At 33.8% G+C, this 72089-nt stretch overlaps 4 long non-coding RNA genes across 8 annotated transcripts; 2 read left to right on the top strand and 2 right to left on the bottom strand.

Moving 5' to 3' along the window:
* Nucleotides 1-7746: 7746 nt before the first annotated feature.
* Nucleotides 7747-10955, bottom strand: LOC127855238 (uncharacterized). The gene is made up of 5 exons (XR_008037421.1): nucleotides 10881-10955; nucleotides 10160-10394; nucleotides 9694-9819; nucleotides 8745-8867; nucleotides 7747-7977 (listed from the first exon to the last, which is right to left on the bottom strand). It is a non-coding gene; the product is annotated as an uncharacterized LOC127855238 (long non-coding RNA).
* Nucleotides 10956-11387: 432 nt separating this feature from the next.
* Nucleotides 11388-15400, top strand: LOC127855240 (uncharacterized). Its single transcript, XR_008037427.1, has 3 exons — nucleotides 11388-11562; nucleotides 12260-12319; nucleotides 15298-15400. It is a non-coding gene; the product is annotated as an uncharacterized LOC127855240 (long non-coding RNA).
* An 18325-nt stretch (nucleotides 15401-33725) lies between these two features.
* LOC127855241 (uncharacterized) lies at nucleotides 33726-35742 on the top strand. The gene is made up of 3 exons (XR_008037428.1): nucleotides 33726-33838; nucleotides 34610-34722; nucleotides 35629-35742. It is a non-coding gene; the product is annotated as an uncharacterized LOC127855241 (long non-coding RNA).
* Nucleotides 35743-55104: 19362 nt separating this feature from the next.
* On the bottom strand, nucleotides 55105-66767 carry LOC127855239 (uncharacterized). 5 transcript variants are annotated; one of them, XR_008037426.1, is made up of 4 exons: nucleotides 59674-59776; nucleotides 58674-58755; nucleotides 56152-56276; nucleotides 55105-55247 (listed from the first exon to the last, which is right to left on the bottom strand). It is a non-coding gene; the product is annotated as an uncharacterized LOC127855239 (long non-coding RNA). The 5 variants fall into 5 exon arrangements; XR_008037423.1 differs by having other exon boundaries at nucleotides 59643-59753; XR_008037424.1 differs by having other exon boundaries at nucleotides 59648-59753.
* Between the last annotated feature and the right edge of the window lie 5322 nt (nucleotides 66768-72089).

Raw genomic sequence — 72089 nt, 5'->3', positions numbered from 1 at the left:
GTGATATCAACGTATGTTGATGCTTTTGTGTATAAACAAATCATTCTCTTAGCTTTTCTTTACTATTTATTTCTGAATAGCTTTTTCCGAAGCTACTCGCTTATTTTCGAACAAAAGCCTATTATGTGCAATGTGATATGTAAGAAGGAAGTCGGTAATAAAAGAAATTGCGTGTTAAATGCTTTGTTTTTAATTTGTGGTTTGTTTTTCGATTGCATACTAAAACAAATATTCAAGAATTATAATGGTGTACACGCACCGATAATAGGCTATTTAACATTTGTGGTAATGTGGTCTTGGCAAAACTGGTTAATTTGGATTAATTTATTTCGATGAGTCAGAAATGACTTAAAATTTTAAGTAGCTCAGTTATACAATAGTTCGGATCAGATATTTTGTTTTAAATTTATTTCGTCTTATTTGTTATTGTATATCATACATTATTGTAGGAATGGGTACCACTTTATTAATGTGCGACTTTTTTTAAATTATTTAACCACATTGATTTATCATTTTCTATAAGTTGCAGGTTTAAATCGAAACTCAACCTTGAAAATTCGATAAACATATGTTGGTTTGTCGAATTGGTTTTAAAATGTAAAGGGGTATTCATTCGAATATGTAATTACAATCGTTGGAATGTCTACATATAAGTTAATAAACTGCCAAAAATCGTAGTGAACAAAGCAATTCTTTACAACTATCCAATTAAATCTTTGTAAAGACGGAAACAAATATAAACATAAACTGTTTCCAATATTTTCTCCTAAAAACTGTATTTTTGAGTTTAAAGACACTGGTTGTTTCATGTAAGGTTACATAAGAAAACATTCCACATTTTTAATGATACTATAAGAATACGGAGGATTAACACTGAACAAGTAGTAGTATTTAAATTTGGCTTCGATTTCTAACGTCAACGTACTCGACGCAAGGAATGTAAGCGTCATTGACCGTGTCATCTTAAACTCACGAATATAGCGTCAGTAACCCCAACACTATCACCCTTATTTTTACTAACATCTAAGATCTGCTTCTGCCAATCAACAGGTCGCCATGGTCGTAACAAAAACTGAAGGTGTTCTTTGAAAAAGGTCACACACATGAAACATATCCAGCGTAATAATTATATGCTACAAACGAAATCTTTTATTCCATGGTTGATCTTTTCAACAAATGGGTCTAATAATTGTTATAGAACATAAACGAAAACCATTGTACATAAATGAACAACGTATTGAATGTTTTATATGCTTTATTGAACAACAATTAATTTGTTTACAATGACTTAATACATTGCCAAGAGCTTTATAAAGTTGGAGCCCGAAATGTGATGGCAAATAATCGGGTAGGAATACTCGGGTGCAGGGCGGGTAAGATGAGGAATGAAGAGATGAGCCAGGTCGCGGAAATTGGAACTGGAGAGGAATTGATGTATAGCGGAACTGTAAATGTCTGGATCTAAAAGCTGAAAATAGACGAAGAGGTGGGCGTGAATTTAAATTGTTTAAAACAACAACGCGATCACAGACATTAGCAGTTTACGGGCAAGTTAACATTGACATATTTCCATGTGCCATTCGACATATTTCATTATCAAGCAATGTCCTAATACATTCATTACGTTATTACCGGTTTGAAAATATATTAACCGAAAACCAACTAGTAATAACATGTTAAATTATGTTCATATTTGAATAAATGTGTTCTTGCTATCAGAACAATGAAGCAATACTTGTGCTTAATAATCTATATATCTCATACATAAAATTCATAAAAATACAGAGACATTGTTATCATTTTCAAGATTGTGTTTACTACACATTAACCCGACGATTGGTCATGAGTAAACTGTTCTTAAAATGATTCCATCACAACCGTAAATAAACTAACAACACACAATTAAGTTGAAATTAGCACTTTGTTTGCGAAATAATTGTTCCGCCCCCCCCCAATAAATAAATAAATAAAAATAAATAAAATAAAAAAAACAACTAAATAAATTCAAAATATATTTAAATCATTTTACGTAAACTCGCTTTAATAAACACGTGCCTTTAGACATTAAACAATGTATTTAACCGGATGCAGATGCGTTGACGATGGTGATACCACCGGTAGTGGTCGTGGTTCTGTTGGTGCTGAAGAGCACGGTGAGCAGGAAGAGGAGACCGATCAACATCAGCACTGGGTGAGAGAGAAAATATAATGATTATAACGGGCGTACACGTTATCAACGTTTGCATAGTTAACATGTTAAGAAAGATGCCACACTTATGGATTAATGTAGGATTTAAATCCAGGGCTTTTAATGTAAAAGAACTGCAAACGCAGTTTACACTTAAGTTATGTTTTTTTTGCAAGACTGGTAGACCAAGCAAGTAAGCCAAGCAATTCCTAACTTTCTGCACAGACATCTTTAACCCATTTATGCCTAGCGTCTAGAAAAAAGGCCTTGGCAAACAGCGTAGACCCAGATGAGACGCCGCATGACGCGGCGTCTCATCAGGATCTGCGCTGTTTGCTTAAAGAAATTTCTGTACAAAAATATTCTAAATATAGAAATAAATATGTATGACATCCCTAATTTTGGAAATAAATTGGTCCAATTAAGAAGGATGGGAGACTCCACTAGACATAAATGGGTTAATTAAATGTGGTAGTCAGGTCATTTGAAAGTAAATTGCTCAAACTATAGAAATGATTTATTTTTCATTGCTTATACGATGTTTATCTTTAAAAAATGTACAAAATCCATTGCATGAAACTTAAATCGAACTAGAATTTCATTATAGATACTTTCTTCAAATACTAAAAACACAAATACACCATTCGTACACCCTTTCTTGTTAAGCGCATTGATCAAAGAACCCGAAAACACCCAGTGTACTTACGTCCTCCGTTTCCGAAGGATCCTGTGTCCTGGACGCCGTATGCCGGATATCCGTATCCGAACTGGGCGGCGGCCATAGCCAGCACAGCGGCGAAAGCGAGAGCGACGAGGATGATGGATTTCATGGTGATGACTGCAAAGGTGACAGAATATCTTGGTTAAAGCCCATTTTCATCTCATTTGTGTGTTTATTGAAATGACACAAAAATTGTGCACATCTTAAGCGTTATTTTTATGTTTGTACCAGTTAATACTTAGCATGAACTATTTCATAAAATAAGAGCACATAAGCAAAGATAAATAAAATAAAATACAAAAATAAACAAAATCTGAAAAAAACTTATATATATAAAACATTTTTTTTTCAACTCTCAAAGTAAACAACACGAAAGTTTGTCAATGCATCAAGAACCGTTACCTTGATGAAAGTGACTTGGGTAAAACAGTACGTACTATATAAAGGCCTGGCGTTTCCTGGTATTACGTCCCCGACGTCTCGCCCGGAACAGTTTACGTTAGTGTTACATACAACTTAACGTAAACGTCAACGCTATTGCAGACGACAGTCCTTACGGCTAAACTTTTTCAATTACGAGCACATATTGCCACGTTCAACACAATATAGTTATAATTTCCAATGATTTTCCCAGTAGCCTATCCAGGGATAACCTTTTTTTCGAAATGTTTAATAAGATTTGACGTTTAATGTCTTGCCACCTAAGTCGTATTTAGCCTCGAGGATATCTCGATACGATCGTGTTTTTTACATCCAGAGTAATTTAACTTCGAATATGTGCTTATTAGAGTAACACATCGTATTGTCAAGACAAACAGCGTTTCCTTTACAATAACGTTGACATTCCGAAATTTTTTTTTAATATCATAAATTGAAATCCGAAAACTCTTTTATCGTGCATCTTCGAAAGTTTTTTATTTCAATGAGAAAATTTCAATACATTAGCTTTGTTTACACTTGCACACGCGATAACGTAACAATCTTAACCAAAACTCAAATAATGCAATTGTTTTAATAATATCCTAATCGTGCATTGTATTTAAAAGTTAAGAAAAAACAACAACAAACAAAAAGGGACCTTAACCCGCTGTGGTGCATTTTCTTCATAAATTTACCATGTTTCTGTTCGATATTTCACCAGAAAATTGTGAATTACATACAGGATATTTGTTGGACTCGGTGTTATATCGATTGTAATTCACGAGTGATCATAGAAAATTATATTTTCACGAAAGTGAAATTATTTTTTTTCTATGATAACGATTTTCTTTTTATTTTAGGCTTCTTTTACCGTGTATTTACTTAAGAGCTTTTAGTTATAAACACCATGGCCGATTGTACAGTTAAATATAATGAACATACATAGTAATGCGACTTATTTAAACTGATTAATTCACGAATTTTGGATAGCTAATTACACCATTTTAAGTACAATGACAATAACATTATTAAAGGAGTTGGGGTGATATAGAACGTTCTAATAGAAAGATAGTTTACTTGTCATATATACACAGTACTGTCTGTACAACCCAATAGCAGTATTTAGATGTATACACCTTAATAAAAAGTATAGATGTTTTATAATAAGTATAGATGTATACAACTTTACACCGATAATCTCCTTGCTGGACAACTTATTCACAGTATAGACTCGTGATCTGTTGTGTCAAAAATTCACTGACAATGCCGCACAACTGAATAGCAATGCTGGACAACTAAATTGCAATGCTGCACAACTGAATTGCAAAGCTGAACAACTGAATTGAAATGCTGGACAACTGAGTTGCAATGCTGGACAACGGAAATGCAATGCTGGACAACTGTATTCAATGCTGGACAACTGAATTGCAATGCTGGGCAAGACAACCGAATCGCAATGCTGGACGACTAAATTGCAATGCTGGACAAATGAATTGCAATATCGGACAACCGAATTGCAATGCTGTACAACTAAATTGCAATGCTGGGCAACTGAATTGCAATGTTGGACAACTGAATTGCAATATCGGACAACTGAATTGCTGGGCAGCTGTATTGCGATTCTGCACAACTGAATTTCAAAGCAAAACAACTGAATTGTAATGTCGGACAAATGGCTGACCACTGAACCGGATTGCTTGACAACTGAAATCCTGATTGTCGGACAATTGCGTCGCAGTGCAAGGTCGGTTACTGTCACTCTCAATGCCGAGAACTGACTTGCACTATCGGACACAAACGCAAATGCTTAATACAAGACCTCGCAGTGTAATCTCTTACGAACCCACGAAATCATTTCGTACATTTCAAATAGAAGTACTTTTCCCATGTATTGTTATAAAAAAATTCAGTAGCCATCTTTGAAATAATAAAGAATCTCATACTTTCATATGGAATATGACATTAAATATGTTCGTTAATAATAATAATAATAATAATTAGTTATTGTCATTTTATATTTTTGCATGTGTACACTGAGTTTAAAAGACCTGATATCTATGTTATTAGAAATTGCAGTCCAAAGTCCCACGTTTGAACGCCAAAATCCTGTTCTTGAATGTTTATTAAACATAAAAACTAATAATTTTGTTAAAAATATGATACATAGGAAATATTGACAGATACTGGGACAACTGCTTTTACATTAACATAAGGACTTATTGAGCCTTGATTAAATCAAAGGGCTGATAAATACAAATGTTAAGTTTGCTTCGTGGGTAGAACAGGACCAGGTGTCAACAAGATTATGTCACCAATGTGACGTTTTAAGTGGTAACAAATTTTTTTACATATTCAACACTCTAATCATGTTTCGTCGACATTGAGCCATGAATATGGCTTGCATAGTTTTTCTAAAGTTTGACCTGGTGAGCTTGAACGCAAATGACCCAGATTCGAATTCAAACTAAATATTGTCAAGTTAAACATTTTGACCGGCTTTATCATGAGTAAAGTTGTATCAATTTATTTTTTAAGTTTTAAATTGGTGATCTTGACATACATGACCCAGATTCGAACTCGACCCATATATTGCCTAAATTAATGTTTTATCAAGATCGAGTTTTAAATGTGGTTTTTAGAGATTTTTGAAAGCATACTTTGGTTTAGTGACCTAGTTTTCAGACGCACGTGAATAAGAATCTAACTGAACACAGATGTTTTCAAGGTTAACAATCTGACCAAGTTTCATCGATTTTGATTCATAAATATTGCTTTTACAGTGTAACGAGATCTTTTCTAATATGTTACCTGACGACCTTTTTTTGGACGCGCATTACCCATACAAGAATATGACCTATATATTGGCAAGGCACACTACTGACAACACACGACCACAGACGCGGAACATATTGTGACAAATAACTAATTAAGGGCACTTTGTGCTCAGGTGATCTTAAATTAAGTGAGAGGAAGCTAGTTGTTGACTACGCACAAGAAAGCTTTTTATTGTATCCCTAGTCAAATGGCATTTTGGCATCGCGACATCTGTCTTGCAAACAGTTTAACGAAATAATCGAAACTCAATTTGCAAGTCGCATACAGTAAACTTATTAGATGTGTACTACACATACAACCTAGATCAAATACAAGTACAAAACATGGAGTAAAAAAGGTTATCTGTTGCAAACAGAGTTAAGAAATAACTTAGCGTTGTTTTTAAGATACTAGTAAATTCCAATCTTGGCCCTTCTTATGAAAGTTCACATGTTACAAATGGGAACACTCTTCGTAAGATGAACACTCAGACCAGAGTGAAGACAAGATTTACTTTATTCCTCTTGGAAAAGGATTTGGGAAAATAACGTTTGCTTATAATTGGTGCATTCGTTGGAATGACATACATCAAAATACAAGATATACAAAAAGCGTTTCATCTTGTACAGTAGTGTAAATAGTATTCTTTAAACTCTATGTAATGTTTGAACCAATATATTATTTACTCGGTTTGTATTGATATTAGTTTAAACTTAATTTCAAGCAAATGCTTCATGTAATCATGTACACATGTATTGATATTACTATAGAACGATTCATTCTTGTTTGCAAACCAGTTACTGGTTAATGGTACTAAAGACTTGATATAACCTTTTAATCGGATGTGTAACTACATGTAGTTAATCATCTGGCTTTTCCTGGTTAAGCTGGTCCATCTGTACTCAGTGTACATTATTGTGACAGTAGAGTGGACTGGCCGTAGAATGGATGTAATGACCAACCCTGCACAAGTTATATAAATTATGTTATATGGCCTGTCGGGGATCCAACCCGCGATTCGAAGATTTCGCTTAACTACAAATCCGAGGAAGGGCATTCGTAATCTGACCGCTGTGATATGACTAAATAAATGTTGAAAAAGGCGAAAATCCAAAAATCAATAAGATTTTTTTAAAGAAGCATAGTATGCACGAGCTTTTTTACAACATCTTTAGTATTATATTTGGCTTGATTGCGCTCGCAATATTTTGATAACATCGTTTCATATTCTTGCTTGCCTATAGCTGTTTAAACATCATTTGCATAAAATGAAGATAATTGTTACGTAGCTCTTAATTATTATACTGAGTTTACGAATTTGATTCATTCCAATCGTCGTACGTTGTTATATCATAAGGCCATGCTATTGAATTCTATATTACCGGTATTGATATCAATTTTTTTTATTAGTGCCGTTGTTCTTTTTATGGTGTTGGTTTGTTGATGATGATGATGATGCTGTCCATGATGGTGAGGGTAATGATGATGGTGATATTTTATTGTTGCTAATGATAATGCCATTTTTGTATCACTGTTTTTGCTGTTGTTGATGTAGTGTTGTTGGTATTTAAGGTGAACCAATAAAACCAACAAGATGTTGGTGTGGAAATTCCTTTATCTTTATTTTAACAATAACAATAACATCAACAAATAAATTAATGAATTAGCCGCAACCTAAGAAATTCACATTTCTTAGCTGAGACGCATTAGACGACTAAAGCTATGATTGATATCCGACAATAGCCGACTTCAAACGGAAATACACGAGCATGGCACATGATACCGGCTCCATGGTGAGATGGTGACGCAGGACTTTTCAAATTCAGGGTGTTGACTGAAAATAAATACGGTTTGTTTGTTACATACGAATTGCACGAAACGGAATCGACATAGATACATAGATACATATTGCGTTATGTACTGTTTAAACTTCTACATGATTATATCATTGTTTAGAAATAAAATAGGGACAACAACACATATAACGTCAAATTAATATTAAACAGAGCAATGACAATTTAATACAGCTTCTTTTGAATGCAGACATCGTATTATAGTTCATGGAATTTTAAGGTCATGTTTACATTTTACTTTGTGTTATTAATGATACCACTGCATCCGTTTTGTGTTATTATGGCTATTATTGATATACAATCAACGCATTATGATGTTTTACACGAAAGTTGGACTGCAACAATTGTGTCTTCTTAGAGTTAAATACCATATAAACCGCGTCGTGTAAAAATGGGTCTTATGCCATACGCAGCCAGCGAAGCTCTAGACCGGTTTGCGCATCCGCGCAGTCTGGTCAGGAGCTACCTTGTCCGATATGCAGAAACACAAAGTTTCGTGGTCGCATTAGCGGCCATTATAACCCCTGACCTTAGTATTCGGATGCAAAGTCATATTTGAAGCTACAAAATATTCGAATATGTCCTAAGGCCCAGTTTCGCATGATGCTAGCTCAATTATTGGGAAACGCACTTTTATGTAGAATTGTAAACCGAAATTCGGTTGACATCAAAGAAAGTTGGTGCATAGCCGTATCGTTTTGACTGCATAAAGGTATTAACACGCTGTTTCGGTTATCTAAACACGTACCTTTAATATGTGTTTATTTGCCGGAAGCAGAAGCGTTGACGATGGTGATTCCACCGGAAGTGGTTGTGGTTCTGTTGTTGAACAGGACTGTTAGCAAGAAGAGGAGACCGATCATCATCAGCACTAGGGGTGAGAGAGAAATCCCTTTTTTATCACCAAAAATATACATGTTCGGTAATTGTAAGCTTTAAGGAAACAACCAACTCATTTGGACTCAATTGTTTTACTGGTTTCTGGCCTTACCTCTTTTTGGTAGTTTATTCCGCTGGAAAAGGCAGTCTCTATGCCATTGAAAGCCATCGTATAAATTTTCAGTTACTCAAGTTTGAATTTATTTAACCCTTTCTCCATAAGAAGCAAAGTGAAAATGGCTTTAACAATCAGCATAAAACCAGAACAGCATGCGAGTGACTCGCAGTCTGTTAAGATTTTATGCTGTTTGCTGCTCATCAGTAACTAAGGGTTGAAAATGAAGCCTTTAAAATTTGAATTTAGCAAGAAAGGTCTTTCATTAAATGTAACTTTCTACGGGACTACAAATGCGTCAAAATACGTATCTAAGTGGTAACACGTTTAAATGCTGTGTTTCCAAAGGTATGGCTCTATCTTCGTCAACCATGCATGGTGATATATTGAGTCGCGTTCTGAGAAAACTGGGCATAATGCATGCGCGTAAAGTATCGTCCCAGATAAGACTGTGCAATCCGCACAGGTTAATCAGGGACGCCACTTTCCGCTTTTATGACATTGTTCGTTCAAATAAAGACTCTTCTTAGCAAAAATCCAATTTAGGCGGAAAGTGTCGCCCCTGATAAGCCATTATTTTTCAATAAAAATAATAACCAATTACATGTATTAAAGTCTATGATGGTTTCATTTAATTTCACCTTTTCACTGATTTGTTTCAAATATAAGACAAGTTTACTCACAAAACAACTAATGTACTTACATCCTCCATTTCCAAAGGAATCGCTTTCCCCGACGCCATATCCGCCGTATCCGAACTGGGCGGCGGCCATGGCCAGCACAGCGGCGAAAGCGAGGGCGACGAGGATGATGGATTTCATGGTGAAGACTGGAAAAATGACAAGATTACCTTGGTTATAGCCGGATTTTGACGTGACAAAAACTATTTTCAGTCCACATTTGATCTTCAGTAGATAAATAAATATTTCGATCTTTTTTGTACATATTAAAACAAGAAAATGTTTCCATACAGCCAATGGAATACAATATGTAAACGCATTTTAACACACTGAGAAATAATTATCTTTACATATGTTCTATCTAATTTAAAACATAACCATAATAAGAAATACATCTAAACTCCAAATTTGAGCTATCCGAAAATCAGAGATACATTTAAACCCCGAAAATAAGCTACCCGAAAACTATTGTAATTTAAGGAGTATTACCTTGACTGTGAAGTGACTTGAACACACTTGGTGTGTGGTATATAAACCCCTTTGGCTTCCTTGTATTACGCTCCAAACGTCTCGACCGTTACATCTCGCGTCAACGTTATACCACAACTTTACGTCATCGTCAACGCCTGTGCAGACGTCAGTCCTTATGGCTAAACTGTTGCAGTTGCGTGCAAATCATGCCAACTTCAAATGTCGGGATATATCAGTCAATTAGATAAAAAATCTGAAGATAAAAATAATTTTCGACATTCACTGGTTTGAATCCAATTAAAATTTGTTTGAAGAGCATGTTTTTACGACGCAAACATATTAATTAAATAAAAATTCGAAAGTTTGTAATCGATATAATGGGACCCTAAGCAATGCATGAAATTTAAATTAAGGATTGTCATACGAACAGGACGGTAAATAGACCTCAAAGCTGTCAGTAATGGCTCGAAGTTCCAACTTGCCTGATATTCGCGGTTCATGGTTGAATTAGAATCTCAGAGCTAACACGATGATTGCACCAGATCGATATACGAATGTCGATCTTCAATGTTCGATGTCATAGCCCCTTCACACACATTTGTCATCATCAGTTGTGACACATTTGAGATCGCTCACTCCATAACAATAATCAAAGTACTGACAGTACTGGAGCCGTATTCACCAATAATAAACTCAAACTTAAACTCAAACTCAGACTTTGACTCAGACTTAGACTTACAAAAGACAGACTCAGGATTCGTATTCACGAACGCGTTTGGAAATAGACTTCAATAAGATCGTTTTTTTTCATGACGTCACGACTAAGCGAACTTTCTAGTATAGAAAACGCGCCAAATAGTGTCATAAATTTCCGAAGACATTTCTGATACAACTTGGACGATGGAGTGTTGGTCAGTTGATAAAAGCGAAATGAAGCGTCAGAAGGCTCCAGATTGGGCCGAGCCAACAGAGATTGTTTTGAACGCGCTGGTTCGGGACCACTGGAGCCTTTTATTCGGAGAATATAAGGAAATCGGAGCCGAAAAAATTTCCGTTATTCAAAGAAAAAATGGGACGAGGTGGCGAGTAGAATATCATTGTAAGTAATATGTTATTTTAGTATCTGCCTTATATTTTTAATATTTGATTTAATAGCATACGATTGGATTTGCTACCGATGTCATTTTTTTTACTAAAGCCGCATAATGCACAATGTAAATAAGGGGCATAACCACTTAACAAATTATACTAGCTACTTTCGGATTTCAGATGCGATTTTGGAATCTGTTTTAGTTTCAAATGTTATGATTTATAGTACAGTTGCACGTTCTCTGTGCCCAAAATTTGCACACGTGAATTGTTATTTAAGTATTTACAATGGAATATTTGTGCTATAACGGACAACTGTACCATTTTAGAAGGTATTTTTTAGTTCTCATCTCGTACCCTATTAGATTCGTAACCATTATTTTATTTGTATCCGTAAACCATCTTCAAATTTCTAAATGAACTTAACATTTACTACACGTTTACATTGATAACTGTTACCCTATTTGTCGTTTATATTTAAATAATCAACAGCCATGGTGGTAATACCGTAAACATAAAATGCAATGTTTTAAAAAATACTTCTACTAAATTTATTAATTTATAGATCTACACACATACACATGACATGCCATTTTTATTTAATATTAAAATTTCAGATTCTGAATTTTGGGTTGCAAGAACCGGAGAGCCTTTGTGTCTGTTAATATAAAATTATTATTTTTACTTTATTTACAAAGCCTTCAAAACAAGTAGATTTTTTATATCGTATATACTTGTATTACAATAACTGTGTGTATGACTGTATTGAAATGATGTATATTTGGCTATCATAATTGATCATTTATTACATGTATGCAGCATATTATATCTTCTGAGTTTGTGATATGAAGTCAGTATTATGTAACATGTTCACTGAACTGAAAAAACAACGCTTTGAAATAATGTATCCACTTTTATTTTGCAACAGCATACATTGTCATTAAATGCCACACATAAAGTAACAACACAAATGAACATAACTATCAACATTTTTACGTAGTTTTATTGATCATATATATGTTTTTTTAGTTGTTGCATCACAGATGTCGATTTGGGCAAAATCAACAACGAGCAATCAGGAACAGAAAGGTACATTAAAAAATCAACATATACATAACAATAAATATACATAACATGTATTGCATATTTCGCTTCTATTTAAATGTGTGCATTAAAAATAATATACACACACTGAAATAAATTGCTTGTATTATAAATTGTTGGTACTTTAAATCAAGTTTAAAAAACAACAACATCGATTCAATACAAACATTCCTCTTGTTCTTATTTATAAACAGCAAATAACACACAATGCTACAATAAATGTTATCTTCATCGACAAATAATAACATCAGTAATTTTTCCATATTAAATAAACTTTGAATTAACTGTTGTTACAGATACATCAAAACTACACATAATTGTAATGTTTTAAAATATAATGAGCAAAGGTGTACATGTATGTGAAGAGGATGGATATAAAAGCATCAATTTAAGTTGATCTACATCATCACAATTGTGTATGTGGGTATGAAAAAAAAATTTGGTACGAACATTTTGGGAACGAAAAATTATGCAAAAAAATTGGGTACGAAAAAAAATTAGAGTACGAAAAAAAATGGGTACGAAAAAAAATTGGGTACGAAAAAAATTTGGGTACGAAACAAATTTGGGAACGAAAAAAAAAATTGGGTACGAAAAAAAAATTGGGTACGAACATTTTTTGGTACGGAAAAAAACTGGGGAACTTGACAATCGCACATTCTTTTCCCTTTCCGTCAAACATCGGATAAGTACCTCGAAGGCAATAGTATGATTACACATTTATGGCGTACCATTTGGGTCGAAAGTCAACAAGACCTAGTAGGTAATAAGAGAAATGTACTTTGACGTACAATATGTACGTCGAAGTACATTTTTGTACTTCGATGTACAAAATCGTAATTCGACGTTCAGTCTTTACTGACCCTTGAGTATTAGCCAATCATAAGACGCCTTACATCTGTTGCTTTTAGAGATATTTGAAATTGAACATTATTATTATTATTTATACCAAATTATGCGACTATCGACCGCCAAATCATAGATATTGTGCGTATTTATTGACCTGGCGTGGCGGAATTAACCTCTGACTTATGCAAATAATGGTGAACACAAAATAAAACCAAACCTGGGAGGTTATTATACATTTTTAATCCCGTAATCGTTTGGTAACTGTTTGGTTACCGTTGGGAATTTCCTACAAAGTAATGCGCTGGACCATGATATTCCGCCCCGCATGGTCAATAAATACTCACAACATGCGTGATAATTTTATTTTTAAAAAGGTAACATTTAATCTTCTTCAAATGGGTATTTATAATCTATTTCAATGCATAAAATACTAAAAACTTCTTTGTAAAATGTTTTTTTTTTTAATTTTTCAATTTTTATTTATTTTGTACTCAATTAAAAAAGAGATTTTAAACATTTATTATGAATAAATCTGAAGGAAAAGCGGCTCATGAGACAAGTGTTTTGATCGTCTGTTACGAAAATTTGTATGTCGAAGTACAAACATGTACGTCGAAGTACGACGTAACAATTTATACTTCGAAGTGTATTTCATTTTGTTTGTCAAAGTACAATTTTTGTACTTCGACATACATATTGTACGTCAAAGTACATTTCTCTTGTCACCAAGTAGGTCTTGTTGACTTTCGACCGAAATGGTACGCCATACACATATCGTAAGCGTAAATTCGGTCCTACCTATGCACCAATCTTCACGCAGAGTTGTCTTTCCTTGCTCTCACATACACCTCTGCGGAAGGCTCAGTATGCCATTTTGCCCAGAAACAAGGCAAAACCGAACAAACGCATTCAAAGTACATTTGATTTGGATAATGCAATAGGAATTTTAAATTTACGATACATCGTGCAAAAACTTGCGAGTTTTAATGCAACGCTTTGGAACTATTTTATTGCCCATTTACGCATATGGAATCATTCAACGCACTTCACAAATGTAAACAAGTGAACATAATTTTTATTGATTGACGGTAGGCATTGCTTCGACGTATGTATGCATGTGGGTTTGTTAACATAAAAAAAAACATATCAATTTTATAATACGGGCAAAAGCAATTTAGACATAAAATTACATAAGAATACCACATATGGATGCGTCTCAAAACAATTTGCCACGCGACATATATTTTCGCGATGCTATTTATGACCTTGAACAAATCAAAAATACTTGGACATATGCTAAATCACATGTAAATACATACCTTAGGAAAAATTATATCAATGACATTATAATTGTGTAGCGAATCGCACTAAATATTCTCGCATTATTTGTTTTTTTTCGCAACTTTTCCAGAATTAAGTCATTACTCAATTATCTCCCCTGAATACTCTCTTCAGTGGGTATAAGCCGAAGACTGGTTCACTACATATAGTTACAGTCTTTACCAAACACAATTTACGTCAACATAACCCGTCTTAAATATATTGCCGAATCTCAGATTTCTTTCGAATCTATTTGCTTTGATCTTTTCGATGTCTTATTGTTATTATTATCCTGACAAATCACAAACGCTTGTTGAAAAATTTTTGTTTTAAAAATTAGATTTGGCATCTCTAATCTTCCAGTATTCTCGCGGTATTTCAATAACGACACCCTACTGTTTATTTGTCAGAAGTCGTGACGCATTTTCCATTCGCTTTCAGAAAGAAGTTTAACGTGTGATCATGCAATATTCTGGAAAGTTGTCGTTGTTATCTATCAGAAACACATTTATTCACAAAATTTAAAGATATTCAGATCTAACATTTTAGTCTTTTAGCTTTATTTTTAACGTATTTACGCCTCGTCTGCTCGCACTTTACCGATATCTCGAAAGGTTACATATCACTATAATAAGTTTAGGCCTAAAACCACAAAATCCAATACCGTTGGATCTTCGTACCACAATCTTACGTAAAAAATCTTCCAGATTCGAAATGAACAAAAAACAAGACATTTATAAATTGTCTGCATTATTGACCAAATTTTAAGATATTTGTTGGTTTTCCGTTTATAGAAGCTGTTCTGCCAAGGCAAGAGCTGGGCATCACACAAGCCATTCTATCCAGCAAAACTGACAGTTTCGGTTTACAGAAATCAACAAGGGATTCCTGAACTATTCCAAGCTATACACACAGTTATTATCTGTGGTGATCTTTATTTGTTCTGTTGGTTTACTTGGATGGGACATGTGTGAACTTTTATAGACATTTGAAAAGTCTATATCTGTCTATCTATAAACAAAATTCAGCTATTCAGTCTATTGACAAGTGTCTGCCAATAAATGTCAAACTAGTAATACAAAACTTACCATAAGTATGTAAAAGCACTAAGTACCTGTTGTGATCATTTTTAGTAAGATAGTGTAATTCTAAACAGTAGTGTAATTCTAAACAGTAGCAAATAGCTTGTTTAGTAAATGCATAATGCATTTAATATGATTTATATTCTATTGTGTAATTAATAAATTGGTTGTTACTTGTTAATCCATGATAATTTTTTTATGGCTAGTACAAAACCAGCATTGTTAATTTTGTAAAAGGTAATAACATCACTTTGTTATTTCATATACTAAAAATATTCTTGTACTGTAGGTTGATGACAGTGTTTTAGTATTACTAATTTTGTTACTATTATTTTATGTGCAAATAAATGATGTGAAGTGTTTTGTATCTCCACACAATACCACATACCTTTTTATATATGTACTGTGTTATGTGTTATTTGAATGTTTAAATAAAAAAAATATGGATGATATAACATGATGCATTCTAATATTTGCATTCAAATTGTAACTATAGAGCTAAGTGTATGCAGTTTAGACTGTGATTTAAGAATTGCTACAAAATGGCTCGCTTTTTAGTGGCGACAAAATTTTAACTATTCAACAATAATTTGCGAAAGAAAATTAGAAACCTGCAAGATACCTGTATTTATTAAATATTTTAATTGCAAAACAAGTATGTTGTTATGCTGTTACACATAATTATACATTGATAATAAATAAGAAGACAATAAGCGGTGTTAACGTTTCCAAACAGTAGAAATCATTCTGCTGACGAAGTCAGTGGTATACAGACGAAAGCTCCAGGTATGGCTTTCAATACGTAGTGTGTGTTATTTGACAGTCTAAAACTTATTGGATTAAAAAAAAATCCTGTCATATTTGTCAATCAAAATTGATTTGACACATCACATGTTTTTGATTATGTAAAATCAGTGTACTGTATGCTAAATGCAACTGCTTTAGCAAGCTGTTACGTTGAATTGAGACATTTGATGAAACAAACTGTTTCCTGGGTAGGACCAGTACTTAGTGTCTATATGACATACCATGACGTCGAAAGTCTACAAGACCTACTAAGTAGAACGAGAAAAGTACTTCGACGTACAATTTTCACCGACCCTTGAAGGTTAGCCAATCAGAAGACACCTTACATCTGTTGCTTTTAGAGATATTTGACATTGAACATTATTATTATTATAATTTATACCAAATTATGCGACTATCGACCGCTTACTCATATATATTGTGCGTATTTATTAAACATTATTATTATTATAATTTATACCAAATTATGCGACTATCGACGGCTAACTCATAGATATTGTGCGTATTTATTGACCTGGCGTGGCGGAATTAACCTCTGACTTATGCAAATTATCGTTATCACAAAAAGCGACCAACCGGGGAGGTTATTATACATAATTATCCCATTATCGTTTGGTAACTGTTTGGTTACCTTTGGGAATTTCCTACACAGTTATGCGCTGGACGGTCATGATACTCTGCCCCGCATGATCAATAAATACTCACAATATGCTGAATAATTTTAAAAAAGGTAACAATTTAATCTTCTTCAAATTTGTATATGATCTATTTCAATGCATAAAATACTTGAAACTGCTATGTGTTTTTTTTGCCATTCTGATATTTTTATTCATTTTGTCCTAAATTAAAAAAGAGATTTTAAACATTTATTATGAATAAATCTGAAGGAAAAGCGGCCCAAGAGACAAGTGTTTTGATTGGCTGTTCAGAAAATTTGTACGTCGAAGTACAAACATGTATGTCGAAGTACAAAATGTACTTCGACGAACAAATATATACTTCGAAGTGTATTTTATATTTGTATGTCAACGTACAATTATTGTACTTCGACGTACATTTCTCTTTTTACCTTGTAGGTCTTCTTGACTTTCAACCCAAATGGTACGCCATAGTATGTCTTTAGGGTTATCTAAAGAATGCTCCACTTAAGGGATCAATACAGAGACCTCCCAGTGACTAAGCCAGTTAGGAGACACCCCATCCACTATACCACAGCCTCCGAACCAGCTTTAAATTCCTGCAGCTAGTAAACAAAAAAAATATAAGATGCTAGATCTTTAAGCTAGGAACATGTAACTCGTTTGAAGATTATTTTTTTTTGGGATGCATTACTTAATTATTGCAACAATTATAATATTTTGAACACAAGCATGTCCATATATTTATTTAAAATACATGGTTATCAAAAAAACTTAAAAAGCTTTTGCCCGTAAATTAGGTAGCACCTATAATCATATTAATTAATTAAGACTGATATAAGATATTTTGGTATGAGATGGTTTTCTTAAATGCAGTGAATGTAATGTAACCGTCGTGCAAGAGATTGTTGAGTATACTGTAACCTCCATGATGAACGCTTGGAGTGATCATGGCATGAATGAGACGCTTTCATAAAAATAGTCCGTTCTGTGCCCATCACAGAGGTGAATGTAATGTAACCTTCGTGCAAGAGATTGCCTATGCAGTGCACGTCAAAATGTAAGCGAAATATGTAAACAAAGTGGTAGCCTGTCAGGAATGTTTGAATTAATAAGGAAAATCATGTATTGATGTAAGTTTATTGAAGAAATTTACAGAAAATATGTTAATTAAGCAATAGCGATATTTTTCTCAGTCACATACTTGTTGATAGTTTGATATCACAAAATGAAAGTGAAAGTAGAACTGTCAAAAATGACAACCTGTCAATGTCTTGTTTTTGCTGGCACGAGAGGGCGATTACACTCAATGTGTTCACATTTTTTACCATAGGCTTTGCCAATGACCTTTATAGTATGGGTGGCTTTGTTATTATTTATTGCTATAATGTAACTGCATGATTGTGTATATGTTTACAATACACAAAGCATAAATAATGATATAAATATACCGATTGAGCTTATAATAATCTGATAACTATAGCCAGATCAATTAAGTACATAAAATACATTTTTTTGTCCTGATTTCATGAAAACTTGAGATTTTATGCGTATAGATATGGGTTGATCCACAAATGAAAAGTATTTGTCATCTTTGTTCGGTGCAGGCTCTTTTTCCATGACTGTGAAAGTTAAACTTTCCTGTGAAAAGGATGTCAATTTTTTTCTGAAGTATTTTATTCAACCATTGAATAAAATGAACTGTTCTGCATGTAATTTGCCATGTTGATAGGTGTTTGTTAGGTGATCAACAGATGATCAGGGTGCCAGAGAAAAGGGATAAACATTTGAGATCTGGTCAGGGCTTCATTATAAAAGTGGTTAAATGGTATTCATTTTATATCTGGTAAGTGCTCAAGAGAAAATGTGTACATTACAGAAAAATTTACCATTTAAAAATGTTTAAATACCGCTTGACTAAGGCTCTTAATTCATCTAGCATGAACACTTGTACTACGTATTTCTTTTTTAACACTACAAAAATAAAATTTAATGTACAAATTTAATCTACCAATGTGTACAGATACTACTTATCATATATTTGATTGTACTGAATGTAGGAACTAGCTAAAATATCCATTAGAAAAAAGATCAGGGGTGAAATATTCATTGCCTGAAGCACTGACGCTGGAGCTATGTTTATATATCTATATATCACACTGATTTAAAAAGTAAAACAATACAATGATACAGCGGAGGGAACATCATCCCCTCTAAACAATATGATACATAATTATGTATAATATTTTTGGATCTGGATCTGGATTGGTACACAGCAGGACCTTTAGGTATGCGCGCTGCGGGAGAGAGATGGGAGTGACTTACATTTTGGATTTAATTTAATCACTGAAAGCCATCACTGAAGTTACTGTATGATCCCATTTGATAAAGGTGTACATGATTGTATCAAGCATCATTATTAAATAATTATCAGTATAAAGTACTGTCATGATTTCAGTATCATTTAAATGATTTCAGTCAAGTTTATCATTCATTACATTAATTTTGTAAATAGTATCAATATGAGTATACTAGATGCAAACATATTTGAATAATACAGTTTGATATACTGTTTATAATGTAACTACACATCCAAGCAGTCCACCAAACCATTGTAAAAGAGCCACCTGGTATGCCAACACACCAGCAGACAAGTCAAATACCTTCTGACTTAGTGCATTTTACTATTTATAACATCTACATTAGTTACAGATACATGTTTACATTTGTATGTGTTTGAAAAAATGTATAATCTTTAATGACATCCTCTGACAATGCATGTCCTAGATTTCAAAATCAAGGCCCTGGTCTGACACATTGGTAACATTAACGTTAAACTGTTACCAGTGCTCTGAAATCAATTTTTATTGAACTGTAATGAAATCTAAATCGGGCACTGATTTTTCTTGTTTTAAAACAGTAATAGATCAGTTGTGGCCTCTCAGTAATTACCCATTTTTGCTTACTTGTCACAACCTTAAAACTTTCCACACTTCTATAATAGCAAATCTGGATTCAGGTGATCTTCCATGGTACATTTACACTTTAGCTCTGTCACAAGAGTGCTGGAAAAGTCAAGTCATATATTTCAATCTAGGCCATGTCAAACTCAAAGTGTCAAAGACAAATGAAAGATGCGTTCATTATTATTGTCCCATTGTTTACTACTGCTGTGAGTTTTTATCTAAAATAACTGATGACCATCATGTGAGAGAAAATTCACATTATCTTAGTATATCAGGTTTAGCAGCCTTTTAGATAACCAAGTTGGCTAGTTTTCAATGTCGCTTCTGGGGATCAAACCCGCAGCACAACCTCCTGCAATCAAAGACGACACTCTACCACTAGGCTTTTAGGAAGATTCTGAAATTTTTCGATCCCTCGTCAGAGCAACCAAACCGAAAATTAAGTAAATATTGCCGACTCGGTATTATTGAGTCAGTTCATGAGAGATAATGAAGATGCAACATCTCCCAGACTCACGCCCCCTAACGCAGTTTTCAATTCTCAACACGAAAGTGCTGGAGTCATTGATCCCGAAGGACCAGAAAAAACACTTGATTAAAGTTCGAAATAAAATCATTTGATTAATGACAATACTATTATTTGAGCCAGGTCACAGGGAAAGGGTAGTCTAATCAGTATCCAATTAAACTATTTGTTATTCTCAGAAAACCGCTTTTAAGCAAACAGCTTTCAAGCGACTGCAGGCTGATCTGGATCTAAACTGGCTACAATCGCCTTAATGTCTCTTTTACTGTGACACAGTTCATTTGACTTAAAAATGATATTAAATACTAAATAGAAAGAAGAAATACAAACCAGTAATTTGAGTGAAGACTTTGTAATCAATGTTTTCAGGACAGCTTGGTGATCTGCAAATCCCATGTGATATGTTGATACCGGGTATCATTGTCATTCAATAAGTCGCAAAATGCTCGAATACAGTTTACAAAGCAAAATGTGACTTAAATTGATAACTAAAAATACCAGTTTTGCCGTGTCAAGCTGTAAAGATCCAGAAAGTCCTGCATTCACATCGAATATATCCTTCGAATTCAATCCATTGTTGATATTAGCGGAGATTTAGTTAATAAATAACTCATTTTTATCCTAAATGACAGTTTCTAAATAGCCAAACAAGCCGATGTATGCTGTAAGAAAGTTTTGACACGAGTGTGAACATTCTCTCATGGGCGCGGCCATTGTTGTATGTTGAGGCACAAACGACAATTCTGCTGGAGAATGTTATCAATGCTAATCAGCGAGATATGCCGATTAGAAAAATCGAGCTATCTCAATCGGACTGGCTCGGTCATTTACATAGCTCGCCATTGTGAAGAATTTGTTCATGGTATGATAACTTAGACGAGCTGCTGAAAGCAGCATCGTCAAAAACATTTTTAAATAGCAAGTCGAGTCGTTTAAAAGTGTTCATTTTCAAATGCGATTTTATTGCATTTTTATTTTACTGATCGACCTAAAATACTTTAAGCTTCAACAAGACCATTCTCCCCTGAGACTATGTTTTTTATGACAGAACTGGACCTTAGATTGTGTTTGAAAATTCGTTGCAAAATTTCGTTTGGATTATGGATATTGTCATATTTCAACGGTGCTATGTAAACTAATGATAACATTATTGCAATTAGACGTTTTCGAGCTCCTATTTAGTGAAGATTGTCGAAATGAATTGATAAAATCTTGTTATAATTAGTGGGTCGCGCAACAATACCAAAATGCTCCCTTCTACGACAAGGTCGTTCTTTAGAATAAAAGTTAAGACTCGAGCACCTTATTACTTACATACATTAAAGATTTGCGAGGGCTCTAAAATTTCCATGCATTAACGAATTACAAGAAACAACTCTTCGCATATTCCATTCTGTATAGAGCTGTGCCTCAAACAATAACCACATGGTTACACTTAAGACCCATAGCGTACTACGAGGTTACTGTGAAACCATTTGTTTTTGCCAACACGAAATTTCGTCATTGAAAAATACTTTTTCGTCAGCACTTAAATTGGTCAATTTCTGACTTTGAAAATTAAAAAAATATGCGTGAGTATATATCCGATTTGTTTGTAATACATGTCCGAAATATTTCGCGGTTTCGATAAATCGTGGTGGGGAAAGAGGGAGGACACTTGGGAGCCACTTGCACTCAGCAGGAGGTGGGGCCTGTATGTCGCATGCCAATATACTAGCCTGGAAAGGTAAAAAAAAAATACTTAATTGTAAAAAAAAAGGGTTTGTCTAATTGCTACCTTCTCTCGTCTGTTACGGATATTGAAACTATTAGGAACCAATCTTAAACTTTACAATGTGGCGTGTCATTCCTAGCCATTGAAAAAAACGATATCATGTTTTATTCAGGAAATACTTTATAAGGACAAAATTCAAGTTCAAAGTTAAACTACATCGTTTGTGTCAATAAAATTCTCTGAGGTATTTTATGAAGTATAAAATACCACTTAATTGATTTTCCTGTTTGAAAGCACATCAGTATGTGGGTTATTTATGCCCTCCAATAATAATCTTACTTTATTGTCTTTCAGGGGACATTTTTAAATTAAAAATATTTGGCATGAAAAAACATAATTCAACTTTATTTCTCATTTTTTATATTTATTTGGAGGTTTTCCTTTTTCATTACCTTTAAAGCCATTGATATAACAGAAATAGTATATACCGGGTGTGTCATCGGATATGATACGCAACATGCACGATGTAGCAAACATAAAGTTTTATTGCATCAATATTGACAATTAGTACACTATTTTGTTTGTCAAATTATCGGCATGCTTATTCATCCAAAATCGTTTCTTTTTATAGTTTGTTCTTTAAATGTTTGGTAAATATATGGTCAATTTCGAGGTAATGTATTGAGTTCAGTATCAAAAGTCTTACGTGATTAATATTTTGGCAGCATCAGCAAAACATTTACTTCCACATCCAAATGCCATCGCTGTTTACAGCGTCATGTCAAAAACAACACACTGCATGTCGTGTGTTACACAGTTACACTATGCAGTTGTAAATTAGAATTGAGATATTTGTGTACAGTTTATCTATTATTTTTGCACGATGTTGTCAGGAATTGTAATATATGACAACGTGGTCGCGGTAGCGTTTGATAATAATATTTAGATGTGTTCAAAAAGTTACTCATTGTTGATTATAGTACTTTTGTATTCTTGCAGTTGTTACTGTTGTTATTGTTGAACATGAGTATACGAAATAATAATGAAAGCGTTTACAATGTACTGAAATCTGTATAACCTTTGATGTTTGTCACTGGAAAGTATTATTATTATTTTTATCAGTGTCGTTCTTGTTTTTAGTATTAGTGTTGGTGTGTTAATGATAATGATGCTGTCCATGATTGTGATGGTAATGATTATGGTGATATTTTATTGTTGTTCATGATAATGACATTTTTGTATTACTGCTGTTGCTGTTTTTGATGTAGTGTTGTTGGTATTGAAGGTGAACAAATAAAAACAAAAAGATGTCGGTGTGGAAATTCCTTTATCTTTATTTTAACAATAACAAGGACATCAACAAATAAATGAATGACTTAGCCGCAACCTAAGAAATTCACATTTCTTAGTTGTGACGTATTAGACGACTAAAGCTATGATTTGTTTCCGGCAATAGCCGACTGCAAACGGAAATACACGAGCATGGCACATGATACCGGCTCAATGGTGAGATGGTGACACAGGAATTTTCGAATTCAGGGTGTTGACTGAAAATAAATACGGTTTGTTTGTTACATACGCAAAATAAAACAGGAATCGACATAGATAAATATCGCGTTATGTACAGTGCTAACACTGTTTTCTACATAGAGAATAACAGGTTACTGCCCCATCGTTTTGTAATATATCAGGCAAGGCTTAGAATAATATAACGGCGAGGCTTGCCGAGCCGTTATTTTATTCGTGCCGAGCCTGATATATTACAAAACGATGAGACAGTAATCTGCTTTTCTGTTTATCATACAACATGTTTCTAAAAATCTGCAAAACAATCCATTTTTTATATTTAAAATGTACGGATCCCCGCTGATTTTGCTGATCCAGCTTTTACACGTTGACATATATGTAGCAACGGCGTTCGAAAGACGACACGAATAATCGCTTATTTTAAACATCGTATAGAGAAAAAAGTTGTTTGCACTACGAATGAGAAGAGTACAACCGCTTTAATTATAAACGTCTTGAATTGGAGTTCAGGAATGGACTGCAGCGACAAATTTAATCGAAGAACACACTTCACCGAATAGTTTTGAGACGCCATTTTGGAGATGTGTATTGAAATTGACATTTTGATGATGGTGTCAATATTGACATAAGCATAAAATCGTTTGTTAAAACGTTGAGGATTAGCATACAGATATCATTTGCCTTGACTTTCTGTGCAACACTTGCGAGTGCAATGACTATATCGATATTTAAGACTTATTGTCCCATTGATGACGTCATTTAACTCTGTAGTGCGGGCTGTGGTTATTAAAAAAAAAACGTTTTTGTGATTTATGACTTTAAACTAGAATAAAATATATGCGTTATTGGTGTCAAATTGTTTGTTTTGTTGAACCTGATTAATGTTGATAGAAATTGTTGACTTTATTGCAAATCCCACGTAACCCCAAACATTGACTGATATAAGAACTTCCTGTTGACCATGATATAAAAAAATATATCAGGCAACGTTATATCAGGCAGATATCAATGCGGTGGTATGATAAATGAATATATCAATGTTTTGAAATAAAAAAGGGACAAAAGGACATATAACGTAAAATTAAGAATAAACAGAATAATGACAATTTCTTACAGCTTCTCATGAATGCAGACATCTTATAATATTTCATGGAATTTTAAGATCTTGTTTACACTTTTTTTGTTACTTATGCTACCACTGCATTCGTGTTGTTTTATTATAGCTATTATTGATATTCAATACACGCATTATGATGTTTTACACGAAAGTTGGACTGGCATCAATTGTGTCTTCTTAGAGTTAAATTCCATATGAGCCGCGTCGTGTAAAATTGGGTCTTATGCCATACGCAGCCAGCGAAGCTTTAGACCGGTTTGCGCATCCGCGCAGTCTGGTCAGGAGCTACCTTGTCCGATATGCAGAAACACAAAGTTTCGTGGTCGCATTAGCGGCCATTATAACCCCTGACCGTAGTATTCGGATGCAAAATCATATCTGAAGCTTCAATATTCGAATATGTCTTAAGGCCCAGTTTCGCACGATGAGGCTCAATTATTGTGAAACACACTTTTATGTAGAATTGTAAACCGAAATTCTGTTGACATCAAAGAATGTTGGTACATAGCCGTATGGTTTTGACTGTAAAAGGTATTAACACGCTGTTTCGGTTAGCTAAACACGTACCTTTAAAATTTGTTTATTTGCCGGAAGCAGAAGCGTTGACGATGGTGATTCCACCGGAAGTGGTGGTGGTTCTGTTGTTGAACAGGACCTGTTAGCAGGAAGAGGAGACCGATCATCATCAGCACTAGGGGTGAGAGAATAACCTCTTTTTAATTACCAAAATATACATGTTCGGAATATGTAAGCTGTAAGGAAACAACCAACTCACTTGGACTTAATTTGCCCATTTGTTTCCATGAGGATAAAGTAATTCCAAGAAATATAAATATGATATAAATAGGACAGATTCACTCTTTCAAATGCTTTTCAAACTGCTTGTATTCTGGTTGATGTTGTTACCACGAGTTAGTTATCTCGTTCCAATGAGCTAGCTACGTCGTTCCCAAGGTGACAATTACTCGTATCCAAGATTACTAAGTTGTTCTAACTACAAACATTGTCGTTCTCACGAATCATTTATATCGTTCCGACGTCTTTCAAATTCTCAAATAAAAACAAGCACATGAAATGAATGTATAACTGTGCATAACACAATATGATAACTGATTTTTTATTGTATTCGGTGTGCTAAAATATAATATCACAAACGTGTGATTACAAAAATCTTCATACGTTCTTGCCCCAACAAAAGCAAGTAACGTGCCTCCTTTTTTACACATGTCCAACTGTACCGATATACCTTACACAAAGAGATAGTTGATGCTAAATCGTATTCCGTGTGCTCACAATTGCCATCACAATTGGAAATTGAAACAATTAACATATTAGAGCGTCATTCCCTTTACGAAAGCGTTTAAAGTTTCGCATTTTCCCAGTTATGACAAAACAGTTAATGCACCAAACATCAACATGTTTTTTAAATAAAAATAAAGACCAGTTACATTTATTTAAGTCTATTGGTTTATGATGGTTTCATTTAAATTCATTGTTTCACTGTTTTGTTTCAAATATAAGATAAGTTTACACACAAAACGACTATTGAACATACGTCCTCCATTTCCAAAGGAATCGCTTTCCCCGACGCCATATCCACCGCCAAATCCGAACTGGGCGGCGGCCATGGCAAGCACAGCAGCGAAGGCGAGGGCGACGAGGATGATGGATTTCATGGTGACGACTAGAAATATGAAAAAGATTACCTTGGTTTAAGCCCGATTTGACGCAAAAAAACATATTTTCAGTTCACGTTGATCTTCAGTAGAAAATAATTTTACAATATTTTTTGTACATATTAATACAAGAAAATGGTTTTTATACAGCCGGTGAAAAACATAATGTAAACGCATTTACACCCACATAGAAACATTATCTGTACATATGTTCTATCTTAATATAAAAACATAATCATAATTAGAAATACATTTAAACTCCAAAATTGAACTATCCGAAAATCAGAAATACATTTAAACCCCGAAAATTAGCTATCCGAAAAATATTGTAATGAAAGTAGTATTACCTTGACTGTGAAGTGACTTGAACAAACTTGGTGTGTGGTATATAAACCCCTTTGGCTTCCTTGTATTACGCTCATAACGTCTCAACCGTTACATCTCGCGTCAACGTTATAAAAAAACTATCACAACTTTACGTCAACGTCAATGCCTGTGCAGACGTAAGTCCCTATGGCTAAACTGTTGCAGGTTACGTGCAAATCATGCCACCTTCATATGTCGGGATATATCAGTCGACTAGATAAAAAATAAGAAGATAAAAACAATTTTCGACATTTACTGGTTTAAATCCAAATACAATTTGTTTGAAGAGCATGTTTTTACGATATATACGCACAAACGGAAACGCAAACATAGTAAATTAAATAAAAATTCGAAAGTTTGTTATCGTTATAATGGGACCCTGTGCAATTCATGAAATGAAAATATGGAAACGAACAAGACGGTAAATGCACCTAAAAGCTAGCTTTGATATTCACACCGGCTGGCTATTCGCGTTTCGCCTCTGGTATCAATGGTCAGTGCCTGGCTCGAAATTCCACAAATTGCCTGATCCTCGTGATTCCTGGTTAAATTTGGATCTAAGAGCTACACGATGATTGCACCTGATCGATCTTCGATGTCATACCCACTTCACATACCTTTAATATCATCAGTTTTGACACATTTTAGATTGCTCCATACAATAAAAACATTTTTAAAAAGCATGTCGAGTCTCTAAACATTGTTCACTTCCAAATGCGTTTACATAGCATTTTTATTTTGCTGATAGACATAAAAGACTTGGAGCTTCAACTAAACCATGCTCCCATGATACTATGTTTTTATGAAAGAACCGGACCTCGGTTTTTGTTTGAAAATTCGTTGCAAAATTTTGTTTATTTAGTTAATGGATATGGTCATAAAAAGTAAAATAATGATAAAATTATTGCATTTTGGCGTTTTCGAGCTCCTATTTAGTGAAGATTGTCGAAATGAAATGATGAGATATTGTTATAGAAAAATAAGTGGGTCGCGCAACAACACCAAACTGCTTCCTTCTAAGACAATGTCGTTCTTTAAAGGAGCCTTTTCACAAATGTTGGCATGTTATGAATTTTGTCAATAAATGCTTTATATTGGTAAATGTAAACATTGGAACTTAACAGCTCAAGTAAAAAGACAAGAATAAAATTAAAGAAAGAAAAAAAGTAACACACAACTGGGCTCGAACCACTGACCCCTGGAGTAAAAGTCTATCGCTTAGACCACCTTGCCATCCGCGCTAATACAATGACATATGTATTTTAAACTTTATATCAGCAATCCTCGCAGTATCACAAAAATAACGAAAACAACAGAACTCTCCAAATTATTCAATCGTTTCGGGTTGCAACGCTTTATAATTTTCTGGTCTTTTAATCGTCAAAAGATGCATTTAATGGATATTTTAGAGATTGGTAAATGTTCAGTATTGCTGTTTCCTCACAAATATCATAACTACAGCGAAACTTTGCGAATATGGAACAATCCTTTTTAATTTTGTCAATTTACCAAAACGTGAAGAGGCCCCTTTAAGATAAAAGTTAAGACTCGAGCACCTAATTACTCAAATACATTAAAGCATTGCCAGGGCTCTAAACTTTCAATGCATTAACAAATCACGAGACACAACTCTCCGCATATTCCATTCTGTATAGAGCTGTGCCTCAAACAATAACCACATGGTTACACGTTAAGGCCCGGTCAGACCGACTAACGAATATGTAACGGAGAGAAAACGGACAAAATATGCAGATTTTGGTTATCCGGTGATAATATTTACCTGCTCTGCCGGCTCAAGACTCTCGCAATCGTGAAGCGTAGGAAACACACAATGACCGCACAAGTACCGGTGATGTAACGAGAAAAAACGTGCGTTTAACGGATATGTACCGGATAATTAACAGTCGGCTAACGGATATTACCGCGCGAGTAACGGACTAATATCAGATAAAACGAGCGTGTAACGCATAAGTACAGGACAAAGCGTTCTCGCACTTTTGTATACGTTAGCTGTCCGTTATAATCTGTTGAACATGCGTTACGGTGTCCGGAACGGTGCGAGTTACGGACTGCTATCGGATAAATCGGCAGTGTAACGCATTAGTACCAGACAAAACGTTCTCGCACGTGTGTATACATTAGGTGTCCGTTATTATCTTTTGAACATGCGTTAGGTGTCCGGAACGGTGCAGTTGATTCGTTGCAAGTCTGGTATTAGTCCAGTAGTTGTCCGGTGATTGACCAGGACAACCGGACAATAACGGAAATAAACCGGATACGTACAGGAGGTGTAACGCACGAGTTCCGAACAAACCGTAAACTTACGTATGAAGACCGCACATCAAACGGAGGTCGCTCTCTGTTTTATCCGGTGGAAAATTTTGAACATGCTCACAACTTCCCAACGGACGGAACAGATGTCACCGGACATCGCCGAACAAGGAGCGGATTCACCGGATATGAAACGAACATTAAACGGATTATAAGAACAGACACGAACGGATAAAATGATTAAATATGTCCGTTTCTCGTCCGTTACCTCGGTGTGACCGGGCCTTAAGACCCATGTCGTACCCCGAGGTTAAATGGCAACGGTCGAAAAATACTTATTTGTAAAAAAGTATTGTCCAATCGCTACCTTCTCCATTCAGTTACGAATATTAAAACTATTAGGAACCAATCTTAACCTTACAATGTGGTGTGTCATTCCTAGCAATTGTAAAAAATAAAATGTTTTATTCAGGAAATAATATATAAGGGCAAATTGAAGTTCAAAGTTAAACTAGATTGTATGTGTCAATAAAAAGTTCTTAGGTATTTTATGAAGTATAAAATACCAATTAATTGATTGTCCTGTTTCAAAGCAAAACAGTATGTGGTTTATTTATGCCCATCAATAATAATGCAACGTTATTTGTAATTGACAATAATTAATTCATTTTGAATATGTGTCATCGCAAACGATACGCATCATACACGATGTAGCAACGATAAGTTATATATTATCAATATTGACAATGAGTACACTATTATGTTTGTAAAATGATCGGTATATTAATTAATAAAAAATAAATCAACCATATAGGTCAAACAATTTCCTTTTATAGTATTTTCTTTAACTGTTTGGTTAATCTATGGTTAATTTCGAGGTAATTCATTGAGTTCAGTACCAAGAGTATTACATGCGGCTCAAAGATTAATGTTTTGGCAGCATCAACAAAACATTTGCTTCCACATCCGAATGTCATCGCTGTTTACAGCGTCATGTTAAAAACAACACACTGCATGCTGTGTGTTACACAGTTACAATATGCAGTAGTAAATTAGAATTGAGATATTTGTGTATAGTTCATCTACTGATTTTAGCACGATGTTGTCAGGAATTGTAACATATCAAAACGTGGTCGCGGTAGCGTTTGATAATAATGTTTAGATATGTTCAAAAGGGTACTCATTGTGTATGTTGATTATAGTGCTTTTGTATTCTTGAAGTTGTGACTGTTGTTATTGTTGAGCATAAGTATAGGAAATAATAATGAAAGCGTTTAAAATGTTCTGAAATCTGTATAACCATTGATGTTTGTCACTTGAATGCGCATGACACTCAACTAATTTCACTTTTAAAATTTCAACTCTTTCAAACCATATTTTCCGTTAATGATCATGGACAAGGATGCCGCCGACGCCAGAGTTACCACTGAGAATTTAACGACGGCACGGATGATCATGGCGATAGTCATGTGCATGACAATGACGACGACGACTACGACGATGGATTACGATACAGATTTGTTCGATGATGATGGTGGTGGTGATGATGATGATGATGATGGTGCTGTTGCTGTTGCTGTTGTTGTTGCTGCAGCTGAAGATGATGATGCTTCTGCTTCTGATGATCATGTTGCTGCTGCTGCTGATGATGATGATGATGATGAATTATGTTTCTACTGTTGTTGCTATTGCTTCTATTATTGACATCTCGGCTTTTTCATAAAAATGATAAAATCAAAACTCAAAAAGGTTATTTGGATTTTTAGTGTCATATTTATTTTGAATTCAACAAGACAATCAACAAATTGCTCTATTTATTTAATGTCATATTTAATTTGATACCAACAAGAACATCAAGAAATGACTCAATTAATTAGTCGTTGCGTAAACAAACATCTGTGACCTAATAGAAGCCTAAAGCTATGTTTAATATCCGACAAAAGCATTCTTCAAACGGATATACTCGGAAAGTAATCAAACTTTTTAAAACACATTTAATATACATCATTAAAGTTTATAAGCCTATAGTTTTAAGACATATTTTGATGTAGTGGAATGTATATGAAAGTACCAACTTTGAATATTTTAAAAATCTATAAATGATGCAAAACATATATAGAAGTAAAGATACAGCGATGATACCAACATATTGTTAAAATACATTTAAATAACGTCAATGCACGAACAAACATTCATATAACAATAATCATCCAATGAGAAGGGGGCATATATTTTATGAGTGCTTATGTGGTTTCATTTCCAAGTTAATAGCTGGATTTCGTGGGGTGAGGATATTAAGTTTTAAATGAGAGAAATAATTTTGTGAAGAGTATTTTTATCGTTAAATTGATATTCTTGCAAATATATTACAAACGCCATAACTTATCATGTATTTGTTACCTTTGGATCATACTCGACAGTTCTCCACAGATTAAGAAAATGCCATATAAAAACTTAATTAAGACTTGAATTTTAAGCCATGAATTTGCTTAAGAAATGTATTTAAGTGCCTTACACCATCGCGATTAAGCCAGAAACGCTTTTGGAACGACTTCCCCTTCGCTACCAGCGTAGTGTTGGGCATTTGGACGTCGATTTCAAGATGACGTCGATCTACATGTTTGCGGCCTGCGCATTTTGCTGCTCAACGTCTCATATTGTTAATATTACAATCATTTACTCCTTATGTGAGTTAGAAAGCGGTCAAATTCTTCTTTAAACAGGTATTATTTATATTTTTAATTCCTCGTTCTGTATTGCCATTGATGGTGAACATGCGCTCAACACACAACGTCTTTTACAGGACAACAAACCTTTGTGTGAAGATTTGTTTAATGCATTGGAAAATAACAAGGTGCACACAAGTTAAGGGACAGACGCACAGACGGGCCGATTGACACATTTAATATTTGATTATAAGATATTTTTATATAGGATTCGATTATTATATTTTGATATAAGATTAGATCATTATAAGATAAGATTATAATTTTATAATAATATATTCTGTTCCAACAATTCACATTTATTACCATATGAAATATCTCATACTACCAAATATGCATGAATATATATTGTTTATAAGTTCATCCTGTTAAACAGATATGATAACTAATGACCCATACATCATTGCCTAATCCTTTTGTATTAATGATTATATGTATGCATATATATAACACCAAAAACTGTAAAGTTTACGTGAATAAAATATGTTCTGTTCTGTTCTGACAAACGGATCAACAGAATCTTAATAGCAATCAGCCTTGTGGTTCTGTTCATAGACGTATTAACAAGTGTGACATTCAACAGCTTGCACGCATTAAGTGACTTTCACTCTCGTAGTTAACCTGCTTGTAAAAAGTATACGCAGTATATCAATATAAGATTGATGGTTGACACAAACTTAGTACTTTTATTTAAATATACAAAATATGTTTGTTTCCATATATAATTTGATAACACCGTTACAATTATTCTCAAATTCCCGTGATTTTTTATGGATTATTGTGCGTATAGATTTGTAATCATCAACTGTAAAACACTACCAACTCGTAAGTTAGCAAAATGTTATTATATAAGTATACTTGATATATGTGCATACATGGTTTACAAACTTAACCACTTGCAAAACCCCAAACAAATAAGCAACGTGGCATTATGTACTCGCTGTTTTTTCTTTGCTCAATATTGTTGAATAATTTATAAAATATAAATAGGTGTTTAAAAACAGAAAAAAAGAGCAGATTCTCGTGATATTGGAGAAAAAGCATAAAGATATTATTGTTTGTGCTGGAAATTCAGATGTACAAACTAAATCACTGTAATAGACTAGACTGTAATAGACCACGAAACAATATTACATGTCTTGTCTACATTCACACAAGAACAAACTTAACGATTTTCACATATACATATTGTATTTACTTATCGATAGTAAATCATTTTTCATCAACTTATTTATTAGCTCTCGGACTCGAGAGCATTAATATAAGCCCTAGGCTTTCGATGCAATCGAGCTAATAAAAAAATAGGTTTAAACTAACTAATTAATTGCAAATCTTATTGCCGACTAAACGTTAACACGCATTTATTGAAGACTGTGCATAACGTGTCAGACGCCAGACGTTTACATTACGTTACTTAACGTAGTGCGGAAACGTTCACGTAACGGGGTCACGTGAGCTGACATAAGAAGCGTAATACGAGGAAAGGTCTTCCGTATAAAAGCCGTACACTACCAGTTGCAAATCACTTCACTCAAGGTAAATAACTTTTAAGATTTTTTTTAGTTCTGCGCGTTTAATTTTGTTAAATTAAATGTTTGTGTATTGTTTATATAGATTTAAACACATTGGTAGTAAAGTGAATTTATATAAAAAGGTGATGCGCATTGATTTAAAGTAGATAAATAACGAAAAAAGGCATATGTTAATGGTCTTCCGAAAAAAATGTTCATTGCTTAAGAAAAATTACAAATGATCGTATTTTATTAACATTTTCTCCTTATGTATAGTCATCACCATGAAATCCATCATCCTCGTCGCCCTCGCCTTCGCCGCTGTGCTGGCCATGGCCGCCGCCCAGTTCGGATACGGATATCCGGGATACGGCGTCGAGGACTCTGGATCCTTCGGAAACGGAGGACGTAAGTACACCGGGTGTTTGCGTTTTTTTGTATATAAATGCGATGAACAAAATTTTGATGTTTGTTTGCTGTTTAGGATGTTTTGTATATATCCGGTAAATTTATTGGATATTTCTTTAAGTTTTTATTAAATAATGTTTTTTTAAATAGAACTTAATCCACGAAGCCATTCTAAAAGTTTCAGCAATTTACTTTTAAATGATCTGGTAACAAGATGCTATTGATAATGTGTGTGCAGAAGGTATAGACCTGTTCGGCTGACTTGTTGGTGGACCCTTCTTGCAAAATCATTAGTTATGAGAAAACAGTATTCGACGTGCTTTAAAAATAAATAAATCATGATTTAAAAAAATAAAGAACAATCCTTAATTGTGACATGTTTCTTTAATTAGAAACTATTAACCTTGATAAATTGTGTTTGGTCTAAGAGTGAAAAAATAAAATGTAATGCACCTGTAAAGAACTATAAGTTATTAAACATATATTATTGACCCTTTAATACCATTTCTTCTTACATAAAGAAAAACTCGTCATTGGCTTTCGTACGTGAGATATTTATTGGAACATTTATTTCATGAATTTGTATTATTTATTGACGCTGGTATCGGAATCCTCACACTTTGACTCAACCGGAGCTTCCAATTGTTGATTGTTTATGCGATTGGGTCGTTCAAATTGCTTAAAGTACTTATTCCCATCAAAAAGTAAATTATTTGAATTCTGATGGTCAATTTGCTCAATTAAACGAGTCTGTTTCCTCTATTCTTTCAGTGTTGATGTTGATCGGTCTCCTCTTCCTGCTCACCGTGCTCTTCAACAACAGAACCACGACCACTACCGGTGGAGTCACCATCGTCAACGCCTCGACTTCCGGTTAAATAACGGTACGTTGTTTTATCATAGAACAGCCTCGCCCTTAATCTGAGAATGCAAGGTGAAAAATCAACTGGGTGCACAAGGGGTTTACACACGGGCTGGACAGAATGTGAACACACCGTTACGCACTTTCTTTTTGCAAATATATCAACTTATTGAAATACATTTGCACAATTCTATAGTGCATATAAAACAGGTTTTCTTGCATTTTGTGCCGATTTCTTCAGATTTAAGAATAAATCATTTAATACATCTGCCAAAATTTCACGATGCGTGCAGCATAACCGTGAACATGAATGCGTTACGGTTCGAATTTTTGGGAAAGAACTCAGGCTTATCAAATCAAGTAATTCTAATGTATTTCCCATTTGCATAAGCATAACAAAATACTGTCTGTTATGCACAAGATGAAGTTCATAAAAATGTTGTTAAAAAGTTATTTGAAGAAAAGCACCACACACCGGTTTGTTTACATCTATTAACGTTCAATTGTTAAGCCCAGAAAGTCACGTGATCCTGCACCCTGACTGATAATACGAAATCATTTAAAAATTCTTACAGACGTGATTTATGGTTGGTGAAATGGCAAGGAATGCTTAAAAAGAACATTACCAACTAATTCGTCGTTGTTTATCGGTTGTTAAACAATTGTTAGCAAGTCAGATGAGTAAGAACTTAACCACGTGTATATTGTGGTTAATTGTTTCTTAGATAAAAAATATGTGTTTTTACCCAATCTTTTTACAATTGCTAACACTGGAAAATGATTATGCAAATAATATTATTATAAAACTAAAATTTAAAATGATATATTTTGCAACTGAAATGAAAACTTTGAATAATACAAATAAAAAACTTTTTAATTCTGTTGTGATTTTTTATATAAATATTTTCCATCTTTTGTTTATTTCCAGCTTTTGCAACCTGGCAGCTCCAATACGCAATTAATCAACCAGATCATCTCTTTATTCGTCTTTAACCACGTGCTGCACTCGGGTATTTCCGCTTCCAGTCGGCCCATTTCGGACATCAGTTATTCAGTTTAATAGATCTCAATTGACCTTTCTTTCAACATGGAAATAAATGCTGTCTGTGATTTATGTTATCTATTTATTGTTGAATAAATTATACACATTCAGTCACTAAATAGTTGTTTTCATTTAAGAATTTGAAGTTCTCTGCCAAAGTGTTCTGCCGAATTACCCACGGTAATAAGTACACATACATAGAAATTAACTCAATATTACTAAACATGAGGTGACTTCTCGCTTAAACTAGTATTTTCGGTAAAAAGGGACTTCCTTTAAACGAAAATTACCATTGAAGCGGAAAGTGTCGTCCCTGATTAGTCCGTGCGGACTGTGTCTATCCGCCTCCCATGCAGTATTGCATATTTCAAGTTGTCGAACTGGTACTGATCATGCGACATCACCATAAAACCACAATATTGAAAACACGTTCAAATCAAATACTGCATGCACACAATTGAGCCTCGTCGAGTGAAAAAAAACTATTATACTTCCGGAGTCGATTCAGACCATTCGCGCACTCTGGTCGGGGCTTTCCTCTTCGCTATTAAGTCACACCAGGCTCCCTGGTTTTTATTAGTTATTTTAGTGAATATGATCGAAGTGGAAACAAAGATCGGAATTCAGCAAAAAGTACAAAAGAAAAGTCGACGGTTGGCACAACAAATAGGAACGGTTCTGTTTGTAGAAAACAACAAGTTTTTTTACGCTTAAGGTATGAAATCATTCAGACTTGTTCGGTTCTTACTTAACCCATGTATGCTTAGCGTTTAGAAAAAAAGGCCTTTGCAAACAGCGTAGACCCAGATGAGACGCCGCATCAGGGTATGCGCTGTTTGGTTAAAGGAATTCATGTTAAAAATAGTCTAAATATAGAAATAAATATACTAGACATCAATAATTTTGGAAATAAATTGATCAAATTTAGAAGGATGGGAGAGTCCACTAGGCATAAATGGGTTAAATGTGGTGCTGATTGTTTGCATGATGAAGACTACAATCATTCATTGAATATGACGACACTTTGAAAATAGATTTGTAAACTGTATAACCACAATCATACACACATTCGCGAATGTCAAGTCGATAAGGCGTAAAAGATCTTAGCTAAAGATCTTTTTGAAGATCTTAAGGTACTACAACGCATTAATCATAATGCGGACTGCACTTGTTAATCTGGGGCGACACTTTACGCTCATGCATTAAACACAGTTTTCCCCAAACACGTCTTATATAAATGATTACGTGGGGTTGTTGGTCGAGAAATACTATATGGTATGACTGTACTGTCTATCTTGATGGAGATCTGGATTGGTGAAATAAGAAGGATGTTTACTCGTTAAGTCCACAGGACATACCCTTTAATGTCTACACGCGATGGATTTTACGTCTGGGAACACATTGGATGAGCGTGTTTTAGTCATTTAAGCCTTAAAGAGGCTTATCGACGGTTATTACGGCATTACGTTTATAAAAATATGATTACATTTTTATTAACAATACATTACATTTGTTGCTGAAATTGTCTCGTTTTTATAAAAGCTCAATTAAATGTAATTTTTTTAATTGTGGAAAGTTTTCCGGAGACAATTTTAGAGATCGCTGTAAAATCAGTAAAAGCTGTCAAATCGTTATGAATTAAATGGACATGAATATCTCCTTGTGTATGCGCATGCGCTATCGGACGTGATGTAAACTTCTCATTGCGGAAGTCAGTAGATAAGCGCAGTTAGTGGTCTAAACGCTTGCTTCTCATCTAGACGACCATAGTTAAATCTCCGCTCGCGGAAGATTTGAGTTTTATTGGTACCTGAAGTGTGGGGATTTGATACGTCGATATTCCGACTTAAATGTAATTTCGTGTTTTTTGAAGCTGTTTTGAAAATTACCTGGTCTTGATGTTGTCGTCATTTTCACTGATCTGTGAACAAACGACTATAGTGACCTTTTTGACGATGCTGGAACAGCAGCGTCCAAGGTTTGATAACCAGTAAAAAATTCTTAACAATGGCGACTTATGTAAAAGACCGAGCCAGTCCGTTTGAGATAACTCGATTTTTCAGTTACTTCCCTTGGCATTCGCCACTGCGTAGGAGATTGCTCGTTGATTTTCATTGATAACATTCTCCTAGCAGAGTTGTCGTTCGTGTTGATAAAGATAAATATTAATAGAACAGCATATCCTGGGGAAACAGATTCAATAAGTGTATCAGAACGTTAATTTCAAATTAGTAATTTTACATCCATTTTATTTTTATGGACCAATGAAACAACTATATATTTTCTCTATTTTGTTTGATATTTGTTCTCGATTTAGTAAATAAATTGCGAATAAAAACATGTAAAATTAACTTTTTACGTGATCACAAAACTAAAGAATGCGAACGATTTCGAACCTGCAAATTGTAAACGCTGCACTGCTATGATATATATAGATAAAACAACATGTCTTTGCGTAATTGTCCGTCCCGCTAGCGCAGTGGTAAGGACGTTCGCTTTTTCACCTTTACGACACCGGTTCGATTCCCGATCCCGGCGCAATGTTATATTTTGTATGTTTTGTGGTCACCATTCCTGACAGTTGTTTTTTTCCGGAAAATCTCATCCCCCCGCAGCATTTGACCATATAAAAATTAACAAGTATTTCAGTATAAAACAAAGAGCTGGAAATTGCAGCTATCATTCAAAATTCGTCCCAACTGTCGTCAATCTAATCTTATTAGGTAGGAGTGCTGGACACACTCCGGGTCCCAACATTATGCAGCCTCAGCGCGGAGGTAACTCATTACCTTGGAAAAACACAAATACACACACTGGGTGCAGCCTGAGCGCGTATAGACTCAAACAAGGCAACAAACTCAAGTGCGGGCACAATCATTTAAAATTTACATATTGAATACGATATTCTAACAGAAATTACACAACCACCTAAGTGTACATACCATGTTTGATATTTCGTTCGATTGTTAGATTTCAGCATATACATGTATAAGGCCATTTCGCTATTAGTTAACTTATCAATATGTTCGTGGGCGAACTCGGATAGTCAAGTGCTCATACGATTGAGCTCACATGGTCCGGCTATGTGCTCATACCTACTTTCGAGAATCATCATGAATGTATTGCCACACTTAATGAACAAGAATGTGACCCGCCTCCCAGTTTCGCTCAATGGGTCAAGTTACCCACGGGTACTACTTCCCCGTACCCCTAAACTTTTTTTCGTACCAAAAATGTTTCGTACGCAAATTTTTTTCGTACAAATTTTTTTTTCGTACCCAAAATTTTTATCGTACCCAAATGTTCGTATCAACATACACAATAGTGGTGATATAAATAAACTTAAATTGATGTTTTATATCCATCTTCTTCAAAAGCATCGTCACACCAGTACTGCCAGTACTTTGATTCTATTTGTAAAGCGATTATTCTGGATATATTGTTTTATACCCACGTGATCATTTTATTTGAATGTTGTAAACTATTACTAGCGACCGCAGTGATTTTTATGCTCCCCAAAATTTTTGTTGGGGGAGCATATAGTCGCCCCTTCATATGTCCGTGCGTGTGTGCGTCCGTCCGTCCATCCGTGCACAATGTTTGTCCGGGCTATTTCTCAGCAACTAATGACCGAAATTCAATTAAACTTTATGGGAAGCCTCACTACCAAGAGGAGATGTGCATTTTATCAGCGGTTCTGGTCGGATGATTTTTTCACAGAGTTATGGCCCTTTGAAATTTTCCATTAACTGTACATATAGTGCAATTCTTGTCCGGGCTATTTCTCAGCAACAAATGACCGGAATTCAATGAAACTTTATGGGAAGCTTCACTACCAAGAGGAGATGTGCATATTATCAGACAGTTTTGGTCGGATGATTTTTCACAGAGTTATGGCCCTTTGAAATTTTCCATTAACTGTACATATAGTGCAATTCTTGTCTGGGCTATTTCTCAGCAGAGTTATAACCCTTTGAAATTTTCTATAAACTGTGCATAATTATAGTGCAATTCTTGTACGGGCTATTTCTCCCCAACTACTGACTGGACTTCAATGAAGCTTTATGGGAAGCTTAACTACGTTGAGGAGATGCGCATGTTATTAGTGGGTTCTGGTTTGATGATTTATTTATCGAGTTATGGCCCTTTGCAATTTTTAAGTTGCTAAACTATCCATCGTATTATTTGTTTGTCCCTCAAGACGTTTCCTTTTATCTAAATATATAGTGCAATATTGTGACACAAAAAACCTTTGGAGAGCATCACTCGTCTCCGACGGTTACTTGTTATATGTATAATTTTGAAAAGAACATACATGTACATGACGTACATGTAACAAGTTCAAAACTGGAGAAAAACATGATAAAGTGAGTTATCTCCCTTTGCAAACTTCACAAAGATTATTTTTTCTGCTACACACACGTTCAGTTATTAAATCAGTACTATGATGTTATCATGCAAACTACATGTTATCTACTGATCAATTTAAAATAATTGAATGTTAACGTAAAGAAATGATAATATATTGATTACAATTGTTATAAAATACAATGAATAACTAAAGATGCATTTGTCATAGCATCTTTTTAAGAATCTAACCGCGTATCAACAGATTACCCTCCTTGTACTCACAGTGATAGAAATTAACGCTTGTCCGTTATCCCAGGGCGAGGAGAGTTTTGCCAGGGCAACTCAATTTCAAAGTTTTCAGTCCAGTCAGTCAACCGGTGTTTTTTATTTTCTTGGATTTCTATGCAATTTATCACTGAACACATGTTAATATTAATTGTTAAGTTGCTTTCCTCAATGTCTCGATGAATTATTCACCATATTCACATTAAATTGTTGTCCAGTTAGCCTGGTTAGATAATTAATAGTGCTGACCATTACAATTTTTAACGACCAGTTACTAGCTATTATCAGTCTTGTTTATTTCAATCTATTGTTAACATTTGTTTTATTATTTCCTGTGGACAAGGCAGACATTTGTTTGTTAATACATAACATGTTCAGTTAGTAATTCTTAATAATGCTCGATTGGTCGTTTTCGGCTCGTGCAGTACTTACATGTACCCCGGGTACTCTTACGTATACTTACATGTACCCCGGGTACGGTAAATATACTTAAACGTACCCGGTCGATATAAGAATGTACTCGAGTAGTTTTCCCGCACAAAATCCGATGTCGTAAAACGCACTACCGATCAGAGTAAAACGCTATTGTTTATCTGAAAAACATCTCTATAAAAAAACTGCATCAACATGCTTTTTGAGTATGAGTTTTGACAATATAGATGCCAGTTAACAGAAAGTTTTTTGTTTTTTTTTTCTTTTTTTTTAAATTCAATATCATACATACAATGTAAACATGTATATGATCATACAACATAGTGATTGTACAAAGCAATAAGTTCAGACATGTTATACAAGATTTTTTGGAGAGAGAAAAGAAAAGAACAACAGAGGAATAGTTATGAAAATGATGAGTTGTATAAAGGCGGAAGAAAGCATAGTGGACTTGCGTGTTTTGTTGTATATTCACAATGGTCTTGTCAGATTGAAAGAAAAATTAATAAAAAAATAAAACAAAACTATTTTAGTGAGATAAACTAACATAAGGGTGAAATGTATATAAGTGGACAAAACATTATGAGAATTTAATCCGATTCCATTTTTGTTCAAAGATTTTAATGTGTCTTTTCTGAGGGCTATTTCTTTCTCAATCTGGATTTTTAGTTAAAGACTATGGACAAAACAGTTAAAATTTGGTACTTGTTTTTTGTACTTCATGTTTAAGATAAAATATTTCATCAATATAACCATAAAATTCACAATATTATTACAGTCTATTGATTTCAATGTGTTAATTCCGAAACTTACATTTAAGAAAGATAGTTTAACGTTTAGTTGATGTTGTTCAAGAAAAGATATTAATTGATTCCAAATAGGCTGGATGTGTTTGCACTCCCAAAAAAGATGTTCTATAGTTTCAATGTTTTCACTGCAGAAGTCACACAGATTTGAGTTAGATAATTTGCATTTAAAGAGATATTTATTTGTAGCTATAATTCTATGGATGTATTTATATTGAAAATTTCTCAGTGTGCTTTCAATAGTTGCTTTATATGGCATGGTAAATATGTGTTTCCAATTAAGTTTATTTTCTCCAAAAAGAACTTGCCATTTATTTTGGATTTTGGATTTTTCTGTAGGGTTTTTAATTTGTAGTGTGTAAAATATTTTATTTGTTTTGTTTTTTCTTCCAAGTATGTTTCTACAAATGTTGTTTGAGTACATGGTGTATTATTTGTATTGATTTCAGATTTAATATGTATGGGTATGCTTTTGATAAGTGTGTAGTATTTCAGAAAATTATTTGGAGGTATTCCGTATATGTAGCATATATTATCAAAAGAGTAGAAATCCTTAATTCTGTAGTCATATAATTGGTCGACATATTTGATGCTTCGTTCAAACCAATCTTTATAGAAAAACGTCTTATTGTTTGAAGTTATGTCTTTATTGTTCCATACAATAGTTTTACTGCTGTTTTGGGTTTCTAGATTATGAGTGACATCACTCCATGCTGATAGAACATCAGACAGAAATATGTTTTCGTTTGCAATTTCATGTAGGAGAGTATTGTTGATGTTACATTCAAAGAGTAAAGAGTCACCATATTTTTTTAGGATTTTCTGGTAGAATAATTTCCATTTACTCGTATTGGTATTATCTAGGTATCTTTTAACCCAGCTGCATTTAATTGCATTCAAGAATGAGTCAATGTTTTCGTTAATTGGATACCTCCATTTTCTACAGATTGAATTAACTGAGTTCGTTTTATTTTATCAGGCTTACCGTCCCATATGAAATTAAATATTGCTGATTTTATATCGTTAATATCATCATTTGGTGGATTTGGGAGGACCGTTAATACATAAATTAGTTTAGGAAGTGCAAACGTTTTCAATACTGTGTTTTTTCCGATTAGTGTAAGTTTACGGTGGTGCCATGATTTTAAGCAGTTTTTTAAATTCTGTAATTTAGGTAGTATGTTTTTAAGAACTGTATTATTTTCATTATTTGTGAAAGTAATTCCTAACGTTGTGGCTTCATCGGATGTCCAATAAAATTTCATTTCTTTTTTATATTGGGCATTACTTTGTTTTAATTTACCTACTCGAAGCACAGTACATTTACTTTTGTTGAGTTTTAGACCCGATGTCATTCCGTAAAGAGTTAGCGATTCTATTAGGTTATGGAAGGAATCGTAATAGTTGTTTAAAAAATAAGTTGCATCGTCAGCAAATAGGGACTGTTTGATTTCTTCGTCAGGTTCTAGTGATATGCCTTTTATGTGTTTATTTGATAGGATGTGATGTGATAGATACTCGATGCAAATAATAAATAGCGATGATGAGAGTGGACATCCTTGTCGAACCCCTCTTTCGATGTTAAAACTGTTTGAAAAGAAGCCATTGTTAATGATTAAACTGTTAATATCGGTATAGAATAGTTTGACCCATTGAATGAGACTTTCACCAAAGTTCATATTTTCTAAACAAGAGAAGATAAATGAATAATCAAGCGAATCGAATGCCTTTTCGAAGTCTGCAAAGAATATTAGACCAGGATCATTTGAATTGTTGAAATAGTTTATGCATTCTTGGATAAGACGAACGTTTTCACCAATGTAACGTCCTTTTATGAAACCAGATTGAGATTTTGAAATGATTGATGGTAATATTATTTTATTCTGTTTGCTATACTTTTAGTTGCAATTTTATAATCATTGTTTAGTAAACTAATTGGGCGCCAGTTTGATAAGGATTCTAAGTTTTTTCCAGGTTTTGGAATGAGTGATATTATACCTTGTTTTTGAAGCGTAATTAGGTTTTCATTATTATATGAATAGTTTAATGATTTAATTAAATGTGTTTTGATATCATTCCAAAATATTTTATAAAACTCAATGGTGATGCCATCAGATCCTGGACTTTTGTTATTTTGCATTTCTTTTAGTGCTAATCCACATACATATTCATTTAGTAATCCGTCACACAATAGTTTTTCTTCTTGATTTAAAGCGTGATGTGTATTTTTAAAAAGGGTGTTATTTTCAACGTTTTTTCGTTTATAGAGGGTTTCGAAAAATAAACGTTGTTCTTCTAGTATTTGAGTTCTGTTTGTTATATCTTTGCCATTGACTACTAATTTGTGTACAGTTTTTTGTTCACTTCTACGTTTTTCAATGTTTGCGAAGTATCTTGTATTTTTTTCATTGTGTTCAACATGCTTTGCACGCGCTCTTAGTATTATTCCATTGAGATGTGTATGATATATTTCATCTAATATTTGTTTTTTTTAATGTTATTTCATTTTCAATGTCGGTGGTATCATTTGTGTTTGTTTGATGCAATTGTTTTTCAAGGGTTTCAATGTTTTTGATGGTTTCAGTTTCAAGTTTGTGTGTTTCTTTTTGTTTAAATGATGTGTATCTAATTGTTGTGTTACGTATATTTCCTTTAATTACTTCCCATAAGGTGTTTGGGTTTGCATCTTTATTATTTTGATCTGTATTTAATATTTCCTGTTTTATTTGTGTTTGATATTGTGTATCTAATAAGATGCTGTTGGTAATTTTAAAGTATCCTGGGCCTCTTTCAGGCTGTATATTGTGCAGTTTAAGTTCAACTAGAGAGTGGTCTGTCATAAATCCTGGTTTTATGTTACATGTGTCAATAATGTTGCAAAGAGATTCAGATATTAAAAAATAGTCTAATCTACAAAAAAATGTTGGTTTTGTGTTTGAGTGCCAGGTGAATTTGCTTTCGTTTGGATATATTGTACGCCAGATGTCTATCATATTGTAGTTTTCAATTATGTTATTTAAAATGTTTCTATTTTTAGGATGAGTATAAAGGTTGCCATTCTTTTTATCTAATAATGGGTTAAGAACAGTATTGAAATCACCACCGACTATAATGTTTTTATCTTGATTACTATTTATAAAGGATTGTAATGTTTCGTAAAAAGTGTAATCATCTATGTTAGGGCCGTAAACGTTGATTAATGTTAATTGTGTTTCGTGTATTTTGATATCTATACTCGCTTGTCTGCCAATTATTATTTCGTTAAAATTATCGACTGTGATCCCAATATTATTTTTTATCAGAAAGACAATAGTGATCTGAGTATAAAAGGATACATATAACACCGTAGATTGTATGGTAACTTATAATAATAATAATAATATACCAATACAAAAACTACTAAATTGTGTGTGGAGGGTGGTTCGGTGCGTGTGGGTATGTGTTTGTGTGTGCGTGTGAGCGCGCGCGTGTTGCGCGTGTGTTATGCACGTGTGTTGTGCATGTTCGTGGAAAGGAGTGTGCGCGCCGGTTCAGGTATGTGTGTGAAAAAGTAAGTTTAATGAACCAAAAATCTATATCCCATGTCTTTAAAATGTAATAATAAATAAACAAAGTAATATGAATATTACTGGAAAGGTATCTATACATAATGAACAACAATATACATTTACTTATGCATACATCTAGATGCCATGCCTTTGAAGTGTAATAATAATTAAGCACGGTGATACTAATGTGATAATAAATTAAAAGATGTTAATATTACTGGAATTGTATTTATACATAATCAACCACATAAATTTAATTATGTAAACATCTATATATGCCTTTAAAGTGTACATGTAATAATAATAAAGCACAGAAATACTACTGGAAAAGTATCTAGAAAAAATAGCAACAACATGGAAAACAAAAAGAAAACATACATTAATAAATATACATGTATACAAGTGTATTGGATGTATTCAGTACAATAGTTGGCAGGTCCCATGACAGGAAGAGAATGATCTGAAATTATAGAATCAATAATTGATTATGGATCTTGTGAAGCTATAGCAATCCTTTTTTTATTATGTGAGGAATCTTCAATTGGCCCATTTAACTGCTTCCAAGTAAAGTATAAAAATCATTTTATTCTAAGTTGTGTTAAATAGGAAGATAGAAATGGGGCCATTGATTTATTTAGGTAGTTAAACTTTGCATTTTATCAACATATAAACATAGAATGAAAACAAAATTTGTTTTAAATGAAAAGATGCCATGTAGCATGGTGTATAAGCCGAACTATTAACACTTAGAGCGTTATTTTTACAATTTGGATATTTATATTATAAACAGTAATTTAGTAATCGTACTCATTTAAAAAATATGTACGATACTGTAAAGACAGATAGATTTAATAGATTATACATGTATACTAGTAACAGGCGTATATTTTTTTTTCTTTGAAAAGGCAAATCTTAACAGTTATTATGCGTTTTGCTACTAGGACATTCATAGGTGTACTATTTGCAATTGACAAAACAACAAACAAACACGCATCAAATATATTCAATATAAGTTATTTTCTATAAACGAATCACAGTTCTTGAGAACAGAAATCTAAATAAACCATACAAACACTAATCATGTACTTTCCATAAACGAATCACAGTTCTTGAGAACAGAAATCCAAATAACCGTACAGACAATAATCATGTACATATCAAGAAAATATTTCATTTAGACATGTAACAGGTGTGGGGCGTCAGTTTTATATAAAATACTAACAATTCCAAAATTCTATAAATACACGTTATAAAATGTTTAATATTGGTAGATCACTGACTGTTGAGTTCTTGAAAAAAAAAACACTAAATATTTCTATTATCATAACATTTATCAGCAAAAATACCTTACTGAAAGGATCAGGAAACAAACACTACCCTGTTAACATATATAAAGTATACTCCCTAGTAAGTGGGTTTGCTTTTTCTCTGCAATACGTTCATTGCGGAAATGTGTACATTGTTAAATTTAATAGCAATATTTTATCAAGGGGAAGAAACTCTAAGAATGTTATCAGTCTGAATAAGGTTACAACACACGAATATATACAAAATTCCCATTTCAAATAGATAAATTAAGTTATTCTGTAAATTGCACACAGTTTTGGGGGAAATGAATAACTCTTAACAAGTTTAATAGGGACGTGTTTTTATAATATCCGATGGTTGTTAAGAATGTGATTATTAGTTTGTGACAAAAATTAATAGCGGTCTATAGGTAATGGTTCGTGCGCCTAGTTAATGTGTGTTTGTGTAAGTGTATGGATGCGTGCACGCGTGTGTGTGCCTGCGTACTTACATGCGTGCGTCTACAGACCGTTCCATAAATTAGTCATTACATAATTATCTCCCCTGAATTCTCCGCGTCCGCCATTACACTGCTGCTTTACAATCGGTAACATATATAAGAGAGCACCGATTATTCAACGGATGAATTTCTTTCTAAATTCTAAGGCCGAATCGAGTATATGTATGTATGTATATATATATAGGTAAACAATGCTGCGCTGCAAATACAGAGTACAAAGTTTATTCAATCTCTGATATACATAGACTATAATATAAGCATAGATAACAAGAGAAAAATAGTTTTATACACTTTTATATATATTAGTAAACAATGCTGCGCTGCAATTACAGAGTGCAAAGTAATGGTATACTATAATCATTGATACATCTTTAAATACTAAACTCCGCAGTGGCACGTATTACTCAAAGTTATAACCATTAAAGTAATTAAACAAATCGTGGAATTAATTGATTTATCGCAAATGGTTTCTTGTTTATTTGAAACCATTGCAAATTTTCCGCGATAATTGTTCACACCTTCAAATTAAAAGAACCGCCATTTAATTAGCAATTAATGTTTATTTGAAACCATTGAAAACTTTCCGCGCTAATTGTTCACACCAAAATTTAAAAGAAACGCCATTTGATTAGCATTTTAAAGTAAAGTTTGTGTGAAAAACACAAAAGGACTGATACGCATTTTTATAATATGAAAAAATATTTTTAAAACGTGTGTTGTGTATTCAGATCAACAGGTAATAAATAGGTAGATTTAAGATTATAATGGTAATTTTAAAATTATAAATAAAAAAATTATCTTACAGATGAATTGTGTCCGTAAAATTTCTGCAAAAAATAAATTTCGGCAAAAACCTTTTTTCATTTTTCTTTCCTTTCAATATCCGTATATATGAAAATATCTTTACCACGAAGCAAGGTATTCACGCTTTTGCGATTATGACACGTGTATTGTTGATTGTCATCACCCGCCCGCGGTAATGTACCTGTCAATTATGTTGTTAATTCATCGGTCTCCTTTATAACGATAATCCCTAAATTCTCGAGTAATTTAACCTGGGAATCTTTAATTGTCGATATGATCTTAGTCTTTGCTTCTTTTTATAAATATAAAGGAAAGTATGACATGAGACAAATGTGCCGATATCCAATAGTCTTGCTTTATGATAATATTGTCACTAAACAAAGATGTAAAAAAAACATCATAAAATAAAAAGTATTACTTTTCAGAATATGCCTGCAATAGACGTATATAAGGTCAGGTATAAGGCAAAACACCGCTGAACGATGGTTATCAAACAATGCCGAACCTTAAACTCATATTATGAATTGATTTCATTTATATTACCATATATAATATAACATTTTATTTTGATAGGGCGAGTCGTTATATATTTGGGCGAGTCGTTATACATGTGGGGCGAGTCGTTATAAAAAGTGGGGCGAGTCGTTATGGGGCGAGTCGTTAAGGGGGCGAGCCGTTACATTACCAATAAGATATGTTACATATTTTACAAATTAAAAGTTATGTCCAATATAGAATATCAGAAATTGTACACCGTAAAGATACTAGCCCGTTTAATTTATGAAAAAATAAAGTATTTAAAAAAATATAAAAATAAAACATTTAACGTATTTAGCGAGTATCGGTTATTTAAAACTACGTCATTCCGTATGAATATTTGATGTAATGGCAATGCACGAACGATATCATAAAACAATAAATTACATTTGACACCAAACAGAGGTAAAAAATATTAAAAAAAATATATATGTATATAAATATATGTGTGTTAAAATGTTAGATATGTGTCACTCATACTCACTAGTAACGAGTTTTCAATATACATCAGTACACAGTTCAATTTGCATCACATGAAGTTGGGTTTTTTCAGTTGTATGTTAATATTCCTCAATAGCGTCATTCTTTGTACAAACCCATCAAATTAAAATTACATGTAAATACTGTCATGTCCTTTGCTTTTATTATGGCTTTGTAGTATGTTTATTTTCAAAGCACTCCTTACACTTTCTAACACTCATTTATTTATCACACTAGCGTCCTCATGCCATTGATAATTATATTTTTATAATTAGATGTACTACTATTGTAATTTATTGAAGCTTTTCTGCAAAAAAAATATTACGGCTTATACATAGAGCTCTTTATTGTGTCAAATTGTCGGCCTTTCAGTCTTCAGATAATCTTTAATTTGATGCTTATGCCGCGTTTTTAAAGTTGCAAATAAATGTATTAATAAATTCGTTTGGCGCTTAATAATATATTTTTGAAATATTATTTAGGTGTTTTTTTATCGGAGTTTTTTTGTGTGGATTAATTGACTAAACATTTGGTGTCGTTATCCATATGTTTTGCGTTACTTCAAAGACCTATAAAATACAATTTAATACAATTTTTAGTATTTTTAGCTTTATAGCTGTTAAATGATTCAAAGATGAAAATATAGATATATCACATAGATCGCATTCTCTTCATCTTCCGAATAATCACATAAAAGGTCGTCAAGATCAATATCACTCTCTCATGATAAAAAGCTCGATTTTTAACGTGACAAAATTTCATCTAAAAAAATAAATAAAAATCCAAACCACAATTTTTTATCTCTGATATCAGTTAGAAAAAGAAAAATAATGGAAGGCGTATCAATAATATCATACTTAATATAATATGTAATGATTTTGGAATGTAGATTTTTACCTAATGAGATCAATTACAAACAATTAGCGGTAATTAATTGCGCGAGAATCTTTTATAAGTATTAATTAAAATATAATCTGCTTGATGTTGCGGCTATTAAAATCAACACAACAATACATGCGTGAATTGTTTGTAAAACGTTAAAAGTTACAAGTCTAATCAAAGACATAGTATGAGCGACTGAACCAGCAAATTTTCGCCGATGATTACCACTTGATTACAGATAAACAAAAACAAATACACGAAAGCATTTTAAACATTTTATTTGTAACAATCGATCTCAACTTCAAACAATCATTTAAACAACAAATATGTGATAATCGCCTCACATTAATTCATTTAGTAATTTATTTATCCAAAAACGGTGAAGCGGGTATTCTCTACGTCTTTGGCTTTTGGAATCGCAGACTCGCACAAGTTAGCAGTAGTGTAATGGCGGACAGTCACGTGACTGACAATATGGCGGCGGTCAATTTATCGATTATGGAACGGTCTATATGGTAGCATGCGTCTGTGTGGTGTGTGTGTATTTGTGTGTGTTTCAAATTACATTTAAGTTACATAAACACAGCTACATGTGATATCACAAAAACATAATTTCTAAAGGGAAAATACACATTGGGTTCTACAGGGTATCTATAGAAAGAGGGGGTTTAATGTCCGGGACCAGAGTTATCGCCCCTATTTTATTGATTATGTTCTGTTGGTCGATCTTGAGCTGCTGCCATTTGACACTTTTCGGGCGTAAGTTGTATTGTTTGTCACATGCTTTTTGTTTGGCCATGCCTTTGCCAGCCAGAGCTTGTATTTATCACATGTCACTAGCTCGTTACGGTCTTGTCCCCGATAGCGTACGAAAAGTTTCCCGTCGCGGGACCAGGCCTTCTCCACCAACTCGGGTTCTTTGAGGCGCAATGACGCCAGAACTTCTGCATTCGTCTTTGTCAGGTCTTCATTAATAAAGATGCCAGTATTCTTTAGACGATTGGCACGCTTCATTATTTCGATCCTCGTTTGGCGCCTGACGAGTTTTACAATGACTGGCCTGCATTTATTCTCTACATATTTACCAAGGCGATGGGCAATATCGATGTCTTTGGTCTCGAGTTGCATGCCTAGCTTGTCATTTAACATTAAGACCGTTTTTTTCTGCCACGGCCATTGACGACTGTTGGTTCGAATCATTGGAGAGGCCAGTAATACGTATGTTGTTTCTCCGGTCATATTGTTCAAGATCATTTAGACCGGATGATTGGCTGCACTCTGTATCGTATTGCGATTTTTTCAGGCAATCGATTTCACTCCTCTGTTCCTTAATTATTTTGTGTAATGAGTCTATTTCATTTTTAGTTTCAAAAACGCTACTTTCCATTATTTCAAGTTTTTTTTAAAAATACTTCCTAGAAACTTTTCCTTTATTTCCTCAAGAGTTTTCTTTATTATGGTTTTGATTAGGGAAGTGTCATTTTTTGTAAGAACGTTTGTTAACTTGGAGCTTATTTTCATCGAGACGTTTTCCGATTGATGTTTCCGTGTGCTCGGTCACGGTTTTAGTTGCACCGCTTTGCACGAAGTCCGTCATGGTTTTCTGATTTTGGTTTCCTTGATCTGTTTTCGTCTTTTTTCTACTTTTTTTGTTCTGCTTGTTTGGGTTTTTTGAGTTAGGTGTATCGAAGACAGGTACTTCACTCAGGCTAGCGTTGCCCTCACTAGCTGTGGATGAGTATTGCCTTTTGCTCATTATAATGTTTATAATTAGGTTTTATCAATTTTTTTTTTCCGTGAACGTATACGTGTTTAACGGTTTATTCGGAACGGCGACAAATCTCGATACTCAATTAGGCGACCCGGTCATGCGTGACGAGTTCACGACAAATAACGGTAGAATGCTGACAGGATAGAACTTGTTTATCAGTTTGTGATTGCTGTCTATATGTCTATAAGATTTGAATATTATGCTTTGTTATGTACCCCACCCGCGCGAAAACAAAGCGGGGGGGAAAATGTAAATCAAGAACTACAATCTAAAACACGTTTAACAAAAGCTCGTTACTTGTTTCTCGTGCAATAGTCCATATTAACAGAATCCATCCTTTTAAGACATTCACATTCACTCAGATCCATCGCGTTTATTTTCTTTCATAGATTACATTTTTCAGCGTATGTGTTTACATTCACACCGAAAGCAATCAGTTAACAGAAAGATGACATAAATGTAAACATAATTAATTTTTAAAAAAGCCGACAACGACCGATTTAGCGTTAGGTACGTTTTAGTATATTTACCGTACCCATCGAGCCTTAATAATACCTATGCCTATCATTAATAATGTTGTGCCGGTGCCCGGTCTACAAAACGCGCACATACCTCGTGATTGGGAACCAGCGACAAATCGGTATAGTGCATGCTGGGTAGCACGAGTTTGCACGGTCTCTTGTGCACGGGTGATTGATGCGAGTGGACGTCTTTTCCCAAGTTGAGTATTGCTTGGAGTAATTGTGAGCCTGAGTATAGGTTATATTGTATTATATTGTACTATATTGTATTTTATGTGTGTTCAACACGTATTTACCTGGAAGGCCATTCCCAGAAGATATAAGTGAGTCTGTGACTGTGTATGTGAGTCTGTGAGTTGCCTGTAATTGTGCCAATGACACGTATTTCTCTGGAAGTGTATTCCCAGAAGTATATGTGTATGTAAGCCGGTGACTGTGTGTTTGAGTACTTGTTTGCCTGGAGGTGTATTCCCAGAAGTATAGTTGCATTCCGTTACGTGTACCCGACGAAGACGACGAGTATAGCCGACGAGTTCCCTCGAAGACGACGAGGACGATTGGTGCCATCCTGACGAGCATTCCAGTCGATGCCAACGTGAGTATTGTATTTAGTGCAGTTGCAAGTAATTGCTGTAGTTGTTGTGAAAGAACCCCTAAGAGCTAACCGTAAAAACACTACAATAAATACTACTCTGCATATTTTGGTAAATCGTTTTAATCCACATTTTTCTCCACTTTAACGTAAACATATTCTTCTGTAGAGGTCACATAACCCCAACCGGAACTCCTGTTTGCAGGGTTACATGCAGTCAGTTTGATACTTAGCCCACATTGTTCAGTGCATGCTGCATAGGATTAGTAAAATACATTGTAAATGGAATGTTGTGGTATCAATTTGAAGGTATATTTGTAAGCAATAAGAAAAAAAGCCATTTTTGTGCTCTACTTTTTCTGTTGATGGTTCCCGGCTTTGAAAGTAGGTCATACTATTTGAGCCCAAAATGGTCGCCTGCACAGCTGTCAAACCCGGTTTGCCTATTCTAAGGTGAATATTTTGAGTAACAACGTATGGAATTTAATGACATCCATTTTTTCAAAAGATTATGCATTTATCTTTCCAATGATGTATGATGATATAGTGGGTCATTGCTTGATCATGGTAAAAATTGATATCGAACTTCAACTACTTTATATGTAATATAGAAGGAAATTAATTTCGCATGCGTAACCTAGAAGCACTGGCAGCCATCTTGATTTTCACTGTACCGTTGTTAAGCTACTGTCAGCTTAAATAGTTGCATGCTATATAGCATTCTTTGTTTCTACCGCAATATATTTGACTGGAAGTTGTAGAAAACGCTTATTTGAGATCATAATATTGTTTTATTCAATTGTTATTACCGGTAGTTTTATTGTAAAGATTTTGCATGTTGCTGTGTCATGTGTTGGACGCAGGGCACACTTTAATGAAGCATCTTCAGTACTGTAAGTTAAATAGACAAACTTTATAATATATAAGAAACACAGATTTACGTCATTGAGAAAAATAGTGGACATATATATTAATAATTGATAACGAGTTAGATTAAAGTTTCCTTTCTGGAATATGATAATATGACTTTGAACATTTATCCGCTTTGGTTGTAGTTAAACCCATTGTCTTCATTTTAATAATATGAGATATATGTGTTCCTTATAGGAAGATTTGTGGGGGTTGAATTTTAATGTGTAATTTTAATTTGTAATTAGTATTTAAACAACAACAACAACAAGAACAACAACATTTCATGGGTACATGTACAAAGGAAGTTGTCAATAGTTGAATATCATTTTTCGTAAATAATCGATTAATAAGTACTTTATGCGTTTAACATGAAGTTCTCATGTTTCCCGACAATATTGTACATGTATCTGCTTTAGCATTGTTTCAATATGAATGCATAATATGTGTTGCCTTTTCTACCGTTTCTGTAGGTTGTTTAGTAAAATAATAAACGACATAACTATTCAACATTTCTTTAAATATTTTATCTAACAATAAATAAATAACAATTACAATTCAAAATGCATTGATTATTTCGGATGCAATGGCCGACTTCATAAATTTATGACGTAACAACTGCTCGAAGCTATGGTTGGTGTACGAAACGAGTCGACTGGGCGCTTGATGTACGAAACGAGTCGATTGGGCGCTTGATTTTAGACGAATGACGAGATGATCAGGTTGAGATATTTCAATTGAAAGATGACGAGGAATTCAAGCTGACAATAGACAAGTTGATGGTATGGGCGTTAATCGAACAATTGAAATATGTAAACTACAATTTATATAGCAAAACAAATATAAATAAATAACAAATCAACCCATAACGTTTGCGGCATGCGAAATGGAACACAAATATAACTGTCTAATTATTATTCATCATCGTAGTGTCTGGCACTTCGTTAATAGTATGCACACGCGTAGTTTATAGTTTCAATTATATACACTCAGTTTCTTATAATCATATTATATTAATAAACGATCCAACCGGTACCATTTTCTTTAGAAAATGAAAAACATCCTCTTGTTATTATTATAAGAAACAACTGGAAAATGCAGATATGACTGTGAACATTTATCCGCTCTGGTTGTAGTTAAACCCATTTGTTTGCCATTTGGCATGTCGTGCTGAACTGTACCCCGACACTATTTTGGCTTCTTTAGTTCAATTATTTAGGATAAAGGTGTTCTTTTATAGGACAATTTGTGTGTGCTAAATTTAAATTTGCATATTAAACATTATTTAAAAAAAATATAATATTTACAGTTCCTGTGAAGATGTACAAAGGAAGATGTCAATAATTGAATACCAATTTTTGTAAATAATCGATTACCGGGTAATGCGTAATGTATGCATTTTACATGAAGTTCACCACATTTCCCGACAACATTGTATCTTCTTTAGCATTGTTTGAATATGAATGAATGAGATTAGTTGCCTTTTCTACCGTTCTGTAGGTTGTTTAGTAAAATAATGAACGACATAAATATTCAATATTTCTTTAAATATTTTATTTGACAATAAATAAATAACAAATACAATTCAACAAGCATTGATTATTTTTGAAGCAATTTACGACTTCATAAATTTATGACGTAATAACTGCTCGAAGCTATGGTTGATGTCTGAAAGAGAGTCGACTGGGCGGGGAAATTCCCGAGTATAGCGCCTGGTTCAAGACGAATGAGGGGATGATCAAGTTGAGATATTTCAATTGAAAGATGACGGGAAGTTCAAACTGAAAATAGACAAGTTGATGGCATGAGCGTTAAAGGGGCCTTTTCACAGATTTTGGCATTTTTTTTAACTTATTCATTAAATGCTTTATATTGATAAATGTAAACATTGGATCGTTAAAGCTCCAGTAAAAAATCAAGAAAAAAAATAAAAAAGGAAAAGAACATTGCCCGGAGCAGGTTTCGAACCAGTGATCCCTGGAGTCCTGCCAGAGTCCTGAAGTAAAAACGCTTTAGCCTACTGTGCTATTCCGCCAATACGCAGTCTTGACGTATTTTATACCTTATATAAGCAATCTTCGTAGTTTCACAAAATTTAACGACAAAAACAGAACTCTCCAAATTATTCAATCGTTTCGCGTTGCAACGCTTTATGATTTTTAGGTTTTAAAATCGTCAAAAGATGCATATAATGGCTATATTAGAGCATGGTTAATGTTCAGTATTACTGTTTCCTCACAAATATCATAACTAAAACGAAAACTTACGAATCTGAAACAACTTTTTTCAATTTTGTCAATTTACCAAAGCGTGAAAAGATCCCTTTAATCGAACAATTGAAATATGTAAACTACAATTTCTAAAGCAAAATAAATACAATTAAATTAAAAATCAGCCAAAAAAGTTTTTGACATTAAATGGAACACGAACTGTCTAATAATTATCCATCAGCGAAGTATCTGCCACTTCTTTAATAGTATGCACATGCGTAGTTCATAGTTTCAATTATAAACACTCATTTTCTAATAATCACAACAAAAACGGTTTAGAACGAAAAAACAGGAAGGTGCACACAACTATTAAGAGAATGCCGCATTATATCACTTTCAGCAATAATTTGGTATAACCTTATTTATGTAAGCAAAATTGAATTGCATTAAATTATAATATGAACTCAGCACGTACCTTTGATGGGACATTTATTTAACCGGAAGCAGAAGCGTTGACGATGGTGATTCCACCGGTAGTGGTGGTGGTTCTGTTGCCGAACAACACCGTAAGCAAGAAGAGGAGACCGATCAACATCAGCACTGGAAGAATAATGGAAAACAGCCTCGTTTAATTGGGCAATGCAACCATCATAATTCACTGTTTGAAAAGAAGCCATTGTTAATGATTAAACTGTTAATATCGGTATAGAATAGTTTGACCCATTGAATGAGACTTTCACCAAAGTTCATATTTTCTAAACAAGAGAACATAAATGAATGATCAAGCGAATCGAATGCCTTTTCGAAGTCTGCAAAGAATATTAGACCAGGATCATTTGAATTGTTGAAATAGTTTATGCATTCTTGGATAAAAACGAACGTTTTCACCAATGTAACGTCCTTTTATGAAACCAGATTGAGATTTTGAAATGATTGATGGTAATATTTTTTTATTCTGTTTGCTATACTTTTAGTTGCAATTTTATAATCATTGTTTAGTAAACTAATTGGGCGCCAGTTTGATAAGGATTCTAAGTTTTTTCCAGGTTTTGGAATGAGTGATATTATACCTTGTTTTTTTAAGCGTAGTTAGGTTTTCATTATTATATGAATAGTTTAATAATTTAATTAAATGTGTTTTGATATCATTCCAAAATATTTTATAAAACTCAATGGTGATGCCATCAGATCCTGGACTTTTGTTATTTTGCATTTCTTTTAGTGCTAATCCACATACATATTCATTTAGTAATCCGTCACACAATAGTTTTTCTTCTTGATTTAAAGCGTGATGTGTATTTTTAAAAAGGGTGTTATTTTCAACGTTTTTTCGTTTATAGAGGGTTTCAAAAAATAAACGTTGTTCTTCTAGTATTTGAGTTCTGTTTGTTATATCTTTGCCATTGACTACTAATTTGTGTACAGTTTTTTGTTCACTTCTACGTTTTTCAATGTTTGCGAAGTATCTTGTATTTTTTTCATTGTGTTCAACATGCTTTGCACGCGCTCTTAGTATTATTCCATTGAGATGTGTATGATATATTTCAACTAATATTTTTTTTTTTTAATGTTATTTCATTTTCAATGTCGGTGGTATCATTTGTGTTTGTTTGATGCAATTGTTTTTCAAGGGTTTCAATGTTTTTGATGGTTTCAGTTTCAAGTTTGTGTGTTTTTTTTTTGTTTAAATTATGTGTATCTAATTGTTGTGTTACGTATATTTCCTTTAATTACTTCCCATAAGGTGTTTGGGTTTGCATCTTTATTATTTTGATCTGTATTTAATATTTCCTGTTTTATTTGTGTTTGATATTGTGTATCTAATAAGATGCTGTTGGTAATTTTAAAGTATCCTGGGCCTCTTTCAGGCTGTATATTGTGCAGTTTAAGTTCAACTAGAGAGTGGTCAGTCATAAATCCTGGTTTTATGTTACATGTGTCAATAATGTTGCAAAGAGATTCAGATATTAAAAAATAGTCTAATCTACAAAAAAATGTTGGTTTTGTGTTTGAGTGCCAGGTGAATTTGCTTTCGTTTGGATATATTGTACGCCAGATGTCTATCATATTGTAGTTTTCAATTATGTTATTTAAAATGTTTCTATTTTTAGGATGAGTATAAAGGTTGCCATTCTTTTTATCTAATAATGGGTTAAGAACAGTATTGAAATCACCACCGACTATAATGTTTTTATCTTGATTACTATTTATAAAGGATTGTAATGTTTCGTAAAAAGTGTAATCATCTATGTTAGGGCCGTAAACGTTGATTAATGTTAATTGTGTTTCGTGTATTTTGATATCTATACTCGCTTGTCTGCCAATTATTATTTCGTTAAAATTATCGACTGTGATCCCAATATTATTTTTTATCAGAAAGACAATAGTGATCTGAGTATAAAAGGATACATATAACACCGTAGATTGTATGGTAACTTATAATAATAATAATATACAAATACAAAAACTACTGAATTGTGTGTGGAGGGTGGTTCGGTGCGTGTGGGTGTGTGTTTGTGTGTGCGTGTGAGCGCGCGCGTGTTGCGCGTGTGTTATGCACGTGTGTTGTGCATGTTCGTGGAAAGGAGTGTGCGCGCCGGTTCAGGTATGTGTGTGAAAAAGTAAGTTTAATGAACCAAAAATCTATATCCCATGTCTTTAAAATGTAATAATAAATAAACAAAGTAATATAAATATTACTGGAAAGGTATCTATACATAATGAACAACAATATACATTTACTTATGCATACATCTAGATGCCATGCCTTTGAAGTGTAATAATAATTAAGCACGGTGATACTAATGTGATAATAAATTAAAAGATGTTAATATTACTGGAATTGTATTTATACATAATCAACCACATAAATTTAATTATGTAAACATCTATATATGCCTTTAAAGTGTACATGTAATAATAATAAAGCACAGAAATACTACTGGAAAAGTATCTAGAAAAAATAGCAACAACATGGAAAACAAAAAGAAAACATACATTAATAAATATACATGTATACAAGTGTATTGGATGTATTCAGTACAATAGTTGGCAGGTCCCATGACAGGAAGAGAATGATCTGAAATTATAGAATCAATAATTGATTATGGATCTTGTGAAGCTATAGCAATCTTTTTTTTATTATGTGAGGAATCTTCAATTGGCCCATTTAACTGCTTCCAAGTAAAGTATAAAAATCATTTTATTCTAAGTTGTGTTAAATAGGAAGATAGAAATGGGGCCATTGATTTATTTAGGTAGTTAAACTTTGCATTTTATCAACATATAAACATAGAATGAAAACAAAATTTGTTTTAAATGAAAAGATGCCATGTAGCATGGTGTATAAGCCGAACTATTAACACTTAGAGCGTTATTTTTACAATTTGGATATTTATATTATAAACAATAATTTAGTAATCGTACTCATTTAAAAAATATGTACGATACTGTAAAGACAGATAGATTTAATAGATTATACATGTATACTAGTAACAGGCGTATATTTTTTTTTCTTTGAAAAGGCAAATCTTAACAGTTATTATGCGTTTTGCTATTAGGACATTCATAGGTGTACTATTTGCAATGGAAAAAAAAAACAACAAACAAACACGCATCAAATATATTCAATATAAATTATTTTCATAAACGAATCACAGTTCTTGAGAACAGAAATCTAAATAAACCATACAAACACTAATCATGTACTTTCCATAAACGAATCACAGTTCTTGAGAACAGAAATCCAAATAACCGTACAGACAATAATCATGTACATATCAAGAAAATATTTCATTTAGACATGTAACAGGTGTGGGGCGTCAGTTTTATATAAAATACTACAATTCCAAAATTCTATAAATACACGTTATAAAATGTTTAATATTGGTAGATCACTGACTGTTGAGTTCTTGAAAAAAAAACACTAAATATTTCTATTATCATAACATTTATCAGCAAAAATACCTTACTGAAAGGATCAGGAAACAAACACTACCCTGTTAACATATATAAAGTATACTCCCTAGTAAGTGGGTTTGCTTTTTCTCTGCAATACGTTCATTGCGAAAATGTGTAAATTGTTAAATTTAATAGCAATATTTTATCAAGGGGAAGAAACTCTAAGAATGTTATCAGTCTGAATAAGGTTACAACACACGAATATATACAAAATTCCCATTTCAAATAGATAAATTAAGTTATTCTGTAAATTGCACACAGTTTTGGGGGAAATGAATAACTCTTAACAAGTTTAATAGGGACGTGTTTTTATAATATCCGATGGTTGTTAAGAATGTGATTATTAGTTTGTGACAAAAATTAATAGCGGTCTATAGGTAATGGTTCGTGCGCCTAGTTAATGTGTGTTTGTGTAAGTGTATGGATGCGTGCACGCGTGTGTGTGCCTGCGTACTTACATGCGTGCGTCTATATGGTAGCATGCGTCTGTGTGGTGTGTGTGTATTTGTGTGTGTTTCAAATTACATTTAAGTTACATAAACACAGCTACATGTGATATCACAAAAACATAATTTCTAAAGGGAAAATACACATTGGGTTCTACAGGGTATCTATAGAAAGAGGGGGTTTAATGTCCGGGACCAGAGTTATCGCCCCTATTTTATTGATTATGTTCTGTTGGTCGATCTTGAGCTGCTGCCATTTGACACTTTTCGGGCGTAAGTTGTATTGTTTGTCACATGCTTTTTGTTTGGCCATGCCTTTGCCAGCCAGAGCTTGTATTTATCACATGTCACTAGCTCGTTACGGTCTTGTCCCCGATAGCGTACGAAAAGTTTCCCGTCGCGGGACCAGGCCTTCTCCACCAACTCGGGTTCTTTGAGGCGCAATGACGCCAGAACTTCTGCATTCGTCTTTGTCAGGTCTTCATTAATAAAGATGCCAGTATTCTTTAGACGATTGGCACGCTTCATTATTTCGATCCTCGTTTGGCGCCTGACGAGTTTTACAATGACTGGCCTGCATTTATTCTCTACATATTTACCAAGGCGATGGGCAATATCGATGTCTTTGGTCTCGAGTTGCATGCCTAGCTTGTCATTTAACATTAAGACCGTTTTTTTCTGCCACGGCCATTGACGACTGTTGGTCCGAATCATTGGAGAGGCCAGTAATACGTACATGTATGTTGTGTCTCCGGTCATATTGTTCAAGATCATTTAGACCGGATGATTGGCTGCACTCTGTATCGTATTGCGATTTTTTCAGGCAATCGATTTCACTCCTCTGTTCCTTAATTATTTTGTGTAATGAGTCTATTTCATTTTTAGTTTCAAAAACGCTACTTTCCATTATTTCAAGTTTTTTTTAAAATACTTCCTAGAAACTTTTCCTTTATTTCCTCAAGAGTTTTCTTTATTATGGTTTTGATTAGGGAAGTGTCATTTTTTGTAAGAACGTTTGTTAACTTGGAGCTTATTTCATCGAGACGTTTTCCGATTGATGTTTCCGTGTGCTCGGTCACGGTTTTAGTTGCACCGCTTTGCACGAAGTCCGTCATGGTTTTCTGATTTTGGTTTCCTTGATCTGTTTTCGTCTTTTTACTACGTTTTTTGTTCTGCTTGTTTGGGTTTTTTGAGTTAGGTGTATCGAAGACAGGTACTTCACTCAGGCTAGCGTTGCCCTCACTAGCTGTGGATGAATATTGCCTTTTGCTCATTATAATGTTTATAATTAGGTTTTAACAAGTTTTTTTTCCGTGAACGTATACGTGTTTAACGGTTTATTCGGAACGGCGACAAATCTCGATTCTCAATTAGGCGACCCGGTCATGCGTGACGAGTTCACGACAAATAACGGTAGAATGCTGACAGGATAGAACTTGTTTATCAGTTTGTGATTGCTGTCTATATGTCTATAAGATTTGAATATTATGCTTTGTTATGTACCCCACCCGCGCGAAAACAAAGCGGGGGGAAATGTAAATCAAGAACTACAATCTAAAACACGTTTAACAAAAGCTCGTTACTTGTTTCTCGTGCAATAGTCCATATTAACATAATCCATCCTTTTAAGACATTCACATTCACTCAGATCCATCGCGTTTATTTTCTTTCATAGATTACATTTTTCAGCGTATGTGTTTACATTCACACCGAAAGCAATCAGTTAACAGAAAGTTGACAAAAATGTAAACATAATTAATTTTTAAAAAAGCCGACAACGACCGATTTAGCGTTAGGTACGTTTTAGTATATTTACCGTACCCATCGAGCCTTAATAATACCTATGCCTATCATTAATAAATACTTCTCTGCATATTTTGGTAAATCGTTTTAATCCACATTTTTCTCCACTTTAACGTAAACATATTCTTCTGTAGAGGTCACATAACCCCAACCGGAACTCCTGTTTGCAGGGTTACATGCAGTCAGTTTGATACTTAGCCCACATTGTTCAGTGCATGCTGCATAGGATTAGTAAAATACATTGTAAATGGAATGTTTTGGTATCAATTTGAAGGTATATTTGTAAGCAATAAGAAAAAAAGCCATTTTTGTTCTCTACTTTTTCTGTTGATGGTTCCCGGCTTTGAAAGTAGGTCATACTATTTGAGCCCAAAATGGTCGCCTGCACAGCTGTCAAACCCGGTTTGCCTATTCTAAGGTGAATATTTTGAGTAACAACGTATGGAATTTAATGACATCCATTTTTTCAAAAGATAATGCATTTATCTTTCCAATGATGTATGATGATATAGTGGGCCATTGCTTGATCATGGTAAAAATTGATATCGAACTTCAACTACTTTATATGTAATATAGAAGGAAATTAATTTCGCATGCGTAACCTAGAAGCAATGGCAGCCATCTTGATTTTCACTGTACCGTTGTTAAGCTACTGTCAGCTTAAATAGTTGCATGCTATATAGCATTCTTTGTTTCTACCGCAATATATTTGACTGGAAGTTGTAGAAAACGCTTATTTGAGATCATAATATTGTTTTATTCAATTGTTATTACCGGTAGTTTTATTGTAAAGATTTTGCATGTTGTTGCAATCTTTTTGAGCATATGTTAAGAGCACAACGATTACGGTGTCCCTCGCACACTGTGTCATGTGTTGGACGCAGGGCACACTTTAATGAAGCATCTTCAGTACTGTAAGTTAAATAGACAAACTTTATAATATATAAGAAACACAGATTTACGTTATTGAGAAAAATAGTGGACATATATATTAATAATTGATAACGAGTTAGATTAAAGTTTCCTTTCTGGAATATGTTAATATGACTTTGAACATTTATCCGCTTTGGTTGTAGTTAAACCCATTGTCTTCATTTTAATAATATGAGATATATGTGTTCCTTATAGGAAGATTTGTGGGGGTTGAATTTTAATGTGTAATTTTAATTTGTAATTAGTATTTAAACAACAACAACAACAAGAACAACAACATTTCATGGGTACATGTACAAAGGAAGTTGTCAATAGTTGAATATCATTTTTCGTAAATAATCGATTAATAAGTACTTTATGCGTTTAACATGAAGTTCTCATGTTTCCCGACAATATTGTACATGTATCTTCTTTAGCATTGTTTCAATATGAATGCATAATATGTGTTGCCTTTTCTACCGTTTCTGTAGGTTGTTTAGTAAAATAATAAACGACATAACTATTCAACATTTCTTTAAATATTTTATCTAACAATAAATAAATAACAATTACAATTCAAAATGCATTGATTATTTCGGATGCAATGGCCGACTTCATAAATTTATGACGTAACAACTGCTCGAAGCTATGGTTGGTGTACGAAACGAGTCGACTGGGCGCTTGATGTACGAAACGAGTCGATTGGGCGCTTGATTTTAGACGAATGACGAGATGATCAGGTTGAGATATTTCAATTGAAAGATGACGAGGAATTCAAGCTGACAATAGACAAGTTGATGGTATGGGCGTTAATCGAACAATTCAAATATGTAAACTACAATTTATATAGCAAAACAAATATAAATAAATAACAAATCAACCCATAACGTTTGCGGCATGCGAAATGAAACACAAATATAACTGTCTAATTATTATTCATCATCGTAGTGTCTGGCACTTCGTTAATAGTATGCACACGCGTAGTTTATAGTTTCAATTATATACACTCAGTTTCTTATAATCATATTATATTAATAAACGATCCAACAGGTACCATTTTCTTTAGAAAATGAAATACATCCTCTTGTTATTATTATAAGAAACAACTGGAAAATGCAGATATGACTGTGAACATTTATCCGCTCTGGTTGTAGTTAAACCCATTTGTTTGCCATTTGGCATGTCGTGCTGAACTGTACCCCGACACTATTTTGGCTTCTTTAGTTCAATTATTTAGGATAAAGGTGTTCTTTTATAGGACAATTTGTGTGTGCTAAATTTAAATTTGCATATTAAACATTATTAAAAAAAATATAATAATTACAGTTCCTGTGAAGATGTACAAAGGAAGATGTCAATAATTGAATACCAATTTTTGTAAATAATCGATTACCGGGTAATGCGTAATGTATGCATTTTACATGAAGTTCACCACATTTCCCGACAACATTGTATCTTCTTTAGCATTGTTTGAATATGAATGAATGGGATTAGTTGCCTTTTCTACCGTTCTGTAGGTTGTTTAGTAAAATAATGAACGACATAAATATTCAATATTTCTTTAAATATTTTATTTGACAATAAATAAATAACAAATACAATTCAACAAGCATTGATTATTTTGGAAGCAATTTACGACTTCATAAATTTATGACGTAATAACTGCTCGAAGCTATGGTTGATGTATGAAAGAGAGTCGACTGGGCGGGGAAATTCCCGAGTATAGCGCCTGGTTCAAGACGAATGAGGGGATGATCAAGTTGAGATATTTCAATTGAAAGATGACGGGAAGTTCAAACTGAAAATAGACAAGTTGATGGCATGAGCGTTAAAGGGGCCTTTTCACAGATTTTGGCATTTTTTTAACTTATTCATTAAATGCTTTATATTGATAAATGTAAACATTGGATCGTTAAAGCTCCAGTAAAAAATCAAGAAAAAAAAAAAATAAAAAAAGGAAAAGAACATTGCCCGGAGCAGGTTTCGAACCAGTGATCCCTGGAGTCCTGCCAGAGTCCTGAAGTAAAAACGCTTTAGCCTACTGTGCTATTCCGCCAATAGGCAGTCTTGACGTATTTTATACCTTATATAAGCAATCTTCGTAGTTTCACAAAATTTAACGACAAAAACAGAACTCTCCAAATTATTCAATCGTTTCGCGTTGCAACGCTTTATGATTTTTAGGTTTTAAAATCGTCAAAAGATGCATATAATGGCTATATTAGAGCATGGTTAATGTTCAGTATTACTGTTTCCTCACAAATATCATAACTAAAACGAAAACTTACGAATCTGAAACAACTTTTTTCAATTTTGTCAATTTACCAAAGCGTGAAAAGATCCCTTTAATCGAACAATTGAAATATGTAAACTACAATTTCTAAAGCAAAATAAATACAATTAAATTAAAAATCAGCCAAAAAAGTTTTTGACATTAAATGGAACACGAACTGTCTAATAATTATCCATCAGCGAAGTATCTGCCACTTCTTTAATAGTATGCACATGCGTAGTTCATAGTTTCAATTATAAACACTCATTTTCTAATAATCACAACAAAAACGGTTTAGAACGAAAAAACAGGAAGGTGCACACAACTATTAAGAGAATGCCGCATTATATCACTTTCAGCAATAATTTGGTATAACCTTATTTATGTAAGCAAAATTGAATTGCATTAAATTATAATATGAACTCAGCACGTACCTTTGATGGGACATTTATTTAACCGGAAGCAGAAGCGTTGACGATGGTGATTCCACCGGTAGTGGTGGTGGTTCTGTTGCCGAACAACACCGTAAGCAAGAAGAGGAGACCGATCAACATCAGCACTGGAAGAATAATGGAAAACAGCCTCGTTTAATTGGGCAATGCAACCATCATAATTCGCGTAATTTACTATTAACATTTACATTAAAGTACTAAGAATAATATAACTGGCGCATACACATACAACTATAAACGATTGGATTTGCGTCGACAACGGTTGAGAATTCTTATTTCATTCTCTATGTCAAATATTTATTGCAAATACAAGAACAACATTTACAAATGAATATCAAACATAAAAAAGCCAGCGCAGAGTTGATCTTTATGTTATTAAGATATCGTATTAAAGTTTCAATACATTATTATCAAAACGTGATAATTCTTTACAGTGACATTACAAGTAATGTCAGCAATCTTACACCAAACACGTGAATATGAACGAAGATTTTTTTAAATAAAACTGATGATCTTTTAATGGTAACATATATGAAATTTTGTTCATTAAAATGGAAAACATAACGACAACGTTCATGGCTTAACTGACGCGTGTGCTCGTTTCTACTGATGTATCGTATGATCAAATATGCACAAAAGGGATGGGATTTGCCAACAAACAGACGGGATTTATTTTGTACATGAATGACTCAACGACTGTTCAAACGAAAAGTATTAGCAATTTTATGAAACTTTAATTGCATTGTTGTTCTTATTCTAATTATTCAAACTTGTATTCTAGTTTGTAGTTTGTTGTTCGCCAACGTTGTATCTGTTTTATTATTTTCAGTAAGTTCGGATACACCAGCTTTAACCCATGTATGCCTAGCGTCTAGAAAAAATGCCTTAGCAAACAGCGTAGACCCAGATTAGATGCCGTCTCACACCAGGGTCTGCGCTGATTGCTTAAAGGAATTTCTGTAAGAACTATTATAAATATAGAAATAAATACACTAGACATCCCTAATATTTGAAATAAATTGATCCAATTTAGAAGGATGGGAGAGTCCACTATGCATAAATGGATTAATACAAATGTTCATTAAACACATTGAGTACATGGCTTATCTTTAAAATAATCTAAAAAATTGACTTACGTCCTCCGTTTCCAAAGGATCCTGTGTCCTGGACGCCGTATTCCGGATATCCGTATCCGAACTGGGCGGCGGCCATAGCCAGCACAGCGGCGAAAGCGAGGGCGAGGAGAAAGATGGATTTCATGGTGACGACTGAAATAGACATGAAATTAAAATGAATCATTTTTTCAAGGCTAACACGTGTTTCACGATGTACATGTATATGTTTAAACCCGTTATCATATTTAACTGAGAATCACTTCACCACAACATTTGACTCAACGAGCCGACAATTAAGCATGTTTCATTTAAATGAATTCCGTTCTCAACAATGCTCTAATATTTCTCAGGGAAAAAAGTGAATTTAAAAATTATTGTATATTTCAAATAGTTTTTGACTGTTGCAAAATGAAGTACAAGTATTTTGCAAAATCTGTTTAACATAAGATGACAATAACTATTATTTAAATAAGATTTAACCCGCGGAGGGAAAACTATTTACTTAATTACTTAATATAATATTATACACAACACGTATTTAGCATTTTACACATTTAACATTATATTTAGATTCCATAAACCATAACATATTACTTAACAAAGATATGAATAAACTGGTTACCTTAGGTGAAGTGATTTGCACTAGGAAATGCACGGTATTTATAGTCCGGACATTTCCGTCTATTACGCTTCTCACTCAACTCACGTGACCGTCTCACGTCAACGTTACCGCAATGCATTATGTAAAATTGTCACGGCGATATAATGACATGTAACCGTTATGTTCGATTGAATTGCATCCCTCGAATGTTTTCATTCGCAGTTAAAACTGCACTGGTCAGCGACAGAGAAACCTTAGTACATCATGGGGTTCTTTATCTAAGTCAAAGAAACACATATTTTGGAACAAAAACTGTCCAAGGACATTATCTTAATGAAAAGATAAGTAAATTCCATGAAATTATACATTAACTTAAAAAAGGTATACTATCTGCGCAATTATTATTTCTTATGAGTCAGAATACGAACTTTTGTACAGTCCTATATCATAGCCTTGTAGAACATGGTGGTAACACTGCTATTGTCGGATGTTAGTCCGAATCCATGCAGTAGAACATGGTCGTAACACTGCTATTGTCGGATGTTAGTCCGAATCCATGCATACGGACGATTTAACAGATATGGAGCGAAATACCCCATGGATCTGTTAGAAAAGTGATAACATTTATTTCAATTAAATGCCTTTTTTTCAACCTGCAAACACTGTTTTTGTAACATAGCGATCATAAATATCATTAAAGAATTACAATAAGTTGTGTTGTTGACACGATATATTTTGTCAGAAACCAGACTGTTTATTTAGTATCCATGATTATTTTAAATAAGCATTTAATTGATTTAAAATGACATTTATTAATTTTGAATTCTAGTTAATACGCATGTTTGGGGTGATATTAATCCTCGTCTTCATGAACTGGTATAACATTCCTCTATTGTATTACTGAGACTGCACAAACTCGTAGTAGAAATACTGATAATCATATGAAAAGCATGGAACATGTTACACTTTAACCCATGTATGCCTAGTGGACTCTCCCATCCTTCTAAATTGGATCAATTTATTTCCAAAATTAGGGATGTCTAGTATATTTAATTCTATATTTAGAATATTTCTAACAGAAATTCTTTTAAGCAAACAGCGCAGACCCTGATGAGACGCCGCATGATGCGGCGTCTCATATTGTCTACGCTGTTTGCCAATGCCTTTTTTAGACGCTAGGCATAAATGGATTAAGACGTCATTTTCGGTTTGGTGAACGAGCATGAAAGCAGTTCTAGTAGTATAATCCGTAATTAATCCTTAACCAAAATAAACGTCCGAGTGATTACAGTTTAAAGATCATTTATGTATTATTTCTATGCTAAAAATCTATGCTATGGCTCGGTCCGAACATATAGCTGAAATGTACGTAAAATGCATGTGTTCGGTTACACAATATTCTTGTTATTGTCTTCAATACAGACATCATGGTGAAAGCAAATTTGAACAAACCTTCAAATGCTGTTTTGACACATTGGTCTGTCAGGCTGGACTCTTGTCAGAAGTTTGGTAAATCTGTCAGACATGTATGCTTTATACATCTCCGATTGATTTGAAAGCATTGTGTCAGCGCCAACACTGTCAGCCACTGCGTTATGTTTGCGGATTTGTCTGAATAACTGACTGGTTTTGCGGAGTTTTCACTGCCCGGAAATAAGTCTTGATGATTTGCGACTCGCTTTAGTAAATCTGGGTTTAATGCATGTGCGAAAAGTGTCTTCCAATATTAGCTTGTGCAGTTCGCACAGGCTTATCAGTGACAACACTGTCCGCCTAAAATAGATTTTCGTTAAGAAAAGTCTTTCTTTTAACGACTTATACCATAAAGGCGGAAAGTGTCGCCTCTGATTAGCCTGTGCGGACTGCACAGAAAGTGTCGCCTCTGATTAGCCTGTGCGGACTGCACAGAAAGTGTCGCCTCTGATTAGCCTGTGCGGACTGCACAGCGAAGTGTCGCCTCTGATTAGCCTGTGTGGACTGAACAGCCAAGTGTTTTGTAGAGCGAGGCTCATTTGTATTTCTGCATTGTTATAAAAACATAGTATGTAACCTGTGTAGTATGTAGTTTTCTTATAAACAATACTATAAGATTTCAAACTAAAACTGCGTCCAAAGATTTGTGCAAGTCGAATCAGTCATGCATTTTCATTCACAATTGTAAATAATGTACATGCGTGTAGATATACCACTGATATATGCAAACAATATACAAACATTCTTTCTCATACAGCATGTCTGATAATGCATAAATAACTTTATGAACAATGTTCGCAATAGATGAGCCTTTATTGCCCATGCCATCAGTGCCGGAATAGCATCGTGAAACGTTTGGGGCTCACGCCCAAGGCTGATATTCGACCTAGTGTCTACTAAAACGCCAGTGCCCCGTCGATGTAAAAAAGCCTACTAGCGCTAAGGCCGGCAAGATGTGAAATGTTGCAATTTGTATAAAAATAAAATTTCATGTATTATTATTAGATTACAAATTTAAGAAAAGAATTCCTTTAATATGGAAAATTCTTTCGTCATGGTCTCATGGAGCTTCTTAAAGTCGTGGGGCCCATAGACAGTTGCCTTCTCTACCTACTATGTTAACCGTTAGCATGCAATTCATACCATGCAGTAAAAAATTGAATTCGACGAGTAGACTTGACTATTTACTGACAGTAAATAAATCGTTTTATTGTACGTTTTGTAAAATGAATTGCATACTTCCGGTTCATCGCATAGAGACTTACAACTAACCAGTCGTGATCCTAACACTCAGAGTGTTTTGGATTTTCCATGCTAATTGCCGGCCTTTCTGTGGTCAATAGAAAATAAAGTCGTGTTCTAAGAAAACTGGGCATAATGCATGTGCATAAAGTGTCGTCACATATTAGCCTATGCAGTCCGCACAGGCTAATCAGGGACAACACTTTCCGCTTTTATGACATTTTTCGTTTAAATGAAGTCACTTCTTAGCAAAAATCGAATTTAGGCGGAAAGTGTCGTCCCTGATTAGCCTGTGCGGACTGTACAGGCTAATCTGGGACGACACTTTTCACGCATGCATTATGCCAAGTTTTCTCAGAACACGACTCGAATATTTACATGGTCATTTATTTGGTTAAACATTCCACAAAAAACGTGTCATGCTAAGAAAGTGAAGGCACGTTCATACGTTAGAGTGAAATCTAATTTTGATACAGATAACACTAAACGTGTTACCTCAACATAACGAATCCCTTTGATTAACATGTACACCGTCACACAAAAATTGAAATAGTGTACGTGGTTCAATTTTCTTTATCTAATTTAATTCATGGATTGCTTTTCAAAAGAGAACATATTTACCATTTTGAGTCATCCGTCTTCACAAGGGTCACATTCAACTTACAGCATTGTTCTTTAGTTTCATAAGTTCATAAAACATGAAGTTTTTAGTAATTACGTATTTGCTTTGTATATTTGATCCTGATCCCGGGCTGTGAAGTGTATTTAACACACGTCATTAACGGGAAAGAAGACAGATTTTACTACGAATTTTCGCCTAATAATGTTTTTTTATGTTTATAAATACTGTACATTTTTCTGCTTAGCGTATAATTACAGATCTATTTGTTACCATATGCTTTAAAAAGTGTTGTACCTCTTAGACGCTTAATGAAGAGACTTCTGCTTTTCTCAGATCCTATACCTATTAAATTTGTTGTATTGAGCAGAGTCTTTTAATTGTATTGTATTCATTTATGTTTGTACCATAATCATATACTAACTACTTTATTGTTTTGATTGATGAATGTTGCTTTTTCACGTTTAGAAACAACAACAAACACACACGATCCTATTATAGCCATACACGTGGTATTTACATGTTTTTGAGTGATTTTATCTTCACTTTATAGCCTTTGTTGAAGTGGCAAAGAACGCTTTTTATCGGGTGTAATTCACACATGTTTCCCATCGCCATCATGAACAGATCTCTCAAAGGCCTATCACGATATCTGGTCAACGGGTTTTTTAATTGAATATGTAAAATATTATTATACTATGATACATGGAATGTTATTTAACTACTTCAACCACCGTTGTACTATTATCGATACACACAGAATGACCATGAATATGATTTTTTTCTTTATGTTTATTGTGCATTATGTTTTAAGTTTGTGTGTTTCAAACTTTGAAAAAGTCCCTTTAGCACACAGTTCAGTTATCGTGTAAATTATACACATAACTATGTTAAGTAACGTGTATTAACTTATTAAGTGTTCGCAATTGTTTACATTTTGTTTCATCGTTCTGTTTTTTATTGTCTAGTAATCTAAAAACTGTTTTAAGCCCATCGACAATGTATTACATATTTAATGCTTAAAATGATTGGACATACAAATTTCCGTGTTCATTCTAGACATATTGAATAACGTTACTTTACAGCGTTCGATTAACGTTACGTTAAACGTCATCTACGTCCTGTTGACCGGGAAATGGGCGCGTAATTTATGTCAACGTCTGAACTATAAAACCTGAACACCACCCGTGTTTCGACACTCCGGTCAAGGTAAGAGACGATCAAACATATTTTGCTTAAGAATCTTTTATTTGTACGTTTTCTTATCAATTTGATGGAATGTAATATTTTATTCTTTGCGAGTTACCATTTTAATATTTTAATTAAAAATATGCCTATGTTTTTTTCTGCCACAATTTGGATTTTTTTACACGAAATTAGGACGAACAGTGTTCTCTACAAAAGTTGTCTATTTCCGTTTCTTTAACCTGACTAATTTTCTTTTGTCAATACAAATGTTTATTCGGCAATCATGGTTATACCTCGAAAAACACTGTAAACTTGAAAGTTAGTTACATA

This window comes from Dreissena polymorpha, chromosome 13 (assembly GCF_020536995.1).
Source record: "Dreissena polymorpha isolate Duluth1 chromosome 13, UMN_Dpol_1.0, whole genome shotgun sequence".
NCBI classification, from domain to species: Eukaryota; Metazoa; Mollusca; class Bivalvia; order Myida; family Dreissenidae; genus Dreissena; species Dreissena polymorpha.
Note: the sequence above shows the minus strand (reverse complement) of the source record. Positions and strands in the feature narration are given on the sequence as shown.